A 70,965-nucleotide genomic window follows, 5' to 3' on the forward strand; every position below is an offset into this window, starting at 1 on the left:
CATCTGGACCTGCAGATTTAAAAATGTCTAGCCCTTCCAGAAGATCCCTAACTACATCTGCACTGACTGAAGGCCTGATAGAGGTATCCCCAAGATTGTCCCTACCTCTGGTAGGTGGGATGTCCCGGTCCCTGTTCAGGAAAACAGAGGCAAAGAAACTGTTAAAAATATCAGCTTTCTTGTCTGGCGTGGCCACAAGATTACCATTTGTGTCTTGCAGGGGCCCTACATTGCCTGGTGCCCTCTTCTTGCTCCCAACGTACTTGAAAAAGGACTTTTTGTTGTTCTTTATCCTGGATGCTAGCCCAAGCGCCATCTCTGCCTTGGCCTTCCTAGTAGCCCTCCTGCACTCCCGGGCTGCAGAGGAGTACTCCTCCTTGGTGGCAGCTCCTCCCTTGCACTGGTTGTGCACCCCCCTTTTAGTCCTCAGGCACTGCTGAATGCCCTTGCTGAGCCAAGGGGGTTTCTGAGTGCTCTTACCCCCTTGCTTCTCTCAGGGACTGTTACCCTTTAGGCCTGGAGGATCGCCCCCTTAAGGTACGACCATCCCTCGTGGACTCCCATCTCCTCCACCTTCTGGGCCCTCAGTGCCTCCCCCACTAGTCTCCGAAGCTCATTGAAGTTGGCCCTTCTGAAGTCAAGGGCTTTAGCCTTGGTGTGAGCCCTAGACGCCCTGTGTTGGGTAATGAAATCCAGGAGGTGATGATCACTATTGTCCAGGTGGTCAAGGACCTGCAGTCTCCTCACCAGGTCATCCCCCGTGGCCAGGACCAGGTCCAGCAAGACATTTCCCCTAGTGGGGCTGTGCACCTCCTGGATAAGGGGAAGGTCCTGTAATACAGCCAGGGACCTACGCGAGCGGTCAGACCTGTCTGTCTGCTTCTCCCAGCAAATGTCTGGGTAGTTTAGGTCACCCATGACAATAACATCCCTTGACCTAACCACCTCCATAAGCTGACTGGAGAAGTCCTGGTCCAGCTCGTCCCCCTGGTTGGGTGGTCTGTAGTAGACACCCACCATAAGGTCCCTTTCGCCTCACCCACCTTGAGTTTGACCCATAGTGTCTCTGCCCGACCCTCTAACCCAAAGCTAATCCTTGATGATGTGAGGTGCTCTTTGACATAGAGCGCAACCCCCCACCTTTCCTCTCTGTCCTGTCTCTTCTATACAGGATGTACCCCTGAATGCCCGCCGCCCAGTCGCAGGTAGGTTCCCACCAAGTTTCTGTGAGCCCTACTACGTCTGGGTTCTTACTTGCAATCAGGAGGCTCAGTTCCTCCTGCTTACACCCCATACTACGAGCATTAGTGCAGAGAGCATTTGGCTGGCCCGCTGGACACAGACATAGCATTGTCAACAGGACATCCCGGTGCTCAAAACCTGGTAAAAGCCCTGTCAGTAGTTCATAAATGAACAGAGGAAGCAGAAACTGGAACACAAACATGGAAGCCCTTTCCCCTCTCCACCCACGGAAGAGGAGGCTGTAATGCAGATATATAAAATGCTGAGCCCACGGTTCAGTCCCACGACGCTGTATTAATATCAGCAGCTTAACTCAATTAAGAACTCTGAACTTTTGGAAGAAATATAGATCTTCTAGGCCTACCAGGCACCTTAACAAGTTCATTTTAGAAGCCTCTCCTTGTCCAAGAAACCCATCTTGTTTGAAAATGATTAAATAACATCTATGTTCTCCCCCAGACACACAGCCTAGGAAATGTACTGAAAATCAGTAACCTCATGTTTCCCTATATGTAAAACAAGACCGTTTTAAGAATTAAAGACACATAAGCAGGCAGTGAGACTTCCTTGAACTTTCCTTTTCTGAGATAAATAAAACACGCTGGCTTAGAAACCTCTCCATCCACAGCACTGCCACAAACAACGAGGCTGCGTCCGGATGAGAGCAGACACTTGGATCCCCGGGGACAAGTAGCAGCAGTGCATCTAGTGTGGCAGCTACTTGTCCCTGGGGAAGACCTGTGCCACGCGCGCTTGGCGTGCGACAAGTGACCTGGGTTGGGTAGGGGAGACTGGGGCCTTATCTGGGGTCCTGGGGCTCCGCTTCTCAGCAGCGCGTGCTGCCTACATGTGTGCTGCTATACATTTTTTTTCCACATTTTTTTTTTGACCCCTGGATATGCAGGGGTGAAAAGAAGCGCAGAGCAGCTCACGCACGGGCAGTGCGCCCTTGCAGCAAGGACACCTGAGTGTGCAGCGTGTGGTGCTGCAGATGTGTTTGCAGCGCCACAGACTGCACAGCCGCGCTTCTCGGGATGTGCCCTGAGAGGCCGTTACTAGACTGCTTTTCAGTCTTAGGAATATGTTCAATCACTATTTGTGGTCTTGCTCGTTCTTTGAAGAAATAAGAGGAAAATGGATTTCTCCATTAGTGGAAAATACAAAACTACTGCAGAGAACATTATTTGGCTTTGCTCTAAGACCCAGAGCCTGTCCTATGCCCTCTGGGTTACTTGCCCAAAGACTAAAGGCCACAATCAAATGGCATTTCCATGTTGTAAGTCATTGTCCAGTGCTTAATTTTATCTCTGTTTTATCAGGATATGCTACGTTCTGTTTTAATTTTGTGCAACCTGGTAGAATAGATAGTCTCATCATATAGTTTTAGCAAAAATTATAATTATATCAATTATATAAAATAGTATTATTCAGTTGATGGTATCATTTTAATGAAGGCTACGTGTAAACTGAAACAGAGAAACATTTCTGTAAGGTGAGCTCTTAGGAAAGGAAGGAAACTAACCTCCCTAATTTCTTAAATGAATGACTGAGGAGGATAATTTCCATTTTAATCTATAATGGATTTCAATGTTCAGTCGACTTGTACAAATGTATAAAATTGAGCGTCACTAAAATATGTTAAATATATCATAATACAGCCAGAACAAAAGTATTGTAACTAAAATGTGGTGAGACTTACCACCTGCCTGTCTGAAGGAAGGAAGAACTCTAAGTATCTGGTGTGTCCATACAAGGGGTGGTAACGAGGATCATACTGGAAATTAAGGAGTATACAGCATCATGTACAGCCAGTCCAGGGAATGAGCTGTCATGCAAGAAGAACAGCACCATAGTACAGTCCTGTGCTGCCATCCTATGTGTTCCTGTGCATCCAGTCCTATGTCTGCCATGGGTACCAGTCTGGAGAGTCATGTAACGTGAAAGGAGAGAATCAGCTGTTCATTTTAACATAGACGACACCATGGGTGACTGAACGGGCGTTATTTACACCCAGAGCTCTCCTTTACACGATTCTAGCACGTTTCCCATCAAACGACTTGTTTTAGTGCCTTTACACAGAAGAGGGCAATTGTGACTGTGATTGCGCAGAGCACGAATAGCAGAGAGCTGAAAAGGCATCATCGTCCTTTCAGGGAATTCGTCCCTCCAGTCCTCCTCAAGAGCTCACTCGGCATCATGCTCCCATCCCACATTATTTCAAAGCCCCTGCCTCAGTCCCCCCGCCACGCTCTCACCAGCCCCACCCCGGCCCTGCCTCAGTTTCCCACCAGCCTCCAGCCAGGCTGCGGTTTCCCTCGTGCCTGGAGACCCCCCGCAACCCCTGCCCACCTCCGGGCCACGACCCCGTGACCCGACCTGGTGCAGAGGGCAGTGCCGCCCACCCACGACCCCGCCTGGCCCCCTCTGCCGGCCACTGCCTGAGACTGTGGGCTTATTAGTAACGAAAGGTGGAGCAGAGCAGCTGCCCCCAGGCCCCACGGAAAGGCCCGAGGACCCTGAAGAGGGGGAGGCAATGGACAAGAGTTATGGGGGAAGTGAAGAGCCTGTGGCTTGGGCCCAGCCCATAATAGCTGCACGCCTGCGTGTGTGCATCTGTGTGTCCATGCGTGTGTCTGGGTTTATGGCTGATTGAGTGTATTTGTCTTTGTGTCCATGTGCAGAGAATGAATAGAGTGCACGACCATCTGCCTGTGTGTCTTCACGTGTGTGCATGCATGCATCTGTGTTCATGGCATGAACGACGTGTGCCCCATGTGGCTGCTGGGCACGGCGGTAGCAGGAGAGGCAGGAGTGCAGTGGCTGTCAGTGGTGGGAAGGGGTGGAGGGGTGGCAAGCGCCAACCAAGGATCGGTGACCACCCGTAGCCGCTGCCAGCAGTGTCGGCAGTGCCTTTTTGTAGGGGTGCACCAGCACACTTAGGGGGTGTACGTGCACCCGTGTGAATCCTCTACGCGTCGCCCCTGGTTCATGGCAGGGAAAGTGTGTTTGTGTGTCCATGTGCAGAACGCCCGTCGGGTCCTAGGGATCTGATGGTTGTCAACACGAGTCTGCCACCCCCGGACAAATGGTCTGGTAGAGAGGTTACATGGGACACTGAAAGGGATGCTCCATAATCAAACAGAAGGACCCATGAAAGTGGGACTTGTTGATCACCCAGTTCTTGTTTGCCCGGAGGGCCACCCCATGGGCACCCACGGCGTGGTCTCCCTCTAAGCTGGTTTATGGCCGCAGGCACAGGGGGCTATGAGCAGTTCTTAAGGAGGGGTGGGAACAACCCCCGTCGCGCCCAACAGGAGCTGAGGCTCACTGTGAAGCTCTGAGGGCCTGTTTGCTGCCCACGAGGCAGGTGGCCCTGGAAAATTTGAGGAGATCCAACAGAAACCAAAGAGCCCTCGTGACGGAGTGGCTGAGGAGAGAGCTCCAGGTCGAGCGCAGGATATCAGTCCCATTCCCCAGCGTGGGCGGTAACCTGCTGGCGAAGTGGCAGTCCCCTTAGAGATAGGAAGGCGCACCGAGCTGGTGGGTCACGAGCTCTTCCCACCGGGCATCAACAGGAGGCAGAGGGGTGGTTGGCTGAGGCTGAACTAGAAAGTGCAGAACTTGGCCCTGAAATAAGCAGGGGCGTTACGGAAACTCCCGGGCAGGAAGGAGTACAAATTGAAGAGCGCCTGGCAGCTGCTCAGAGAGGAGAGAGACTTGGTTCGGGCTATTTGCGCCTTCTGCGATGTCTTTCGAGAGGAACGTGGGTGGGTGGCGGGGTGAAGCACCGGCTCCACGCCCTGCCTAGAAGAGTGGTGCGAGAGCGTGGCGCCCTGTCCCCGACCATTTATACGCCCCATGCAGCAGGAGCTCCGAAAGATGCTTGTACGAGGGGTAACAGTCCCATCCTGAGCTCTGTGGCAAAGCCTGGTGGGCCCTTACGTCTCGGTGTAGGTTTCAGAGGGATAAATGCTGGAGCCACTTTCGATGCCTTCCCCACGTCCCAGCTTCTAGAAAGGACAGGACAGGCCCACTACATAACGACGCTTGACCTGTCCCAAGAGTACTGGCCATGACCCACGGCCACAAAAGAGCACGCCAAAACTGCTTCTGGGACCCCCTGGGGCTGATATGAATTTCGCAGAATGCCCTTCAGGCTGCACGGGGCGGCCGCCCCTTCCAAAGACCGATGAACAGAGCTTTGGCCTTACGTGTAAGGTACGCGTCGGCATACACAGACGATGTTGTCAGATGCACCAGAACTTGGGATCAGCATCTGAGAGCGCTGACGGCTGGACTTCAACAACTGAGGGAGCTTGGGCTGGCGGCCAAGTCAAGAAAAGGTGCAGGAGGAAGATGGGAATCCAAGTACCTGGGAGTCCTAGGAGGACATGGGACCACCAAGCCTTTGGCAGACAAAATCCAGGCTATGCGAGAAAGAGCGGATGTGATCCTTCCTGCACCCGGCTCATTATTCTCAAGGGTTCATTCCTCGCTGGGCACAATGGTTGAGTGGAAGCAGGGGCACGTGAGGCTGTGACATGGGTCCTGTGAGGAGTGATGGCTTTGTGAACATCAAGAAGGACTCGTATCATCATGATGTCTTGGTGCAGGGAGCAGTGACCCACGCCACGCCACGCCATGGCAGGATCAGCCTCTGGAGCCTGGGCTACTCCCAGCACACGGATGCACACCCGCCACAAGCAGCCGTGCCCCGTGGCCGGCACCAGCTCCCCAGAGCCCGGCCGGCTGCAGGGTCCCGGCGGAAGGCACCACCGGCAGGAGCGGGCAGGCTCAAGGCCCTGTCATGGGAGGATCGCAGCAGCGCTGCGCGGCGGGCAGGTGGGAGCCAGGGAGGTCCAGCCGAGACCCAGGTACTGGCGGGCACAGGGCTCTGCCCATTCCTCCAATCATCGCACGGGCAAGATTTGCATATGCATATGTGATACAAGCGGGCTGCTCTGCCATTGGAGACTGTGGGGGAGGGCAAGGAAGAAGAATGACCTTGCCCCTTCGCTACTGCAAAGCACCCTGGGAAGGGCCAGGAGGCCCTGCCCACCCGGGAAGCCGTGGCCACGTGGGCAGGTCGGGTGCGCTTGCCTGCAGCAGGGAGCTGCTCTCCGGGCGTCCCAGCATCCTGCATGTGCCCTGGTGGCCCCGAATCCACCCGCGGCACCCCCTTGCCGGCCTGGCCAGGGCCCACCCGCAGATCCCCGACCCCTCCGGAATTGCGAGTCTGGGAGACGTGCTGCCCTGGGCTTGTGCGTCCTGGGACAGGGCTTGAGGTCTCCACACAGCGACAGTCCCGCTCAGTTAGGGATGGGTGGTCACCTGTCCTGCAGGGACGGGCAGGGAGCTGGGCTTGCACCCTTTCTGCAGCTAGTCCAGTCCTGGGAGCCGGTGCTAGGGCTGTGGGGAAGGGAGGACGGCTCTGAGACTGCTGGGAGTGGGGGCAGTTGGCGGTGTTGGGGCCGGGCAGACCTCAGGCTGGGGCAGGGTCCCAGTCCCGGGTCTCCGATCCATGCTCTGATTTGTGCTGTCACCTTTCCCACAGGTGCCCTGCACACCGGACACTGCCAACGGGCACCGTGCAGGAGTGCAGGGACAGCGAGAGCCCAGGCCCGCGTCTAGGTGAGATCCCTCCTGGGGAGACGTGGCTGCTGCGCTGGAGCCCGTGGCAGTAGATCTGCAGGCAGGGGCTGAGGGTGCAGCAGTCCCTCATGTCGTGCAGACCGGGACTGGGGGCAGGAGTCCCCGAGGTGGTCGGCACCACAGCCAGTAAAACAGCAGCTGCAGGAGGAGCTGGTCCAGCACCAAGAGCCTTGGGGGCAGGACGCGATGCAGGCCATGCAGCCCCCTTGTGAGGCCGAGCTGCCCTCCGCGACCCCATAGCTGGCACCGCGGGATGAGCTCCCACCCCAGAGCCCTGGCGCCAGCTCTTCCGTGGCCTGCACTTCCGGGAAGCTGAGGGCCCACGGAGGATTTGCAGCCGCCTGCGGGAGCTCTGCCCATGCTGGCTGGAGCCACAGTGCCGCAGCAAGGAGCAGCTCCCAGAGCTGGTGGTGCTGGAGCAGTTCCTGGCCGTCCTGCCCCAGGAGATGCAGAGCTGGGTGTGCGGGTGCCGCGTGGAGACCTGCGCCCAGGCCGTGGCCCTGGTCGAGGGGTTTCAGCTGGTGCAGGCGGAGGACGAGAAGCTCCAGGTGAGAGCGCTTGTTTGGTGCCATCTGCACCTCCACGTGTCTGGGGGCTGTTCCCTCCCAGATCCAGCTCCCCAGTGACACATTTATCTCATCCCCAGGTCACCGTGCATGTGAAGGTGGAGGAGGTGTCCTCAGACAAGATGCAGCCCACTGGGCCCTGCCGGAGCCTGGTGGTTCCTGGGCAGCAGCCAAAGGCCCATCGTGGGGACAGGCCTCTGGCGGAGGCAGGAGAGAGAGAAACCCCAGGGCCCGAGGACGAGCTGCCTCGTGTCGCCAAAGAGGAGCCCCCGCCCAGCCCGGAGCCAGGTCCTTACCAGCGTTGTTGATGTATATGGTTAACATGGGCTCGACACCCAAAGAGCATCTGTAACCCCCACCCCCTCTTATTACTGTTGGCTACTGGGTATACGTCAGGTCCCCAAAGAAAGATGCTTTATGGCTGTTGGGTCTTGTCATGCTGCCACAGTAACAATCAGTGATCTAATTGCTGCTCTAACGATCAGTGTTTTAATAATAATGTCAATCAATAAGCGGCTGGTGCAGGCCTGCTTGTCGCGGGTCAGCTGAGGCTGGTGCAGGTGATGGGGAAGTGAGATCCCTCAGTGAGTTGCAGCGGTAGGTCTCCCCTTTCCAGAGGCCCCCTCCCTCAGTGGACAAATCCCTGTGAGAACAGGTCAGTGGGTCCGTGTGCCAACGGGTCGGTGGTTTATTGTTCTCCCGGTGCCCCTGGAAGCGTTTCACATGACCGTACTGTGCATTTCCCCTCTTTGCCCCTGAAAATGTGGATGATGCACAGCACCAGCATCGCTCCAGCTTCTTTCCCAGGAGCGATGTCCCTGCCGGCTCTGACACGGTGCTGTGATCACCACCAGCGCTGGGACGGGTCTTGGGGCTCATCTCCAGCCTGGTGCCTGTGGCAGTCTGTTAGCAAGAGCTGTGGGATGATGAGTTTCCCTTCTTGCCCCTCTTCCACACACTGGAGCCTCCAGCTGCCTTCATCCCAGGCCAGTCCAGGAGACTAGCAGCGCTTTCCCCGTGCCACCGCCCCAGGGCTAACCTGTGCACTCTCTTCCCACCCGCAGGTGCCGGGACCCTGAGCAGAGCGGATCGGCAGCCTCCCGAGGAAGGGCCTGTAAGTCTGGAGCTGCAGAGACCCTCCAGACGGAGATGGGGACAGAGCGGCTCCCTGACACCGGGGCCGGGCCAGCTGCAGAAGGGGCAGGGCAGGCCTGCAAAGCAGGGGGAGAGCATGGAGGTGAGCAGGGCACCAGCTCCAGGTGGGGGTGGGGGTGGGAGTGCAGCTGGGGCAGAGCCCAGGAGGAGCCAGGGGTGCTGTCTGTCACAACCCAAGGGTGTGATTTTTGTTTTTGTGTGTGCTTTGGTGCCACTGAATTATTTTCCCCCCAAATTGTAGCTTTATTTGCAGGGTGCGTTTCTTCTTTGCAGCACAGAAATGCACAGTGCAAAGAGTTCCCGCCATTTGTATTCTAATTCGAGCCCCATTATTGGCTTGCGTTAAATTATTCACACGTGGCGGCTAGTGATTGGCTTGCTAGCCATATAAAAAGCTTGAGTGGTTTCTGCCCAAATTGGAGGACTCCACGAACACCAGGAGGAGGAGGCTTCACGCTGTGTGAAGATCTCTAAGCGCTGCGGAGACTATCGGACCCAGCGCATTTCAAGCAGGCAACAGAGGTCTGATCAGCCTCTCCCCGTCGCCGAGCGCAATCCTCGACGTATCCCTTTCCCTGCGCGCAAAAGGATCCACGGAGCCTCGACAACTCTGTGGGAGAGACCCGAGCTTGTCGTAGTCCTCAAACGAGGATTTAAGCGGAGCTGTGCCTGGGAAACTGTCCAGCCTACACCGCTACCATCTTCGGTGTAAGTAAACAATCTTGAATCAACCACTAAGCGTCCGTGCCTAATTCTAGCGTGTCTCCTGTTTTCTCCGACCCAGCGTGCCCGGGCTGCTGGCCACAGCCCGCGGCGCGAAAAAAGGGCCCCGGATCACTCCTGGCCCGCACACTGTCAAGAGTTTGGGGAGCGGAGAGACCTGAAGAGTGAGCAGCCTGTGGTGACAGAGTTGCAGACGCCCCCAGTTGCATTAGCAGGAGCGTGCTCCGGGGTGCAGAGAGCCAGGGGTGCTGGCACGGGAAGGCCTGGTCAGAGTCCCTGGAGCTGGTTCCCTGCCTCTAACTGTGCTGCTTGGGCTGTCTCCAAGGGCCGAGGAAATGAAGCATGTTGAGCTGGGCTGAGGCTGACACACGAGCTCCTAGGTCCACATCTGCGTCCATGGCTAAGCTGCAAATACTTGTAGTGGAGCGAGTGCAGACAGGGCCTTGGGGGCTGGGGGCATCTGGGGCAGGAGACACTGATGCTGTAACGCTTGTGCCTGCAGCTCCGGGAGGTGTTTGAGGACGTGGCAGTGTATTTCACACGGGAGGAGTGGGAGCTGCTGGAAGAGGAAGACAAGGGGCTTTACTGGGACCAGGTGCTGAGGAACTACCCAGCCCTCATTTCCCTGGGTAAAGCTCTGGCTCTTGCCTCTCCCCGCAGCCAGGTGAGCTCTGAATTGCTGTCGTCTTCTCCCTGGTTTTCAACAGTCTTGTACTCATGAGCTTTTGGCAGGTGGTTTGAATCCTCTTCCCCGCCCCGCACTGCTCTGTCAGTGAGCGGACCTCTCTGGCATTTCGTGCTGAAATCTCCTCCTTCCCCAATCCAGCCGCCTTCCCTGGAGTCTTCCCCGTTCCTGGAGCTCCTGGTGTCACAGTCAGCACTTTCTTGGCCAAGGATCTCCTTTTGACTTCTCAGCCTGTTCGTACCATCTCCGATTCACTGTGCCTACAAATTCACTAACAGCTGTTCAAGCCCACTCTCCCATTCTCACAAGTTGTCTTGTCCTCCTCCTATAGTGCACCTGCGTGTCACACACCCATCGCTATTATAGAAAGACTTGGGCTTGGTGCAGGGCGTAGTGAAAACCAGGTTTCATTTCCAGAATATCTGTAATAGAGGGGCTTGTTGTGTCTCGTGTGCAGGATTGAGGAACCGACCTTCTCCTGGCTCAGTTTGCTTTCCTGGGGCTTTCTTTTCCCTCCGTGTCCTCCAGAGATTTCCTTAGGGAAGTATGCAAGTGCTTTTTCTAGCTAAGCACAGACCAAAGAGGTCTTTGGTTTTTTCCTGCAATTATCTTGAAAATGTTAGAGGATTTTTGCCCGCTTCTCCAAACCTGCTGGTTATCACTCATATTGGTGGTCCTCTTGATTCTGGCTGCACTGACGTTTTCCTTACCTCTTCCAAGGAGTGGCTACGACTGAGTCGCTCTTCTCCAGTCGTGGAAACATTGGCATTTACTACCCCGTCTCTGTCTCTCAACAAGAGATGTGATATTCTACTAGTCACCTTTCAGCCCCAGTCTCTTCGTCCTGTTCATTTTCTCGATGAAATAAAGTAATTCCCATCCTGTTAGCCTCCTAATGTTTCAGGATCTTCCACAGGCTAGGTATACTGATTTGATTGTTTTGTTTTTTCCAGTTAATTACTGCTCCCCTAATTTACTCTGCACTGTCCTGTGGAAATCCACCTTGACTTTACAGTGTCAATGGATCCAAATACTCTTTGGGTCATTCTCCTTTCAGTCACTTCTCAAAATACGCCTTTCCGGCACGAGAGACCTGTTGCAGACCGTGTGTTAATCCTCTTCTCTAGTACTAACAGCAATGACTTAAGCATCGGAGTCATATGTCTATACGTGGTAAATGTTTGCCAGATTAGCAATTCTTTGCTCATTCACAATACGATTCAGTTCGTCATGCGAGTAAGGCAGTGCTGCTTCTCTGACTGCTCCCCTTTGTACAGCTCTTGTCTTTTCTGCATAAAATATAGTTCAAATCCAGCTCTGTCACTTCTTGAGGACTTCTTTTCCCTTCAATACCTCATGAAACCTAGCTATTTCTCCATAAGGTTGGCCACCTGGATTTCCAGATGTGACTGGGTTTCACCTAGTAGTACATAAGCAGCTGAAAGTGCAAACTCCTTCCCTGCGCCCCTAAGTGTCTCTGCATCAAGCTCTTCGTTATTACAAGATGACCGTTGGCTGCCTTTGCTACAACAGTTCAGGGATTCTCTTGCAAGCTACTTTTTACCATTAATGTCTCCCCCAGATCTCTCTCTCCCTCAAATCTTTGAGTAGCCCAAAGTCCACAAGCAGGATGCTGTTTTGGACCACGAGGCTCTCACAAGACATGACACTGTCACTGCGGGTATCTCTCTCTTTCCAGTCCCTGCAGTTTATTGGTTTTGAATGCAGTACCTGCCAACCTGTGCACTCATCTCTGCCCTGGGATCATCCTCCCACTGGATGGGACGGTTGCTTAAGTTGCAATGAGAGTTACTATCAAAGCATCCTTTCCCAGGGCAGGATGGGATTTGTAGCCCCCCATGGAAATCTGCATGGTGTGCTGAAGAAGCTCTGTGTAGCCGTGGCTCTTGGATGAGAGGCTGGGGTTGTCCCTGATGTCTCCTGGTCGGGTTGAGCTGGAGCCTAGGACATGTCTACTCCTGGTGTCAAGCTGCATGAAGTGACTCCATGGAGTTAGTGGGATTCAGAAGTGTTTGTGTTGTGCCGAGAAGGGGATACCCCATCATTTGCACCAGAATTGAGCAGTACACCCCTACCCAGCCTAATCTCCCCCTGGACTCACTAGCATGGTGGGAAAGAAAAGCCGTTCAAAAGCATCATTTGTCCTTTTAGCAGATCATTCTGGTCTCAACTTCAGCCTATTACAACGTGAAGCCATTCAGACACTGTCCAAGCATACATGGCCCACCTGTTTCTGCCAGCAGGGTGTTAGGTGATAGGGCTGAGAGCTGGGCCAGAAACCTTGAGAGTCTGGCTCAGAACTGCCCTGAGTAGGAAAGATTAGGCTGGCACAGGGACCTGGCACTGCCTCACCCCCAGCACTTGGGGTCATGGTAGGAAGAACTTGTTCAGGTGAGGATAGGCAAGTGCCAAGTGCAGTCCTCCTCATAGGCCCATCCCAGCAAAAGGAATAGCCGAGTTTGTCTCTTGGCAGCCGGGTGGGGCCTGATCTGGATTTTCTCTTCCCCACGTAGGAGGCACCTGGCTGCTGAGCAGAGCTGAGGAGCTGACTCCCGAGGAAGGGGCTGCAAACCGGAGCCACCGTGGGCTTCCCAAGGGTGTTTGGGTGAGATGAACTCCCTGAGCCCTGTGAAGCACCTGCACACCTGCACCTGCACCCTGTGAACACTAGCAGTGTTATGAAATCAAAAGAACAAGGCTTTCTTTTGCTCCCAGGCTGCCAACAAAAGTGGCAATGTTGTCAGACATTTTTAATGCTGGATTTAGACCAGCTTGCATGGGCTGCTGAGCAGAGATCCCCTGACCTTGGATCCCTGTGAATCTGAACCAGATTTGAACTGACAGCCTGAAGTCCTGCAACTCCAGATTGTTAGAGAGGATTTTCCTCTGGCAGGAACAGCGGAGGCCTCAGCTTAGCTCTCTTGCATTCACTGGGGCTAGTCGTCCAGTGCCCTTTGCACCCTCTCTTCCAAAGACCTGCTGCATTGTACAATTAATATAAAATCCCTTCCAGCTTTCAGAGAGTTTGTTCTTTTTCCAAAATGTTTTAAACTGCCATCATCTGGTCTGCTTTGCTTTAAGAAAGGTCACAGGCATGGTCACCTTGATGTGTGGAGCCACTGTTAACGCCATCAAAGAATGGGGGAAAAGTTGGGTTTGGAGCCTGCATAGCAGCAAAGACAAAGATGCCATTAGGCAGTCCCTGAACCTTATGCTTGGTTGGGTCTAGGATACAGTGTATCTTTATAGAGAGAGCCTGCAAAAGAAATGTGCCAGGCATTAAAACCCACTCTGCTGAGTCACAAAACACTTAAGAGCCTATTCTGATCCTAGGGTGCCATTTTTCCCCCTCTTGTTTGTCACAAACCTTAATTCAGTCTGGCTTATTGCATATTTCTATGAATAATAATGCAATGCAAGTTGCATAGCAATAGGCCCTTTAGTGTTTTAGTGCTCTGACCTCTGATTCAGAGGTAAAGATACCGTTATTTTTCACTTCAGCATGAGAGTATCTAAGCATGTATTTCTAGCCATCTCTAATTTGAGGGCTTAATGTGTGTCAGGAGAGATCTCCAGAACAAAATGGAGGTGAGATTGTAGCATGTGGTAGGGTACCCATGCTAGCCCAAATCATCCAGCCTAGATAACAACCTCACTGAAGACAAGTGTAGGAGAAGGAGGTGAGGAGAAAAAAAAATCTACTTTTGTCTATTCCCTGTGGTATGTGAGGTGGCTTTTGGTGCAGTGATGCTGGGGAAGTGCCCATGAGTGCATGTGTTGCAGCAATATATAAAGGAATTGTGCCTCTACGGTGTAGCAGCTTGGGGGAGGGATGCACAGAGCAGTTGGGGGCCTCGTGGTGCATGCCTGTGCAGCCCAGTTGTCCATCCGTGGCTTGCCTGCTCCTGTAGCCCGCACAGTGTGCAGCCCCCATTGGTGTGGCTTTCAGTGGCTTAGAAGTTGGACAGCCCCATGTTACAGTATTTCATTCCATTCCATGGTTCCTTCTTCAGGTGAGTTATACTACTTGCTAAGTGCATCAGTTACAGTTGCAGCTCTTTTTCCAGTTGAAGGTATAGTGTCAATGTAATGTGTACCAGAAACCCTGGGAAGTCGTTCTTGAACCACTGTTGGTTTATTGTTTGTTTGATCGTTTTGCTATCCTCTTGCAAATCGGTATAGACAGTTGTGCCTTTGCTGTCTCCTCATATCTCTCTTCCATAGATACAAATACTCCTGATGGCTAAAACACTTTCCATGGCTTTGGAGCATTATGAAGTTTAGTAGCTTTTCCTCTGTCTGAAACTTAGTCTGGCTGCATTGACCAAAGGCCTGCAACCTCAAGTTACGCTCAGGACTTCTGGGGCTTCTGCAGCGTAGTGCAATGGAAACAGAAGAACTGTGTCCTGCTCAGGGGCCAAGAGCAGAATGGGCTAGCTCAGGCCAAAGGTGAGACCAAATCTCCATCTCAGGCTTGGCCAACTAGCTCTCCTGTTCATTGTTATTTCAGGTCAAAGCTGGTATCTCAGGTTTTTACTAGCTCAGATGAGTTCTTCACCACTTCTAGAGCACAGAGCTTAGGGATTCAACACTGGCAGATGCTGTCCAGATAGCCAACGGACTCCCTTTGATTTTCCAAGTACCGTATAGCTATTGCTTATATCACTGCACTGCTCTAATATCACGTGTTACTTAATCATCTGTTAGCTGGGCCAATATCCTCTATACCTCAATCTGCAACAATAGGAAGAAGCAACCAGGGGAACAGCAAACAGTACTTTGGAGAGAGTATGAACTTTCAGTTCTGTGCTCCTGTGCTCATTGTAAATTAAAGGCAAATGGTGCTATTCATTGGCAAATTAGATGTCTTCTACGTGAGCTCAGCTTAATAAAGAGATGTCATTATTGTGATTATCAGCCTTACTGCCTGATAAAAAGACATGTTGATCAGGCTTCAGGGGAGGGCCTTCTTTGCAGCAGTATTGCAGTAAGCCTAATTATGGCTTTCAATTTCATATTCACAATACTACTCCTCAGGGGCAGTGTTGCGGGGAGACTGAAATCACTCATTGCGTGTCCTCTTGCTCTGCGCAAGGAAATTGACTTGCATCTTCCGGATGCCAGCAATACTTGCACGCCTGTTCACTTGGATCAAGCTAAAACTGCCAGTGGAAGACAGTGATTTTTAAAAAAAACTTGGGTGGGATCTTAATTTCTTTTGTTTTGAGGAGATGAAACTTTTGGGTGGCAGATTCTTGGGATAAGTGCTTGCTTAAATTATTGATTCCACCCCTTCCCCCCCTGCCCCCCCCACAATACGAATGGTATAATTAAAATGGAAGGGTTAAGTGTTGAACTTGTGGGCATAATCCTGCAAGAAATTACTCATAGTTGTGTTGGCAGTGTGAACTTTCTCCTATGCATTGTCCTCTAAAGGTAATATATTGGCCTCTAACTGCTCCAGTTCTCAGCTGATAAGCAGTTCTCAGCCACATGGGCTGCTCAGCCACATGAGCTGCTTCCAGGTGCTCTGCTCTTTCCATTCAGGCACACCAGTTGTCATGAATTAGTGGTACCTTTTTGGGGTTCTGTGATGAAATCCCAAGAGTCAGGGGAGTAGGTTGAAAGCCAGCGTTTTGCCTATCAGCAGTGGAAGGTCAGACCCCTTTTTTGCTTGTGGGGATTTTTCTTTAGAGTGATATTATCTTTAAATACCATGCTTGCTCTAATCTTAGGATTTTTATATCTCAGTCCTTGGTTTGCAGCCACCAGCAGCTACTTGTCTTCCAACAAGTTTTTGCTGCTGGTGTTCTGGGAGCAGCCAAAGCTGGGGAATTTAGAGAGGCGACCGATTTAACTTTGGCTAAAGGATCCTGGGAGCTGTGCTGATGTTCTGGGAAAGCCCAAATATATTAATTCAAGAGAAGATCTATGGGTGAACAGGGATTGAAACATTCTCCCTTTCATTGTTCTCCCAGGGCAATAAAAGAAGGGAAACATGATAGCATGTCTGTATTCTTAATATATGGCCATTCACGATTCTTTTTATTCTTTTGAAAGCTGTCATGCAGATTTCTCATTGGCCTTGGGGGCCGCTACAGTTTAAAAAAAAAAACAAAACAAAAAACGAAAAACACACACAGTCTTTGAAGAAAAGTGATTGTGCATCTCCATTAGAGAAGAGAAAGGGCGTATAAGTAAAGGAGAGGTGGAACATTAAAGTGTCATCGTATACAGGAGGAAGGAGACTGAAGGAAGGGGTTTGACCCTTTGGCATTGCTGTAATACAATTTTACTCATGTCCATTGCTCATAAAAATCATCCAGGTCACACGTTTTGCTCTTAATGGGGATTGAGCTAGATCAGGGAAATTGCTTCCAAGTGAGCATTTCAGCATATTCAGTATGTAAAAGCCCTGCTACTAAAGGTGGAAGCATGAAAAAAAGTCAGCATTAACACTATTAAGGGACTAAATTTCATTCCGTTAATCTTTTTCTTATATCCTTTTCTTCATTCACCAAAGTGACCAACAGCACGTATGCAGTTTCCAAAGGTATCTTCAGACAAATCGTGGCAGTATCAGGAAGGAGGATCAAGGCTACTCACAAATTAGTAGGGTGGGATCCCTACAGGAATGTTCCCATTTTAAAACACCTTATCAGAATATTAATTCCAGGAGAACTTCCTTACAAACCCGATGCATGTGCAGTAATACTGCGTGAAAATAACTTGCTCCCTTACTGCAGACAGTTGGGAGTGTGGGGGTAGGAGAAGCATAAAGTGAATCTAAAATTGTATAGCTTCTCTGAATATAAAAATATTGTAATGATGCACAGGAATTTGAGTGGCCACTATGGCATTTGCAGTCCACCCGTCGTGTGTGTGTGCATCTTGTGTGTGTGTGTGTCCTACTACCTTACGTTGAAATAATGCTAGCTGGGTTTAAAAAAAGGTCTAGAATACTTCACAACAAGTGAAAGTTAGATGCTGGCATAGGGCAAGTTATATTTCATGCTTTAGCAAGAAAGCTAGTTTCTAGAGAAAGAAATTTGTCCTTTTCCCATTTGTGCCTTGTGTCTGAAGCTTCAGACTGTTGCGATTGCTAGAAGGAAGAAAAGACAGTTGAATAACTTGGTATGTCCCATGTGTGTTGGCTAAGGAGATAATTCGGCTAACCCAGGGACACCTTAAGCAATAAACACTAACCACCAATTCCCATTACTTGTTGCCTCCAATTGGTGATCATAAATCACGTGTTTTGGTCAGTCGCCAAACAAACAAAACACCATTGCTTGGAGCTGTACCACGTTGCTGTGTGTGGGTCATTTGTATTTGTGGCTGTCATTCATGGGTCTTTGTTCTGCAGTTTCTCTTCTCTGGAGCTCCAAAGGCTGCAACAAAAGTGACTAAATATTCTCCCTTATTTATTTTATTGTCTGCCCACAGCACTGACGCAGGAGACAGCCCTGTGGGAACCACTGGCACTACCAACTTGGAGCAGCCTCAGGTTATCCCATCTCAAGGTGACCTTGTGGGTGATCTTCTGAACCTTGACCTGGGCCCCCCAGTGAATGTACCCCAAGTGTCCTCCAGGCAGATGGGTGCTGTGGACCTCCTTGGCGGAGGGTTAGACAGTTTGGGAAGGAATGTACTCTTTCTTCCATTTCAAATGCTGTACAGTAACAAAAAACATTTGTGGTCTCAGAGGTTGGCAAGACCTTGGGTATTCATTCCCTTTGTGCTGAGTGCCCGCTACTGGGACCTGAAGAGATTCATAAATTACTGGGACCCTCAGCAGCCATTGTTACTTCTGTGCCAGTTCACAGCCAGGTTCTTCCTTTAGTAAAGAATGCTACCACACAACTTAGATTCCCATTGTAGATCGATAGGACTATTTCTCTCACTGGGAAGCAGGGGAGGAGGATTGAAGAGCCCTGTCAGTTCCTTAGGTGTCCGAGAGCATTATAAAATACACCAGTTCCTCTTCTAAAGGGCTTTCATGGTGCCCTCTTGTTCCCAACTCAATTGAATTTCATTACAAGCTCCGTCTTTATAGCCTGCGCCATCCTATTTGTGTATTCTCCAGAGCATGTCTTGCTTTAAGTATCGGTGACATCTTAATTGCAGTTAGGCCAAGAGGAAGCACTCTGCTACTCTGCATAGTCCTGCCCTTCACCACAGGCACTCACAAGGTAGTATTCTAATATTAAAAGGGTCAGGCACCAGAGAATGAATAAATTCATTCTGCCTCTTGCCTGGGGAGGGCAAGCTGGGCATAAGCTGTCATGACCGAATCAGAAGGGGGAAAATGTATTATGCAACTGAATCATGGGTGCAGTGGGTCTTAAATCTGTGGCTGCCATTCAGGAAGAGAACAGATCACTGAATACAGTAGCACAACTGAATACAGTAGCACATTTAGCCTTCAGCACTGTGAGTCAGGCCTCTACCATCAGGCAGCAGCTTTGGAGGAGTGGGAGGCTGTTCGTACAGCTGGACGAGCCCCGATGCAACAAATCCTTATTTGTCAGCTTCTCCATTCATTGTAGCAGTCTTGCTAAAACAGACATTAAATACAGAGCCCAACTTCTGGTGTTTCACAAGCTGATGAAGTAAACACAAATCTAACCCTCCCTAGCATTCCTATTCAAAGAGATCAGATGTGCTCAACTTATTTGATCTCTGTGCTGTTTGAGCAGCAGTTCATGCACCTGAAGTTCACATCAGTGGAACAGGCATGCTAGTCCTTGGCTGCAGTTCTCAGCAGCATGTACTGTATAAGCCCAGCAGCGGGAGCTCAGTTCAGTGATCTCTGATGAAGAGAGAGACAGCCACTGCTGTGCACTGTAACTAATTTTATTTCTTTAATTACATTCATACAATTCAGAAAACAATGTCGTTTGACAGCTTGAAAGAGGCATTTGAGCCATAAATCCCTGTAGAGACACCTTCATCTCTGGTTGCAGAGACAAACCTTCTGTATTGAATGTCGAGGCACTTGGTTGTTGGCCAGAGACCTTGTGGATGAGAGTAACTTAAGGACAAAAATGGGTTAGATAAGTCATGTCCAACCTTTTAGCCCCATGTGGTTGGACAGTTGGGGTAGGATCAGTGTACAGGGTGGATCCAGTTTGTGTCCCCAAGCTGCAGCAGTCACTTGGCCCCCCACAACCCTCATACTTGGTTCCAAGACAAGGGGCTTTTTTTCATGCTAAATGGAGAATAAAAACTCAGAATTGAGGAGATAAAGTATCTAAAGAAGTTTGGAGGGACATCTGTAATGCTTACATCACCAATTCTCTCAGGGGCTGATTCTCACAAATGTAGAGAATTTCCTCCATTTTTCACAGAAACACATTCCTTAACTTCTCAATGATCTTCAGGGTCACAGTTGTTTTCCCTTTTCCTGGCAGGTGATACATAAACAGCTTCCTGGTTTTGCAGGGGTCCATGGTCACTAACTCATATTGTTTAAGAGTCAGAAGGTTGAAAAACTCACAGGAAAGGTGGTCACTTAACAAGGACCTAAAACTCAGCAAGCCAATCACAAGTGCATCCAGTAATTTTTTGATGACTTCGTGGGGTATGATATAACTATTGCGATACATTATTTGCAACATAACATATCCACTATCACTAGGGTCAAGCGCATCAGGGCAGTTGGCACGATTCTCTCGGAGGCGCTGCTGGGGGGGATCTCTCTTAGCAGGGTTTTTCAAACACTTGAGGTTGAACCTCTGCTTTGGTTACTTCTTTTGTTGACATCAGTCTGTGGCCGTACAGATGGATGTAATGGAACAGATCAAACAAGAATCTATCCAGCAGCCTTTGGGGCTAGTCTTCTCCTCGTCTTCTTCACGTGTCCCACCTGAGAGAGTTGACAATAGGGATTCAGCAGAGTCTGAGAATTATTCAAATCTGACCAGGCCATGACAGGAGTTGGAGTTCTGCACTGCCCTGCTCGTGCAGCATCCTCACCCCTCTGTACTTCTGTGCTAGGATACCACTGTGTCGTGGAAACACACGCAGCATACTTTTGTGTCAGGTCAGCAGAAGCTTTTATTCAAAAGAAACTACAGCTGTAGGGGGGATTCCAAAGTGACATGGATTTCCCAAGCACTTGGAAGGGGTTCTCCCCCAAGAGCAAAATCAGGAGACTTATATACTTTTTAACAGTCGCTTACAACTCATGTGATCATATCGTGAAATTAGCATGAAAAGCGGCTATGACATTACTTCATTACTTCTTTGCTGTAATCAGGATGGGAACTTATGGGGAAGGCGAGATTAGTTCACAAACCTCCTTCTTGCACCTGGAAATCAGAGTTGTACATACTTTTTGCTATCTTCAAGGCTGCGGTGAGGGAAGCAGTTGCAGAGGAGTTATAAAGAACAAACACTTTCCCTTATCTGTTCTACTGTACAGAGCCAGCAATTCTCCACAAAGCAGTTATGTCGTCTTATAACTCAAATGATCAAAGTTTAAGGCATTTATTTTTTTCTAATTCCAGTCCCCAGAGCAGAAAGGGTACTAAAATCTGGACAGGTGTTGTGCCATATCCAGCACTTTCGATTGATATGCATCGTATAGGATGGACCACGTTCGGCTGCTATCCTGCTGGACCGAGATATATTACAAGAAGTAAAACTGGAGTGAATGTCAAATTCCGATCTGTTTGCAATGAGAGCAACATGAGGTTCCTTAGAAAAGTTGTAGACCATGAATCCTGTACAATTGAGAGAGGGTACTTTACCCAACAGGATTCCACTGGTGCTACTAGGGCTATAATCTAGAGTAGTTAGGCAATGAGGGTAGTGTCCTCCAGGTGTGGCTTTATTATAAGCTCCGGTGTTGTTGGATCTGTAACAGAAAGGCGCCTCTACTCTTGGGGAGATTATCCAGTAAGCAGGGGCAGCCCTCCTTTCCTTAGGAGCGGACCGATGGGCAGCTAATGAGTAGTGTCTAATGAAGCCACTGTTTATTTTTCCCCATTGCTGGAGGGATATTGGCACTCAGATCATTGGGATTCCTTGGTGTAGGTGCACTGGGCTGCGAGAGCATATCCAGCAGTCACTTCTATTTCCAGCTTGAGCCACCGTAAGGTAGATCTGCAAGTACAAATTTTTCTCCCACCCCCCTTGGGTGATACTAAGATACCCAAGTGTGATGTATCAGGATATCAGTGCCATTTTTAGAGACAGGAGGGACAAAGAATAGCAACAACAAACATAACCAGCACCAGTAAGAAAAAGAACACTACCAGCCAAACCCAGGATGGCAGCCAAAGTCTTTCTTCGTCCTCTGGGCTCAGGTTACCTAAAGGACTGAGAACGTCGGCTCTTGGTCTTGATCGAGGAGTTGATCTTCCGAGTGGGAGCATTTACTTTCTTCAAGGCCGGAGATGATATTTTTGTTCTTCAACTGATGAATCCAGCTGGGCTGAGGTGTTGGGTTCAGGGGAGAGGTTATTAGCACTTGCACCCTGATGCTCCTCACTTGCCTGAATGAGGTCCTGAGGGTCTTTATCCTTGGCCTCAGGGAAAGGTCCCAACCTGGGTTGGAATTCAGCTGCTTCGGGGTCCATTGGAGGTGATACCTTCTTGCAGTGCGAGGCGTGAGTCCACGTTTGGTGACCTTGGCAATGAACAGCAGAATTAGTGGTCAGAAGTACCTGGAAAGGTCCCTTCCACCTGGGTTGAAGTGCATTTTTCCGTTGATAGACCTTTACGTAGACCCAATCTCCAAGTTTGAGGTTGTGACAGGGAACATCTGGTGGTTGAGGTAAGGCTTCTTGGACCTGGGCTGCAGCCTGATGTTGAACCGGTTGTTGCTGATGTGGGAGTCCCAGGAGAGCAGGGTTCGAACAAAGGTCAAGGATATCCTCTGCTGGCTCCCACGGTGGGGGCGCCCTGGGCAATGCTTGATACAGCGGAGCGGTGGCCGGCGTGTAATTTGGGGGAGCAGCCAATTTCTCCCGAACAGCTTTTAACTGCTGTTTTAATTTTTCTTGAGAGTCTTTTAGACTTCTAGTTTGAGATTCTGTCTGCCTTTTGGACATTTCATCATACCAATAGAAGTACATGTCACACTGGTTTTGTGGTGTTTTGGATCCACGGGACTCTAAAGCCCCTCTTAAGTGCATTATTTTATGCTGATCAAATGTTCCTTCCTGTGGAAAATGCTTCACGGGATCATCCCTAGTACACCAGTTCCACTTATCCACGTACTTGCAAGCCTCGGGAGAATAGTGTGAGTACATGAAGTACGCCAGAGTCCCCTTAGGGGGGATGGGAACTTGTTTAGACTGACTTGTTCCCATTTTCAGTCACACAGGGAGACGTAGGAGAGGCTTATTTAGGATGTCCGGGCCGCTCAGTGCCTTGCCCCGCAGTTTTTCTCCGCCCAGACAAAAGGCTTCTGACCCGACACCGGCTCATAAAATGGAAATAGGGAGGGAAACACAAGAGGGATCCTTTCACTCCTGCTCTCGGCAGAAGCTACTGGGACAAGGGGTTTGGAAAAGACAAAATCACTCAGACGCCCTGTCCACTGGGTCACGAGGTTCCAGCTGGGCCCGTGCTTTCGACGCTACCTTTGTAGGCAGAATCGGGGCGGCTAGACCCAGCCTTAGTCCCAGACCTGGTCAGTGGCTCATTTTTCTAAATACACACACACGCACATTCATTCACTAGCCAGATAGAAAAAGACCAAATCACTGGGAAGCCCTGTCCACTGGGTCACGAGGTTCCAGTTGGGCCGCCTGGCTTTCAAAACTGCCCTGTCAGGCAGAATTGGGGCGGCTGAACCCAACCGTAGTCTCAGACCTGGTCAGTGGCTCAGATTTCTAAATACACACACGCGCGCATTCATTCAGTCAGCCAGACCTCCTCCCCCACACCGCCTTAGCTAATTAACTACAAGCCCGATGTGCTGTTGGATGAAGGTGCTTCAAACTGTTTCTCCCTGAATAAAACGTACGTTACCAGACACAAAATTGGATCCTTTACCAGACAGAAAAGTTTAGCCGGCAGTAAGGTTCAGACTGACCTGGGTCTTGTCATTACCCCTGGTGACATGTCGGCATGACGATCTTGTCTTTTCTTCTCTCTTAGGTGTCTGGTGAGACTTGAGACCCCAAGCATTCTGCTTCTGCCTTTTATGTTAAAATTCACAGCTCAACAGGTAATGGAAGTTAAATGGCTCATCCTGGCCAGCCAAGTAAGGCAACGATGCTGCAGAAGCCAGATGGCTTTGAACTGCTTCCCTGGGCATGCTGGCCTTGGGGAAAACCACCAGATCCCTCCTGGCTGGGAGGAGAGCATCTAGCAATTTGGCAGTGTCCCAGCAGAAGCTCCCGGGGGTGCATCCATCTGCAAGCCCATTTTTCACCTCTTGCAGCCAAGCCCTTGGACACTGGGCGAGGCTCCACTGTTCGCCGTGCCACTGGATGCTTGAATGTCGCCGGGCCACCTGAGTGGCAGTGCTGAGGTGAGTCAGGCAGGGGCCTGTGACAAGGTTACATGAGAGTGAGGGGGCAATCTCAACATACGGACTACCAAGCCCGTCTGTTGGAGTGCGCGGGCCCAAGGCAAGGACACAAGAGAAGAGGCTGCAGAAAACTACAAGGAGTGAGAAGCCACTTACATGCTCAGACAGGCAGAGGCACCGACGCTATCATCCCATGGACCCATCCCAGCAGATTGGGCAGGGGAGGACTAAGAGAGGGGACAACAGGGATGGAAGGGGAGGGGAGGAGTGCAGGGCTTCACCTCCTCAGGGTGAAGCAGCACGGGAGCAGCCAGGCGAGCTGGAACCTGCAGAAGGGCAGAGTCAGGGCACGCTCAGTGTGGGGTCCCTCTGCTCACCCCCGGGAACAACCACGGGGTAAAGAAGTGTCTCCCCAGCAGGGAGCAGGACGTGGCTTTCACACATTGTGGCTTTCTGTCCCAGCAGGCCTGGCCTGGGCCAGAAGCTCTGATTCCTGGGATGAACCCCTGGCAACAGGGTCCTCAAGCCCAGAGGTGGGCAATGAGGGGCTAATCCAGGAGATAGCTGGTCCATGCAGGGCACTAGGGCCCTGGCAGAGAGGTGGCACGGGTCATCCTGAGCGGCCTGGAGGCGGGGGGCACCCGATCATCATGTGGGCTGGTGGAGGGGCAGCCCCTCAGGCCTGGGTCTGGGTGGGGTGCAGGGGGGAAACTCACCTCCTTGCTGCCCCCGACCTTCTCCTCCTCCCCTCTGCCACAGTGTCAGCCCTGCAAATGGGAGGCAGAGATACTGGTCACCTCCCATTCACCCCAAGCCCCCAGGCTCCGGCCACTGCCACCACCCCATGCCCAGGCCTCCCCTCTCTCCATCACTGCCTTTGTACCAGGGACCAGCCCTGGGTGTCCTGCTAGACCCACCTCCCTTCCTCCCACTGTGCTGCCTGCGCCTAGGTCTGGTTCCTGGCTGCCATCTGGACATAAACAACAGGGACGGCTCCCAGCACAGAGAGCCCAGGCCTGCAGTGCCCCTGTCCCAGCCCTGCCCCACCTAGACACTCAGGGCACTGGAGGGACTTGCGGGCAAGACACTTACTGAAGACACACTAGTCATACTCCTTCACTCACCTCTTCCCTTCCTGGGCTCCTGGCCTCCACCCCGTCCTTCTCCCAACCTGCGAGACCCTTCCCAGGACCAGGAACGGGCTCCTGGCTCTAGCCCTCCTTCAGCTCCCCTCACTGATCCCACCTTCACAACCTAACGCTAGCGAAAGCATCATGTTTGCCGGATGTAGGGCCACTTATGGCTCTGGACTGGTTCACAGAGCTGGCTGATTTGGCTTGGAGCATGAAACATTTCTTTAGAAAATACCCCCAAAAACTAGGAACATCATCATACCTTTCCCCCTGTCTTGTCGTCTTTGGACCCTGCAAGGCTTTGGTCCACAGGGGCAGGGGGTCACAGCCCACGTCTACCAGGCAGAGGGCCCTTGTCTGTGTGGAGGCGTCCTGATTTTGCGGGCCCTCTGCCTGGGTGCTGGCTTCCACAGTGGGGGGAGCACTTGTCTGTGTCCCGGCCTCAACCCCCTGGGAGGGGCGTTTCCGCCTGATTGCACAAGAAGCAACTGGTCAGAGATGGATCATGGACTGAATTCAAACCCAACAGGCCCTTTGACGATGAACTCCCTGACCTGCACAAACGCGTGGAGGCACCTGCCAGGAGTCCTGCGTGCCACATGGCCAGGGCCTTCCTCCACAGGGGTCGGGTGGGAGTCCGTCCGGGGAGCAGGACCTTGTCCCCTCCCCATGCAACCACGTGAGTCCCTCCACCGCTCACACAAGTCCCAAACTCACAGGGTGCAGGGTCCCTCCTCTCCTGCACTTGTCCAATGGAGGGGACAGATGGGGACCCTTAAATGGGGGGCAGTTTACTTTTGGCCCATCCTTCTGTGCCCAGGCTGGCATCTGGTGCTGAGAGGACATGAGGGCTGAGCGTCAGGCTGAGTGGCACTGAGCACCACTTTTAGGATGGGGATCCCAGAGCCCGTATGAGCGCCACCTTGCAAGGGAGCAGAGGGCAGCAGGGCCATTGCCAGGAGGAAGGCTCCCAGGGCTGGGGCATGGGCAGGGGCTGCAGGGCCAGGACCTGGCCCAGCGTGAGGAGCCCATGGGGGCCAGTCCTGTTCCCCTTCCCCAGGGAACTTGCTGGTGAAGAGCAGGGGGTGACAGTTTGGTGGGGGTGGCACAGGGCGGGGGCTGTCCAGATTGCACCTTGGACAGCGTGGGCTTAGCCTGCCAGCCAAACCCTGCCAGGAGGGGAAGCCACACAGCCCTGTGGACTCTCGTGCTGCCCAGCCCTTCTTGCTCCCATGGCGGGGCACGTGCCCAGGTCTCACCCAGGTTGCTGGAGCGCAGGCGCACGGGGGGCAGCTTCTCCCGCCGGAGCATCTGCAAAGAAACACAGCCCTGAGCTGAAGGAGGGAAAGTGAAGCCGGACTGCCGAGAGCAGGGATGAGGCATGGGGCCGAGGGCTGGGCCCTTGCCCAACCTCAGCCCCCGCTCACAGCTTGTCACATCTCCCAAAAGTCCCCGGGACGGACCCGTGCCGTGTCCCCAGGGCCGCCCCCATGGCTGAGTGAGGAAGGGCACTCATGTCTGCAAGTGGTGCTCGCCTCCGATGCCCGGATAGGAGGATGGACTAAACCTAACTACCTAACTAATGCCTAAGGAACTACTAATCTAACTAAGAAACAAACAAACAACTATCTAACGAACTAATGAAATAACTAACTATTGAACTATCTAACTAACTAACAAACAACCTATCAACTACAAACTACCTACCTAACGAACTAAGAAACTACCTAGCTAACAAACTAACAATCTAACTGGCTAACGAACTAAGAAACTACCTAAAGAACTAACAAACTACCCAACAAACTGCTAAAGTAAGGAACTAACTAACCAACAGAGATGAGGCACGAGGACGAGGAAGGGCAAGTGGCGCGGGCGAAGGGCGGGAGAGCAGTGGGAGGAGCCAGTACCTGAGAGTGAGGCTGGGCATTGTGATGTCACTGGGCACAACAGGTCTTTTTCCATGGCAACCAGGGGTCTCCCTCCCACCCGGGCAAGGTGCTGAGTGCGGGGGCTGTGGGCTCCTTTGGCCTGGCCTGGCCTGGGGGTGCTCCCGCCCCAGATGACCTGAGCCCCTGAACTCTTTGGGCGCATTGTCTGTCCTTGTCCGTGTGGCCCAAGCAGTGACCGCCCTGGCTGGAGGGTCACAGCAGTGAGCGCCCTGGTGCAGGGGGTCCCGGTTAAACAGTAGCCCCCTCTGATCACTGCCCGGTGGGGTGGGGCTGGGAACACAGAGCCCAGCTCGGCCTCAGCCCCATCTGCAAATCCAGAGTGACAATGGCCTCCGAACCCTCCAGCCCTGCTTCTGTTGGAGAGAAATAGCTCCCATTCCTCTTGCCCCTGCTCAGATACAGCTCAGCTCCCCAGCATGGTGCGGTCACTAGGAGTGGACTTTCCTGATGGTCCTCTTGCCCCACACTCACCCCCGCCACCAGCAAGGGGACGGGGCGAACTCGTGCAGCTCAGGGGGCCACTCCCTGGGCTCTGTTACTCCACGTGGGGAAGGGGGAGCAGGGACGGGCATGCTCATAGTTGTGGCACAACCGAATCGCCAACAGGACACTTGTGGGCTCCTCACATGAGCCCAAGTGCCAGGGATGGGCCCAAGGATAGTGCTTGCTCTATGGCATGGGTCCCAGGGATGAGGCACTCACTCAGACCCCCATGCGTTTGGGGTCTCTCCACAAGTCACCATTCGGCTGAGACTGGGGTGGGCAAACAGCTTGATCTTTATTAGGAACAGGATTCAGCAACTCACAAGCTCACAGCTTGCAGGGAGAACTACAACTACCCACCAGCACAAACCGCACCTGCAGGGCATCACGGGGAGAGACTGGGTCATCCCACTGCTGGCCCCTTCAAGGGACCTCCCATGTACCACATCCCCGTCCTTTACTCGGGCAGCTCCCTCTTAGCGACTTGGATGTTCATCAGGCGCTACTTCAACTGGTGTGGAAGAAATCAAACTTCGCGTTGTGGTTGTATTAGAATTGGCAGAGCCATCTAGGTTTATTTAAAACTATACAAGTGATCACAGGGAGAGTTCTCAAAGGAACTCTGACCTCTACAAATTTGCAAGCGTATTTATACTTTAGACAGCGAGAAAAGATGCAGGGTTCAGGCAAAGCAACCTGGGGAGAAACAGAAAGATGTTGATCATTCGTTTGTCACACGTAAGCAGTTTACTTATTTAGAAAAAAACACTATGTTTTGGGAACAGTTCTCAGCTTCTGGTTCAGCGGAAAGGAGGAGGTTAACATCTGCACACAGACAAAACAAGGCATGAAGGTTTCTCCTTATCTTAGAACATGTTAAAACACAGAGCATCAGCATCAGCACCTTTTTTCTTCTCTTTCTCTCTCCTCTTAGTCAAGGAAGAGGCCTGGTTAAACTTATTTCCACTTTCCCCTCTTTTGGGCCTTTTTGGCCCAACATATTAGATATTTATAGCCATGAGCCTTTTAACTTCTAATTTTTCTTTCTTTTAACTATTTTAACATACATATCACAAACGTCGTCCAATTAAGGGAGAAAGCGATCATGGGCACCCCTGTCATTGTACTAGGAGGCAAGTGGGGACATACCATTGTTACATTTGCCTGATCATCTGCACAAATACACCAGAACCACTACAGCGTTAACCCTGCATTATTCAGTGTCAGTCAGGGCAGTTCAGCCAGTGTGCACCACTGCAGGCTGTGCCCACTCCTGAACAGCTGCTGCCTTTGTCCTTTTCAAAACAGCTAAGAAGTACCTTTGTGCCTACCCATAATCTCAGTCTTTTTTGTAACCCCCTTCCCCCACCCCCATGAAAACAAACAGCTTCAATGGCTGGCTAGGACATGGGGGTGGGGGTTTGGAGTGGGGGCATAAGGGAAAGGTGGTTTGTCCTACACCCTATACGACTTGCGGCTGAGCATTTTCCCTCTGGGATCTAGGCAGCACCGTTCTGAGACATCCAGCTCTCCCCACGTACTGCTTATGGAGACTAGGGACCCAGGTCTCCTTCCACCTGCTGGGCACTGCCATGGATTAGGCCACCTAGCATCCACCTAGTCCATGCTGCAGAAAGCCCAGGAAAAAACACTAAAGTAAGAGGTAAGTGAACACTCTTTCTGTTTTTCCTGATTAGCCTTAAGGCAAAGACAACCGTGTGTTACATACGTAGATACCTAGCAGGGGAAAGAAAAATCTGGCCCTAGGTGCCTAGATCGCTGTTCTGGATTCCACTCCATGGGCCGGGCGCCCGCAGGGAGGCACTCTGCAACTCAACAGAGCAGCATCTAAGGACTACTTCTGAAAAAGGATTAAATGTTTTTGCCAATATAATGGGGGAAACCTGTGGTGGAAATGAAACATGAACCACAGTCTCTCAACCCCCTGGTTAGCACCCTTAAAACTGGGCCACCTTTGTTCTTCCTCCATTCATAATCTGACTAGTCCTTTCATTAAGATTCAGTATTTTACACCTCAGGGTTGCTGTCCCCGGGATTACTTACCACACCTAGGGCTAGACTGTGCAGCCTTCAGCCCAGGACTTGGTTTGCTCAAAACTGTACCACAAAAAATACAAACATTTGCAACAAAAATCCAACATTTTTACATTGCCTTTTTGAAAACTGATGGCTTAATTCAATTCAGTATCGTGCCCTACAAGGTACGCATCCAAAAACTTACTTGAATATATGGATTATCAGTTATCAGGTCTCCCTTCTCATCATAAGTAAAAACTGGTAAGTCCTTGGCTATGAACTCTCTAAAAACAAAGATAAGCATTTGATGGATTAGAAATGCAAATGCACATTATTAAAGACAGGACACTTACTCTAATTCTCCATACGTGTACAGAAGGGAAAACAGAAAGGAAAATTAAGCAAACTGGCAGCATCCATGATGAAACAGTGGCATTTCCTGACCAAGTCTGGAGAACCCGCTGCACTCTGGAAACAAGGTGCAGCTCACCAGGATGGCTGTGGGGATTATCACCAGATCCTTGTGCCAGGAAGGAAGGCTCTGTGGAGGGAGGGCAAGGGGCCCAGGAGGCAGAATGGCAGAGATTTCCAGCAGGCCCACCGCTTTCACAACACCGTCTCATCTGCAGAAGGAGAATGCAGTTGCTGCTGGCCCTGCGACTGGCACTGTCCCTCATGAGCCCCCACTGAGTCTCCCAGCAACCCTCAGCCCTGAGGACCCTCACCATCACCGCCTCAGCATCCATGGCTGCAGGACAGGTCTCCTCAGGTCCATTTGGACAGGGGTGCACTCTGTACTATTCCTGCAGAAAACTTACATGACCCCACAACTGAAGCCAGGTGGCAGCTGGAGTTGGGGGACAGGGTCTACTTCAGCCACCCCACAGAGACAGGATGGGGCAACCCTGTTCTCCCCAGGGCTGCAGATGGAAATCCTGCAAATGGCTGAGGCGGTGCTGGCTGCCTGGCCCATCTCTGGGCCCAAACGCAGGGGCTATCTTGAACCTGGCTAAGGTCGGCACCCCCACTCACAGCGCTGATCAGCAAGAACCCACTACCTCAGCACCCTGAGTCCTCACGAGTGCCTGGTCCTCAGCGCGCATGTTTATATGTCCATGTGCACATCTTAGATACTGTGCATTTATTGTAGTACTTGCTTAATAAAGTACTGACTAAATGCTCAGTACCTGGAGTTACTGTGCAGTAGTGCCAGCGCACGGTTATTTAGTGATGCTTACTGCGCATTAGCCTCATAGCACAGTAGGTGCAGTAGGTGATTAGCACGGTTTGTGCTGTGATGCGCTACTGCGCAGTGTTATTAGGCTAATGTGCAGTAAGCGTCTTGGGTAGATGCGCCCCATGAGGACTTCAACGTGAGCCTTGGGGCACAGGACTGGACCAGCAAGAACTTGAGCATAGACACCACAGACATCAGCTCGCCATCTGCTTGGGAACTGATTACCCAGAATAATTTTGTACCATATGCAAACTTTCATATTTCACTGCACACTCCAGTCTCAATTTTTTTGTTTCACTGAGATTCAAAAACTAGACTGAAAATGTTCTTTTCTATGGTCTGGGAAAGCGTCAAAAGTAGCAGTGGCAAGGGGGTAGCTGGAAGTTGCCCGGCCCCAGTGCAGGCACAGGCTCGGCACAAACAAAGCCCTGGGATTCTGTGGGCCAGATCCAGATCCAGTTGCTCCACAGGCCAGATCCAGCCTACTGACCCCTGGTAGGATCCTATTACAAGAATACTGTGTTCTTGTTAAATGAGCACAGCATGCTCAGTGGAAATGTATAATCACTTGTTGCCAGTCTGGGCCATTTTCAAGAGGCCTGTACCAAGCTACAGAACTGAAGCTTAAGCAGGAGTGAACTTTTGCAGACATGACAACTAGCCTGGTCAATGAAAGAAAGCAATTAATACGTCCAGAGAAAACTAGAGCAAAGAGTCACAAAGATGACATAATAGTAAGGAAGGCTTACAACAGATCATTGAAAAGCGATATATCACACCTTTAGTTTGATAATGTTAGTAGGAATGACTGTTAGAACCAAGAGCACTCAATATACCAGTGGCTTTGCTATAATAGAGGCATTTATTTTAAATGTCTTAGATAAACTTTAGAAACAAAGCAGCCTGGTCAGTGAAGCCCATGAACAAAGGCAAAAAGAAAACAGGGGGGTTGCAAACAGTGATAGCAAAGGAGGAGATAAGAAATCCTCTGCTGCGGAGTTGTAACTTCACAAGGACATCAATCCCAGCTAACTGACATCTTCTCCATCCACCAGAAGACTGGTGTCATTCCAGGTGCTAAAGTTTCAGTGAAACAAAGAAATCTGAATGAATGTTTTAATGTTTATTAAAACATTAAAATAAGCTCCCTGTAAATATAGGATGTGAGCTGGAAGGAAAATTGGAGAATTCCACAAATGAAGATGACACGCTGCAAATCGGCAAGCTGCTACCCCACTTCCGCTCCCCAAATATCCCCAGCTGATAAAGGTGAGAATCTATATTGCACTATTTTACATAGCTAGATAGGCACTGAAAAAAGTGTATATTCTTTGAACTTTGGGGTGTGAACAATAAAAGGGCAGGCTGTAGATCTGTCTTTCGCCTCTTTTCTGACCTGAGCGGCGACCACTGAGGGAACTGAAGCTGTACCTTAATTCTGTTAGATTGCAGAAAAGGTCCTGGTCACAGACAGGCTGAAGTCTGTGTCTTTCTAAACACTGAATGGTCACCACTTTGGGGTAACAAACTGTAAGTCACTTGGGACAGATTTCTTGTTTTCGTTTCTCTAACTTGCCATGCGCACTTATGCTTTCTACAAAAAGAAAGGAAAGGTTCAAAGAAAGCACTTGCATTTTTTGTTGTAGATGAACAATACGATGACTTCCTGCTATTTTGATTAAATAGGACTCCTCCGCCTGTAGCAGACAAGACAGAAAAACATACAATTTAATATTTTTTTAAAACTTTTGGGCAAAGCAATTCCTACCTTTCATCAAACAAAAATAAAATTGGCAATATTCAATCAGTCTGTGTTCAGAGCATATCTTTCTTCTCTTATCTGGAACCCTGGCTACAAAAGACACCACAGTTGACAAGGAGCCCCAAAACAGACAAATCTAGAAGCTTGATTAAGAATGTGTTAACATTAAAATTTTACAGTGCTGCGATTCGAGTTATAAAAGAAACAGGACCCCACACATGGTAACCACATAGGTATAAAGTTGTGGGATGTTAAAGTGATTGTTCAGTTAATCATGAAGCCTATGGGCTTTGTCATACACTATACTTGGGGCATGTTAACTGCACTTTAAACACTAGTGTCTGAGATGTCAAGCAGTAAAACACGTGCTAAGGGCCATCACAGAATAACGAAGGAGGTTCTCCAGATGGTGCAATCTAACATGCGTTGAGCGAATGTCTGACTGCCCCGGGGATAATACAGTCAGGAGACTCTGATGTGGTGAGGAGGCCAGCACCAACAACTAGCTGTTTGTGCTGCAGGGCCTGGGACTGACAACACTACAGCGTACAGCAGTCTTCAATGGCTCGGGCACTTAGGACATGTTTCATTTAGATCGTAGCAAGCATTACTGCCTGACTGCTCAGAAAACTTTCTACCTCATTTTATTTTGATCGTAATAAGCAAAACTATGAGTTAGGAAGTTTTCTGAGCAGTCACAAGGAAAATACTTACTACGCACTACATCAAACGTGTCCCAAGTATAAGCATGGAATGATACTCATCAAGAATAGAAACGTGCTTGGAAGGGATATGACCCCACATAACCATCACTCCATAGTTGTAGGATTGTAAGGCAATCTTAGGCACTGACTTTAGCATCGAAAATGAGGTCAATTCTCCTTAAGTACAGCTATGCATCCCACAGAAGTTTTGTTTTATGAAAGATTTAAAGAACTCAAAATTTGGCTTTTTTCAGAATCAAAATAAAAACCACAGATTTTGATTTTCTTGCAGAGGGAAAGTTGAAAACTAAAGATGCATCTTTTTTAATGCTTAAAATAATTAGTTTTAACCTTGAAATTCTACGTAGCAGGAATATAAAACAAGCTTTAAGAAAGTCTGAACATAAAAGGATCTGGCCTTTGTAGTAGCGGGGAAATGCCCTTCCAGATTATACAGATCTAAAAATGATTTGTGCAGAAGTCACCGTCCTGATCAAGAGCCCTTGGACTTCACTACAGAGCTGAATCACTGTTTGCTCAAGATTGGGACGAATCCTCCCCGTCCAGCAATCCCAGGCACCCGAGACAAGGTTTATACACCGCTGGTCTCTCAGGTCAAATCGGCTCCGAATCCTGTCGAGGGAGCAGGACTCGACCGTACGAGTCTGTGCGGCGCGACCGCCTGCAAGTACTCTCCTGCCCAGACTCCTCAGCCCGGGCCTGCAGACACTCCCAAATCCATGGCAGGCATCCTACGTGCGTGCCCCAAGCCCGGACCCCTGGGCTACCTCAGGGTGACAATGTACATTTTCTTGGCGAGCGGTAGTGCATGAGTGCCTGGCCACCCCTTGCTTCTACCGTCCCTGCACCGTCGCCTCGGGAAGAGAGACCCGAAGTCTCAGAAACCGTGAGAGAGTCACAAGCTGGGAAAGCAGAATATTTTAAAAGTGGACACTGACTGGGCAGTGTCCTTCCCTCTTGTGCAGTCACTCTGCAGTTTGCTGCAGACGACTAATCCAGGAGGTACAAGAGGCCTGATATCCGGATCTCAATTCAGTAGTCTTTGTAAGCCGATTTCCATGCCTGGCTCCTCCCTTCGTTTTCATTCGCTGTCCCGTCCCCAAAATTATTCCCCAGTTCTCGCCCCGCCCCAGCAACAGCAGCAGCAGCAGCGCGCGCAGCGGCCCTCTGCCTCCAGCCCCGCCCCCGCCCAACGGTCAACGCCCCGCGCCCAACGGTCAACGGTCAACGCCCCGTGCCCAACAGTCGCCAAGCCCCACCCCCGCCCCCACCCAATGGTCAACACCCGGCGCCCAACGGTCACCAAGCCCCACCCCCACCCAATCCCCATGGCCCAGCAACCCCGCCCCTTCCCCCTGCCCATGCTCCAGGCCCTGCCCCCTCACGGGGCAGACGGGCCCATTTCACAGCAGAAAGATCGAGGCGGGGGAGCACAACATTAGCAGGCGGGCAGCGGGCGGGAAGCACTGACCTGGGGTACCTGCTGCAGCTGCCCCGGCTGCCCACCGGGCAGGAGCGCCAGCAGCGCAGGCAGGGGAGAGAGGGACGGGCTCGTGCTGCCTGGTCCTGGCTCCTTGGGTGCATGGGCTCGGCGCTGCTCCTTCCAGTGCATGGGGTGGGCACGGCTGCTTAGTGTGCATGGGGTTGGCACCACTCCTTGGGGTGCATGGGGTGGGCGTGCTGCTTACGGTGCATGGGGTCAGTGCTGCTCTTTAGGGTGCATGGGGTCAGTATGCCTCCTTAGGGTGCAGGGGGTTGGTGTGCCTCCTTAGGGTGCATGGGGTCAGCGCTGCTCTTTAGGGTGCATGGGGTCAGCATGCCTCCTTAGGGCACATGGTGTCGGCATGCCTCCTTAGGGTGCATGGGGCCAGTGCCCCTCTTTAGGGCGCGTGGGGTCAGCGCTGCTGCTTAGCAGGCCACGCACAAGTCTGCCGGGCGGTTGTGTGTCTTGGAGCCCAACGCAGCCAGGCCCCACGGGTGTCAGGAGCTAGATTGGGGCGTGGTTGGCTCTGCAGTGGTGCTGAGAGGTGCTGAGGGCTGCAGGGCTCTGCCCACCCTTGGCTGTCAGTGGGAGCCATCCGGCTGTCAGCTGTGCAACGATGTGATAGACCAGCAGTAAATTATACCGGTATAAGATGCACCGATATAACTGTTCCATCTGTCCATTCCCATATTGGTCTAACAGTTCCAGTACCTTCACCCACTTAAACTGGGGTAGGAGTGGACAAACATTACAGTTAAATCACAGCAGTGCAAGCCCTCGCCTCCCCTTTTTCACATGGTTTTGACGACCTGCCTTTCCTCAGCCTTGGGTGCTGACGTCCCTTTTTAAGCAGGGAGCCAGTAATTAATTATCTCCGAGGGGAGCTGCTCGCTCCTCTAGAGTCTGGTGAGCTGAGTTAATAGGGTCGGAGACCTCCAGTGAGGACCAGCACTGGACCTGGTGGATGCTCCCTGCCCGGGTGGCAATGATTTTGTTTCTGAGCCTGCTGGAAAGGGCGTTGTTGTGGCCATAGGGAGGCCTCCATGGTAGATCATGGGCTGGGGTCTCTGCCCCAGCAGGGGCTAGGCTCGCTCACACAGCTGGTCCCTGCCAGTCCTGTGCCTCTACGTATCCCCCAGGCCCCCACTGGATGCTATACAAGTCCCTAGTCAGAAGCAGTTTCTGTCCCAAGGAGTTTCCAGCCCAGGCAGACTCCCACCAGAGGAAGGCTGGATCATGGCCCCCATGTTATAGGTGGGGGACCTGAGCCCAGCCCTAGCCAGAGCCTGAATTCCCTCCCTGGAGAGATGCCAGAAACAAGAGACCCCTTGCTCCTGCCCATCCCCTCACCCCACCAGGCTTCTTCTGGTACGAGTGCAAGGAGGTGTGGATCGAAGGGCTGCGTGCTTCCTAGCAGCCTCTAGAGCAGCATGGAGCTGGTGTAGATGGACGGGCTGCTGTATCCCTGGCAGGTCAGGCTCTCCCCCCACATGCCAGCCACCAGGTCACAGCGCTTGAATGTCTGCAAGGGTGAAGGCCAGCAGCTGAGAGGCGAGATGGGACCATACTGAGGATCCCTGGGACCTCCCAAGACAGGGGAGAGCTTTTGGAGACAGCAGCCTGGGAAGGGGAGGAAGAAGTTGTGTCTCTGGTACCACAGGAGCCAAACAATAAATGCTCATCGCTTTTCCTGCCCTCTAAGGTTGGTGCCTGCAGCTGCCAGTCCCTCCAGCAGGCTGGTCCTGGCAAGGGCCCAGCACCCCCCAAACTTGGGGACCCAGGGGAAGCAGGGGGACTGGGTGGAGGCCTTAAGGAGATGTGGCTACATGAATATGAGCAGGAGGTGTGCAGCAGAAGTGCTGGCTGCAGGAGTTGAAGATTAGGGTTTCAAGCAGAGGAAGGAGCTGGCAGAGAAGAGCTCGGCTGTGAATGGGGAAGGGGTCTCCACAGCCAAGGAAAGCCTCGGGCTGCCTGGGGACAATATCCATCTGGAAACTCAGGCAGTCTTTCATGGTGGAAACACTGACCCCAGCCAGTGAGCTGAGGTGCCCAGGATAGGTTCAGCCACGGTGCCCAGCTGGCAGCCTTCAAGCCGCCTCCCCCTGCAGTCTGCATAGCTGATCATGTTTCCCCCCTTAGCTGTGTAAGTGTCTTGGTATACGTTACACTTAGAGCATGTTAACTGCACATACAAGGCAAGCTTCCAAGTATTCAAGCAGTAAAATGTGCTATGGACTTTTCCGGCAAGGGGTGTCAGCGGATGGTATTACCTAACGCATGTTGAACAGACGTCTGACAGCTCCACAGAGGTAATAGAGTCACAGAATCATAGAAAACGAGGGTTGGATGGGACCTCGGGATTACATCTAGTCCAACCCCCTGTTCAAAGCAGGACCAGCCCCAACTACATCATCCCACCCAGGGCTTTGTCTAGTCAGGTCTTCAAAACCTCCAAGGATGGAGACTCCACCACCTCTCTGGGTAACTCGTTCCAGTGCTTCACCACCCTCCTCGTGAGAAAGTTTTTCCTAATACCCAACCTCAACTTCCCTTGCTGCAGGTTGAGCCCAATGCTCCCTGTCCTGTCACCTTTCCCCACTGAGAACAGTGCAGCTCCATCCTCTTTGCAACCCCACTGCAGGGACTCGAAGGCTGCTATTAAATCCCCTCAGTCTTCTCTTAGGCAGACTCAGTCAGCCCATTTCCCTCAACCTCTCCTCACCAGTCATGTCCCCACAACCATTTTCATTGTCCTCTGCTGGACTCTCTCCAAATTGTCCACATCCTTTCTGTAGTTACTGTGCAGTTAGTTTTACTTCATTGAACACATACTGAAGTAAATGCACAGTAATTAGGGCACATAAATGCACAAGGTGACACACCCTGCATCATTAAACTATGGAAACGGTGTACGAGATACAGCTATTCAGAATATCACAAGTACCAATAGAAAGGGGTGCCGGAGTAGGTTGGATCCAGTGTGGAGACACATTATCTGCCCTGTGGGGCTGCTCACAGGGCCAGAAGTGTGGTGGTGGGTCAAGCAGCATTAATTGCTGTGGTTCCTGGAGCCACGTTGGCCGCTGCTTGTCCTGAAGTCACATTGTTGGCCCACAAGCAGCCCTGCAGCCCAGACGACACAGTGCTGTGCTCTGGATCCAGCCCATGAGGCTGGAAATCTGGCAGTGGGACAAGTGGCAGCAGCGTGAATTGTCACAATTCCCAAAGCTGTGGATATTAATGCTGTCACTGCTCACCCCACCACCCAGGACCTAGACCCACAGGCCAGATGACATGGCTCCGCAGGCTGGACCCATGCTGCTGTATTTTTGACATGCTGGATTAGAGAGACTACTTGTATAGTGTGGTGGGGCAGTTCTTATATTCCTTCAAAGAAACAAAGCCAGCTCTGCAGGCACAGACAGTCTGAACTCTCCTCGTTTCAGATGCAAAAACCCCACAACATCCCAATATTGGAAATAGCAAGTTTGGTTACATAAATGAAAATGAGTGCTAAAACTTTCATAAAAGCTGAGGAATGTGCATTTAATACTGATGCTAATACACATCAGAAACACTATCTACATAGTCTTACAAAAATGAAAGACTATCTTACAGGAGTAATTGTGCACGGTCAAAGTGTACGTGGGATTTAAGGAACCGTCTAGCCCATGGAGTAAAAACAGTGAAAAACATGGTCCAGTCAATGAGTAACTGTTATGTGGTCCACTTCTGTCCATGTCTCAGTTCCAGTCAGAGCAATATGAAGATTCAGTGTCTTGTACGTCTGCAAATAGAACAAACATTAAAAACAAGGTGCCATCTACTTGTGGGGTTTTATAGTAAATGATTGCCATATACTCGTGTTGATGATGTTTCAGAGGCCTTCTGCTTGACCCAAGATCTTTCTGCAGTTTGTTCATGTATATTATTAGTTAGAAGAACAATATGGACTACAGAATATGTATTTTCATTTGTTCACTTTATTTGTTATACCATTTCTCTTCACATAAGATCTTCCTCTGCCCTGGTAGTTCATGATTACATTCCCTCATGCATTAACACATTGACATCACATGCATGCAGTACTCGGGAGGGGAGGAAGTTTGGGGGGCAAGAGTAGGGAGCTGAGGTGTGCATACAAAATGGGGAAGGGGCTTGCCATTAGCAACCAAAAAATAAACATACTGGAAGTAATTAAGTAGCTCCCAAATCAGGCACTTGAAAGGGGCATAAGAACAAAAAATGTGCCGTACTGGGTCAGACCAATGGTCCATCTAGCCCAGACCCTGCTCCAGCAGTGGTAGAAATGTTCACTATAGAGGTAACGAATTGAACTGGATATAGCTAGTGCAGTGGTTCCCAACCTGGATCGATTGGAGGAACCCCTAAGAAAACATCAGCTCTTCATTTTTACTCTTTTTTAACTACTGAAAAACAACACAGCAGTTTTCTGTTGCAAAGAACTCAAAAAGACCACAACTCTGGATTTCTGTTGGAAATCTCTGGGTGCATCTTGCGAATCAGATTTGCCCACCTAACGGTGCTGATAGGTGTGGTACCCCCGGCTCCCTCAAAAGGATCTAGCATCCTGGTGGGGGAGATTTTGAGGGGCTCAATGTGAGTACCCTTTGCTATAGATAGGTTCATAAGTGGGATACCTAGGAGAGCAGGGTGAGTTGATATTACAGTCTTTTAACAGTTTTGTTGCCGATGTGGCACACTGCACCTGAAGGTCACTGAAGAGGCATGGAGGGAGCAGGAGGAGGAAAGCAAGAGTCCCAGGGAGAACAAGGGAATGGCAACGGCACAAGAAAAACTGAAGGGAAGCAGTCTGCTGTGCTGGCTGGGACATGGCACTCCTCCCTCTCCCCTGTTGGCTTAGAAAATGGCATTTAAAGGTTTGCTTTTTGGGAATTGGCTCATAGGTATCTGTGTATGCATGAAAACGGTTCAGAAAGGGCAGCAGGGGTTACCTGGTCTCTAGGAGTGTGGGTCACACAGTCACAGCTGTGGGAGCAGACAGGCTGTCTAACGCACAAAGGCCAACAAGGAGGCAGGGTCTCAACACCGCTTGGAAACCCATGCCAGGGTTGGCTGTAGGGGTCCATCAGGTTAGAGACCAAACAAAACTTTCTGGGGAGTGCCAAGGAAGAGCTTTCCTTGGAAGAGGCTGATTCCTTACATAAGCTCATAAGTAGTAACTTCAAGTCGGGATGGGATCCTGAAGTTTGCTTGCAGGTCTCAAGTAATGAGACAATGGAGTCAGACAACCATCTGCCCCAACCTACTGTAGCAGTTGAAATTCAAGCCGTTGGGAAAAGGTTAAACAACTGAGAGTGGTTAGGCTGTAGAAAAGGAGATGCAGGGGAGGTATTATTGAAATTTATGGGACGAGTCATTGGACTAAACTTTTAAAATGACCAGTTGGTTGAAGCACAAAGTGGGTACCAGAGCAGAAGGGAGGCACTGAGAGCAGTGCCTCGGTTTACAAGAAGTGGTGGCTCCCAACAGCAGGACCTTGAATGTGTGTCACACAGGACGGGACACTGGCAGGAACCTGTTACAATCCCCCAGATCAAAGGAGAGAACAGAACGAGTTGTTCCTGAAGTGCCGATCTGCAAAGTGAAGAAAGGGAATAAATATGCATTACCCACAGGATATACAGAGACAAGTAGGAAAACTAGTTCTGAAAATTTGAGATCATTTTCTAAAACAAAAGATATCTCATCCATTACAGAGTAACATGGTTTTAGACCACATTGTGATGATGGCTGGAAAGAGGTTGTTGGAAACATGCTGGCTACACACCATGACCTCACTACCATGATTTTGGAAGAATGGAAAACATGTCCAAACAACTCCCAATGCTAAAAAAAGGAAATTTATGTTTGGAAAATGTGGGAAAATGTTGGGAGTTTTTCAAAAAGGGTTACTATAAAGTCTTGAAACCTCATTTCCTCATTACTTTCCTTAGAAGTCCAGCTTGGTTAAGAGGAGAAATGGATAATACCAGTGGCAGGGCAAAGGAACAATAAGATTTTAATGCTCAAAGAAAAAGGAAAGAGAGGAATGATGACGTCCCATTATATGACTGTTAACAATCATGCAGGGAGCCGGAGGCAGAGGAAGCCCTTGGGCTTTAAAAATGTATTGACTTGCCCCAGCTCCTGTCCATGCTGACAGAAGTCAGGGGCAGTAGGACCAGGAGGAGCCTCAGCTGGACTAAGTAGCGCAGCCCGTCCCACCCCCAGCAATTGCACTCCTTGCCTGCAGCCCACCCCCACCCCCGCTAGGGGGTGTGTTTGTCTGGTGTGGGTGTGTCATGGGGGTGTGTGTGGGGTGTGTAGCCAGGGGCAGAATGGGTGGATGGGTGTGGCTGTGGAGCCAGGAGCACAGTGTGTGGGTGGGTGGGGGTGTGCAGCCCAGGGCACAGTGGGTGGGCGTGCGTGCGTGTGTGTGTGTGTGTGTGTGCGTGTGCAGCCAGGAGCAGAGTGGGAGGGTGGGTGTGCAGCTAGGGACATAGTGGGTAAATGGGTGTGGGTTTGCAACCAAAGGAAGGGTGGGTGGGTGTGGTTGTGGAGCCATGGGCAGAGTGGGTAGGTATCATAGTATCATAGTAGCTAGGGTCAGGAGGGACCTGAACAGATCATCTCGCCTGACCCCCTGCCACAGGCAGGAATGAATGCTGGGTTCACAAGGCCCCAGACAGGTGATCGTCCAACCTCCTCTTGAATTTGCCCAAGGTAGGGGCGAGGACCACTTTCCTGGGAAGCTGGTTCCAGATTTTGGCCACCCTAACTGTTAAATATTGCCTTCTGATCTCCAACCTAAACCTATTCTCCATCAGCTTCTTATCATTGTTCCTCGTCACCCCAGGTGGTGCTGGGGAGAAAAGGGCTCTACCTGTTTGCTGTTGATTCCCCTTGATGAGCTTGTAGGCAGTCACCAGGTCCCCCCTCAGCCTCCTCTTGCTGAGGCTGAACAGGTTCAGGTCCCTCAATCTCCTCGTAGGGCCTGCCCTGCTGCCCTCTCACCAAGCGGGTGGCCTCCTCTGAACCCTCTCCAGGCTGGCCACATCCCTTTTGAAGTGCGGTGCCCAGTACTGGATGCAGTACTCCAACTGCGGCCTGACCACAGTCACATAGAGGGGGAGGATCACCTCTCCGGACCAGCTTGAGATGCACCTTTGGATGCATGACAAGGTCTGGCTGGCCTTGCTGGCTGCGGTCTGGCATTGGCAGCTCATGTTCATCTTGGAGTCAATAATGACTCCAAGATCCCTTTCCACCTCTGTGCTTTCAAGAGGGGAACTCCCCGGCCTGTATGTGTGCTGTGGATGCCTTCTCCCAAGGTGCAGCACCCTGCATTTGTCTACATTGAACCCCATCCTATTCTCATCTGCCCACTTTTGTAGCCTGTCTAAATCTAGTTGCAGCCTCTCTCTCCCTTCAAGTGTGTCCACCTCGCCCCACATCTTAGTGTTATCAGGTACGTATGGATGTGCAGCCAGGGGCAGCATGCATGGGTGTGGGTGTGCAGGCAGGGGAAGAGTTGGTGAGTGGGTTTGGTAGTGGACCCAGGGGTAGAGTGCGTGGTTGGGTGTGCATGTGCACCCAGGGGCTGAGTGGGTGGGTGTGGGTATGCAGCCGGGGGCTGTGGGCGTGCAGCCAGGGGCAGAGTGGGTGGGTGGGTGGGTGTGCGTGCGTGCATCCAGGGGCAGAGTGTGTGTGTGTGTGTGTGTGCGTGCGTAGCCGGGGCAGAGTGGGTGGGTGTGGGTGTGAGTGTGCATCCAGGGGCAGACTGGGTGGGTGGGTGTGGGTGTGCAGCTGGGGGCAGAGTGGGTGGGTGTGGGAGTGCAGAGAGGGGAAGAGTGGGTGGGTGAGTGTGTGTGCTCATTGGAGGAGTCCCACACACACTCCCCACCATACACAAGCACCCACACTCCCCTCATACTGCCACACATGCTGATCCCCACATCCACACCCCCTCACACAGCCCACCACAGACCACATACCCACCCACACCCCACATATCCACACACATACACCCACGTGCTCCCTCACCCCACGTGCCCACACACCCACAGCCCCCCACAAACCTATACGCACCCCCCAATATACAAAACTAAAACTGCATTTCAAGCCATTGTGCAATCCCCTCTGTGTGCACGACACAAACACGTGTAAACCAGGACAAAAACAGTTGGAAATCGAATTCACGAATGCTGTAGAGGTTTCCTTTTTCGAATGGAATTTGGTATTTTGCTGGCTCCAAGATGGCACAACCCCTTGCTGGAAGGGTACTTCCAGGGGCAAGGGGACTGACATCTGGTAACGAAGGTCAGGGGTTCGGGGGCGGGACTTCCGGTCACAAGACAGTGACCAGGGGGTGGGGCACCTGCCAGGGGGTGGAGCTACCCATGCAGCTTTCAACAGCTTGCCAAAACTTGATAAGTCATCCTCCACCCAAAATAATTACCCCTGGTTTACATGACCGGCCCCAAAGAGTGTGGGCTGGGGGCATGTCAGCTCCCCCTGAAATGCTCTATAATTCACGACGGGAGATTGGCTAGTAAAGCATAAAACAGCTCTTACTGGAGAAAACCCTTTTGAAATGAGTAGGGCTGGATACCCTGAACCCTGTGGTATTAGAGCTGACTACAAAGATCTGCATCCTGTTGCTGCTGTTAATGGGGAATATTTTAAATGCGACTAAAATAAGATGGAAAGAAAGCTTGTATTAGTCCATTTTTTAAGAAGGGCAATCAGAACAAGGAGGAAAATTATAGGTCATTTAATATACCAGCAATCTCAGCCAAAATAATGGAAAAAGGGGACTAAAGGATTTTTAGTTTTTGCTTGGTTTTTGTTTTTTAATTATAGGGGAGACTGGTAAAACAAGAATTAAGGTTTTGCAGGTTAAAACTGGGCTTTAAAACAACCCCCAAAACCAAGGTGGATTAACCAGTAAACCAAAGAGAAGTGGTAGGGTCTCTATCCCTTTCTCTTTTCATATCTAGACTGGATGCCCGTCTCAACGTTACCCTTCAGTCAATTATTCCCCAATAATTGTGACCAGTCGTAGACAGCATACCAGATTAGACAGACCACTGGATTAGCACAGAACGGCAAGTCTTCTGGTGTTAATATTTCTCAAACTAGTAGTTCAGTTGAAAAGAACAGAAGAACGGTTTTTCACTTACAACATATATTTAGGAATTAACTTAGTGTTCAGTATGCTGGTCAAAAGGAGCACTGAGTTTGGCACCTTGGTTTCATTTTCCTCAAGCCTTTTGTACTGCAAGAAGGAGAAGAAACCCACAAAACACCTCTGGAAACACAGCACTGACCAAAGATCCAATTTTCTTCTTAGTACTTCTTCGTGTAATAGTGTGATTATGCATCTATTCTGTATCTCTATGATGCAGGAAAACTCTTCAGAACCTGCCTCTGTGGTTTCCCACTCAAAATCCAGTTTTTCATATCACAAAACATGTGCAGAGCCCAGGCTGATGCTGGGCCTTATCACACATGGGTCACAGCCACATAGGGAAGGAGGACTTGTGTCTATGTAATGGCTCCTAGGGGACACCACGCCTGTCCAGGGAGAGAAAACATACACTACACTTCCAGAAATACTGAAAAAAGATGTGCTTAAAAGGAGACGGCAATTACTTTTCTTCCAAAGATATCACCTGCCTTCCCCTGCCTGCTACTCAAAAAGCCTAATGCCCGCAACTCTCCCTGGTTGATCTGGGCACGCAGAGACTATGCTGACCGATTGAGTGCCCCTGCCTTCATGCTCTCATAGGCTGTCTGCATTTGGAGGTGACGTCTGCACAGTTATGCTGAGAAATGGCAGAAGGGGGAGCGTCATCTGCTACTTCCTCCTCTAACACACCTCTTTTCAGGGGCCATTAGTCACCCCCACGTGGCGCCTTATGGTTGGTGAGGGGCGCCTTATGGGTTGGTGTGGCTTCCTTGCTCCTGCCTTGGCCAGTGCGAGCAGTGTCTAGTTGTGGACAATTCATTGCAGTCTCAGTCACAAGCTCAAACGTGTCTGTGCTCAGAGGGCAATCCCAGCATGTCTCAGCCCTGGAGCTCAGGGGACAGGACTCCTTAGGGCTGGGAACAGCAGAGGGTGTGTGACCACTGAGCCGCCCTGCCCGAGACTTCAGATTGCTTATGGGCAGGAAATGCCAATGCCCCGTATCCAGCGTGCAGCATTTTGCAAATGCCTTCTACGTTTGCAACTTTCCTCTAAATATCTTCTGATTGAAATGTGAAAAGGGAAAACTCCTGGTAGTAAAAATGATTTCAAATAAAAAAACCCTAAAACAAATGAGTTTTTGTTTTAAAACCAAAGATTCCAACGTGAGCAACACACAATTTTTCAGTGAAGAGTTAAACTTCAAAAAACATACCGCCCAAGTGAATATACTAGACTAGATCTTTTACTTTGGTTCAACGTGAAAATATTTACTTGGAAATATCACAGCTTTAGTATTTAAACACAAAGCACTTTTTTTTTTTTTTAAATGACACCGCCTTTCCCAGGACAGAAGGGGCAGCTAAGAGCTATAAATATTAAGTGTTTAGGGACGCTTGTACATGTGACACAGTTTAATCCTCATGAAATTAGACCGGTTTATTAAATTTAAAATGACTTGTTTTAAATCAATTCATCAGCGTTTACAGGTGATAGCCTTTCAATTGAACTAAGCTCAGTGTACTATTCACATTAAATTACAGCAGAGGGAAGCACATAACTATGCACCCTGCTGATGTTTTTGGTACTCGATTAGAGCCGGGGGCACCGTCGAACCAGCAATCTCTGAGCCAGCGGGGGCAAGCACTGTCCGCCTGCTGCAAGGGACCCTCCAGCCATGCTCTACGCCCACCCATGCCGGCAGCCCTTGCCCCAGCTCTAGCCCCAGTTTCTCCTCACACCCCTACTGCACCCTCAGCCCATGCAGCCCCCCTCCATCCCACCACGTGCCTTGCCCTGTGCCTGCACCGCACAGCTTCCCCCACCTGCCTGTATAGGTGCCCTGCACCTTGCAACCCCCCAGCCCCACCCAGCCTGTCTGCATGTGTGCATGCATGTGCCTGTGCGCATGCGTGTCTGTTCATGAAGGGAGGGAGAGTGTGTTTGTGTCCATGTGCATGTGTGTGTCTGTGTTTATGGCAGGTGGGAGAGTGTGTTTGTGTCTGTGACCATGTGCAGAGTGACACAGACCCACACACACAGACCCAGACCCACATAGCCAGACCCACACACGCACAGACACACACTTGCCCCTCACAGGACCTTCCCCCTCCCCCACTCTTGATCACACGGAGGCAGCCCCCCGCCCTCCCTCCCCCTGCGCCCCCATCCCTTGCCACGAGCTGCCCGAAGCTCAGTCTCGCTCCCCGCCTGGCCCGTTACACTGACCTGCAGGGAGCTGCAGCCCGGCTGTCCCGTGCAGCCAGGCAGATGTGCCGTGTCTCTGCGGGCGGGCGGCAGCACCGGGACGGGGGGCTAGGATGAACTTTTTAGGGCTACAGCTCTCAAGGCCCTCCTAGTACCACTGCCCACAAAGGTGGGGGTACAGGTGTCCATACAGGCGAACAAAGATTGACTCACGTTGGGCTGGGTGGACCGCATCATCTGGTGTGCAACGCAACGCATCCGCAGAAACACATTACACCCAGTTACTGAAAAAGTGCAGGTATCCTCTTCCCCATCAACCTCCAATTTTGGAGAGACATCTGGGGGACAAAGGGGTGAATGACACAAAAGTTGCAACACTGTCTGGGGGACAAAGGGGCTCATTACAAGTCTTTGAGTGCATTTCTGTTTTCATGTGATGAATCCATGGACGCATCGGTTTAATTCCTGGAGATCCAAACTAAAATACATCGGAATGCGTTTTGCTTTAAATCGCCAAAAAGACTTTTAAATCGCCAGAAAAATCCACATGTGCAAACTGTAATGCCATTAAATTGGCAAAAAAAAGGCAAATTTCATCATGGGAATGAGCATCCTAGGAAAGAGAGCTAGGCTGGGGCGTTCTTCAAGGAGGAGGGTCTGTTTTTATGCTGGTTCTCAACTTCCTTTTTGACCTTGTTTTGCTCTCCTGGTCTCTTTTCTACATTATTTTATTACCTGATGATTAGCTGCTCTAAGCCTTTGTAGGAAAAGTGGCCTCGTTAATGCCAAGTGGCCGGGGCGCCCTACTGTGTAGAGCCCAGTGCCAGAATGGCGCGGGTACAAGGGCCGAAGGGCCCAGTGCCAGAGGGGCACAACAGAGAGGGACGTGAAAGGGACCCAGCTTCAGGCTTGGAAAGGGCTCAGTGAGTCAACTGTTCGTATTATATCTGCGAAGCATGGGGCATGGTAAAGGGGAGGATTTGGAGCCACGCAATTATCCCATAAGGCTTGAGGAACCGTCTGGGAGCGGGGCCCAGTGAGCCAGTATGGTCTAGCAGGGTTTAGTGGGACGGGGAACTGTGCAAAGTCTTGTGGGCATCCTCCCTATTTATCACTTTACCAACAAGGCGTGGCGGGAAAAATAAGGCACCCTTGGGTTGGAGCTGGCCCTGTCATGGGAATGTCATGGCCAACCCTAGGACACTCACTTGCCAAACTGGTCTGAAATTTTCCTTCTAAAACTTCTTTAATCCCAGCTGCTTCTGTGCTGTGGCCCTCACGGGCTTGGGGCTTGCATGTGGGATGCCTGCCATGGATCTGGGAGTATCTGAGGCCCCAGGCTGAAGAGTCTGGGAGGGAGGAGACTTGGCAGGGCGGGGGTAGCAGCTCGCACACTTGAATGACTGAGCCGTGCTCTGCTGATAGAATTTGGAAATGGTTTGGCTGATTTGGCCTGAGACAAGAACGTTTAAAAAATAAATTAATAATAATAAAAATGCCCCCACCTCAGCTAAGCTTTGGGTCAGGATCAGTGTTGCTGAGTTTTTTCCCCCCTGCCCAAGGGGAGCCTTTCCCTCCCCCATAAGCATGCAGAGCTGCTGGTGAGATCAGCTAACATCAGTGTGGGTGTGTCTACATGTGCAATTAATGTGCACAAAAAAATCCAGGGCTTATTGATCCAGCGTGTTTTTGCTCCTGGCCATGCTGTGTAAAATGTGCACCCTGGAGCAATAAACTCCAGGGGATGTTGTCCCAGGGCTTATTCCTGCACAGCACATTGAGCCTGGTCACAACAGCCCTGGCTGGCAGCAGCCCATGGCTGCTCCCACCCTGTTGCAACGCGCTGCAGAAGGGCTGGGCCGGGCATGAGCGTGCTTCGTTGCAGGGCTGGACTGGACTGGACTGGACCAACTGCTCTCTCTCTTTGTATTAAAAATGAAATGATTATACTGCACAACACCTAACCCACTTAACCAGAAAGCATCCTTGCCATTTTCCTTCCTTTCCTCCTACAGTTTGTCACAGTGGATTAAATAAAAAGTTGAAGAACCAAAACTGTAAGTTCCCAAGAACAGGAATAATGTGAAAGCATCTCAACTGGCCATCCATTTGATACAACTCAAAAATCAGGAAAACCCAAGTGCCACACCACACGGAAATGCCAGTTCAGCCTGACTGCAGAAAAGATTTGAAACAATCTGGTATCACACGACATGTTGCAAGATACTCTTTACTTACCCTAATAATACATGGTGAGGCGTCTGTGTTGCATACAGTTCCTTGTGTCACCAGTCCTAGTATGCCTCGATAGTGTCTGCCTCTGTCGAGAAAATGCATTACAAAATATTGAATGCTACTACAATCTGCAGTTGGCATAGATTTCACAGCATCAATCAGTAAAGAACAATACTTGTTTTACCTACAGAAAGAACTTTTTCTTGTTCTTCTTCCCTGAAAATTTGTCCTCTTATACCCAAGGTCTTCAAACCTAGAGTCACTATTGATTACAATTCCCCCCTCAGGAGCAATTATACTTTTTCAGGGGTGCAGTAACAGTATTGAAAGGTGAAAGGCTGCAGGAGTCAACAAAGGACGTTTTAAATGGTACAAATGAGGTTCAGTCAGAAAGTACTGCTTCCTAATTTTTCCCTTCAAAGCAAACCAGTAGCAGCCAGTGCGAAAAAATTCTGTCCAAGAACAGGAGCCTGCACTTCAAGCTGAAAACTGCATGCGAGCCCGTTTTAATGTGTCCCAAGGGAGACATGCCCGAGACACTGCTTCTGCGTGGCAGTGCTCACCCACACAGCAGTTTGCGCACCTCAGAGACAACGGCATCATTTGAATGGACTGCGCTGCCCCGTCCTCAGTCCAGCCCAGACTTGGTACCCTTGATTGCCATCTTTTTATTGCCTTGAAGAACGAATTATGAGGGGGACACTTTCGGGGTGATGGCAAAATGATGGAAGCTGTGCAAACAGCGACTGTACAACAAGGACAAGGACTTTTGCAAGGTCAGGATACAAAGCCACCGATGGAGAAGGAGAGACTATGTTGGAAAACGACTGCATGTTTAGCAGTACCATGCAAGTTTATATTTCAAAAATATTTGCTGAAAAAGAAAAATAGGAGACATTACTTTCTGACTGGTCATCATATTTTAAAATGACTTGAAACCATTTTAAAAATGAGGAGTTCTTCAGATTAGGCATTTACAATATGTAAAGGTAAGCTGTGCAGGCCAGAGTGAAACTGTTCCATTTTCTCATGCAAGCTGCCCACCATTAAGGAGAACTGGCTTGTAGCTGTACAAATAATGGAGGAAGCCATATTAATTAAAAATGATAGCGTAGAAAAATTTATGAGTCTATGTATCAAGATGCAACATTGACATTCACTGGGATGAAATTCAGCCTGATGAACACAGGCAATGAGAGTCCATGCACAAGCAAGGCAATGCCTTTTAATGCTTGCTACACGAGTGGCTCAAGTCACAAAATACAGATTCATAGGTAAAAAAAAGTGTGTCAATGTTCAAGAAATGTATTCAAATCTCTAGGTTTTATCTAGTAATCAGTTATAACTACAAGGGAAGACCTAAGAAAATCTGAAATGTTTAGTGACATATCTGAAATGTTTTACCTCCCAGAGCTTGCACAGAGTTGAGGCCTTCCCCAGGCTCTGAGCACTGGGGATATGGCTTGCTCATGAAACACGTGCAGAGTCCTTGGTATGGGAGACTGCAGTTGGTTTTAGGAAACTGAGAGGAAGTCTCAGCGGACATCGTGACCGATGGCACGGAAGAAGTCATAAAGGGCAAATAGGAGGACTGAGAGTTTGAGGTAGCCTGTGGCATACTTAGAAGGGCTGAAACTTTAAGGTATGATAATTGCACACTGGCGAGACTGAGACCGAGATCCCCAAGTGTTAACCTGCAAAGCTTTCTGTGGCTGTAAGGACCGCCAGGAAGCCTCTTCTCACAATCTGGGATAAGCAGTATCTATATAATTTAGTGTCCTCTATCTGCACTCCCAGAGGAAGCAGAATGTGTGCAGTCAGGAGCAGAGCTGGGGGAGTCGCTGGGTCTTGCAGCCAACTTCTGCAACACTTGCCTTCCTCCTTGCCTACACTGGAAGTGTGGGGGAAGGAAAGGAAAAACCACATGCAAACTGGATGTGATGGGGGAACTGCATGCTACCCAAAGAGAGGCTCTATATTCCAACGCCCGTGAAACAAGGACGTTAAGCAGGAGACATTTTGTCTCAGAAATTTCTTGGCCTGGCACTAGCCCTGAGCCTGCATGGGATGCAAAGCCAAAGGACAGTCTCATTTCAAAGCTCAACACAGCCCTAGGATATGGTAGGGGCTCCAACTTCCAAAATGTTATTCTAAATTTCTTATTTGAAAAAAAGTGGCTTGGCAATGTCCTCAAGCAAAGCTCTTCAGCAGAGAAGGCGATGCAGCCTGCCTTTCCTTTTCATAAGCCATATCCCTTCTGCCATTTAACTGCAGGTCTAGTTCAGGCTGCAGCTGCAAGCAGGTTCAAGTAGCCATTGAAATGAATCTGTAAATACAGCGCACAAGGCTACCAAATCACGTTTGCAGCCGCATTGGTAATTCTTCCGTTTCTGAATTGCTTTAACATTTATCTCCTGAACACGAATGTGCTTTTAACAGTGTGTGGACAGAAAGAATAAGAGGATACTCAGAATGGAAAGACAATATATGTTCTGGTATCAATTGTAAGTACTACTTTAGCACAATGCAGGCATGTCTACGTAAGTTGCTTACTGCGCATTAGCCTAAAAACACTGTGCAGTAGCACAGCTGTTCAAAACCATGCTATCAGCCTGCTTTGCGGTGTTATTAGGCTAATGTGCAGTAAGTATTGCAAAATAACCGTGTGCCAGCACTACTGCACAGTAACTGTAGTGACTGCACAGTTAGTTAGTACTTCATTGAACACAGGCTGAAATGCGCAGTAATTAGGGCGCATTAATGAACATGGAGACACACCCTGCATCATTAAACTATGGGAATTGTGTACAAGATACAGCTATTCAGAATATCCCGGGTGCCAACAAAAACATTAAAAAAAACCTGGAAAGTCTCTTAAACCATCAAACTTTAGGGCAGGGGTGTCCAACCTTTTTGAATGTGGGGCCGGATCACAAACGTTTTATCACCCAGGGGGCCGGCGAGCCGTATTCAAAGACGTCACAGGAAGTGGTATCATATCAGGAAGTGATGTCACCTGGCCTTTGACACCAACGAAGTTGCAGGGGGTGACATGGTGCTGGTTGACAGGCATGCATGCCTGGGTTGACACGGTGCTGCAGGACCCGCCTGGGCAGAACCGGGTTGGCACCGGCCAGGAAAAGCAGCATGCAGCTGAAGCCGGCGTCCCATGTGCTGCCGGGGACAGGAGGAGGCCGGCCAGGTCTGCGCCAGCCAGCAGAAGCAACGGCAGAGCCGCGTGCCGCTCGGGACTGACCGGTGCAGGCTCGTCCCGTCCCGAGCAGCACATGGCTCCGCTGCCGCTTCTGCTGGCCGGTGCAGACCCGGCCGGGCTCCTCCTCTCGTCCCCAGCAGCAAATGGGAAGCGGCCCCCTTCGGGCCGTATGTTGTACAAGCCTGCTTTAGGGTATAACCCAAGGTTATCTAAGGGGATTAAAAAGTAACCATTTCCTTAGGAAGAAGCCACTCATAACTGCACAGGTCCTGCCCTTTCCCCTGAAACGTCCAGTGATCTTCAGTGTTGGATTAAAGCAGGGGTATCGCATTCACCTTGCCCCAGGGGTGCCGGAGTAGGTTGGATCCAGTGTGGAGACGCGTCATCTGGCCTGTAGGGCTGCTCGCAGGGCAGAAGTGTGGTGGTGGATCAAGCAGCACTAATTGCTGTGGGTCCTAGAGCCACGTTGGCCACTGCTTGTCCTGAAGTCACGTTTGGTCGACAAGCAGCCCTGCAGGCCAGGCGACACAGCGCTGCGCTCTGGATCCAGCCCACGAGGCTGGGAATCTGGCAGTGGGACGAGCGGCAGCAGTGTGAATGGCCACAACTCCTGAAGCTGTGGATATTAATGCTGCCACTGCTCACCCCAGGACCCAGACCCACAGGCCAGACGACATGGCCCCAAAGGCTGGACCCATGCTGCTGTATTTTTGACACCCCTGGATTAGAGAGACGACTTGTATAGTGTGCTGGGGCACTTCTTATATTCCTTCAAAGGGACAAAGCCAGCTCTGCAGGCACAGAAAGTCTGAACTCTCCTCGTTTCAGATGCAAAACCATAACATCCCAATATTGGAAATAGCAAATTTGGTTACATAAATGAAAATGCCTTTTAAAGCTTTCATAAAAGTGGAGGAATGTGCGCTGCCACTGCGGCTGTGCTCTGCGGCAGCAGTGCTGCCGCCACGGGCCAGATAAAATGGCTTGGCAGGCCGCATGTTGGACAAGCCTGATCTACAGTCATATGAAAATGAAAGAGTACCTTACAGGAGTAATTGTGCACGGTCAAAGTGTATGCAGGGTTTAAGGAACTATCTAGTCCATGGAGTAAAAAAGTGAAAAGCATGGTCCAGCCAATGAGTAAATGTCCATTTCTGTCCACGTCTCAGTTCCAAGCAGAACAATACGAAGATTAACTGTCTTGTACATCTGCAAATAGAACAAGCATTAAAAACAAGGTGCCATCTACTTGTGGGGTTTTACAGTAAATGATTGCCATATACTCATGTTGATGATGTTTCAGAGACCACCTGCTTAGCCCAAGATCTTTCTGCAGTTTGTTCATGTATATTATTAGTTAGAAGAACAATATGGACTGCAGAGTATGTATTTTCATTCGTTCACTTTATTTGTTATACCATTTCTGTTCACCTAAGATCTTCCTCTGCCCTGGTAGTTCATGATTACATTCCCTCATGCATTAACACATTGACATCACATGCATGCAGTACTTGGGAGGGGAGGAAGTTTGCAGGGCAAGAGTAGGGAGCTGAGGTGTGCATACAAAATGGGGAAGGGGCTTGCCATCAGCAACCAAAAAATAAACATGATGGAAGCAATTAAGAAGCTCCAAAATCAGGGATCTGAAAGGGGCATAAGAAGAAAAGACCCACGGTCCATCTAGCCCAGACCCTGCTCCAGCACTGGCAGAAATGGTCACTACAGAGGTAGCGAATGCAGTGGTTGTCAACCTGGATCAATCAGAGGAACCCCTCAGAAAACATCAGCTCTTCATTTTCACTCTTTTTTAACTACTGAAAAAAAAACCCAGCAGTTTTCTGTTGCAAAGAACTCAAAGACCACAACTCTGGATTTCTGTTTGAAATCTCTGGGTGCATCTTGTGAATCAGATTTGCCCACCTAACGGTGCTGATAGGTGTGGTACCCCTGGCTCCCTCGAAAGGATCTAGCGTCCTGAGGGAGAGATTTTGAGGGGCGGGCTCAGTGTGAGCACCCTTTGCTACAGAGAGGCTCAGAAGTGGGAAACCTATGTGACCTTTTCACTTAGGAGAGCAGGGCGAGTCCCCAGGGTTGATATTACAGGCTTTTCAGTTTTGTGGCCGATGTGGCACACTGCACCTGAAGGTCACTGAAGACGCAAGGAGGGAGCTGGAGGAGGAAAGCAAGAGTCCCAGGGAGAACAAGGGAATGGCAACGGCACAAGAAAAACTGAAGGGAAGCAGTCTGCTGTGCTGGCTGGGACATGGCACTCCTCCCCTCCCAAGTGTCCCCACACACAGCAGCCTCGGGGTTGTCCTCACTCCCCTCCTGCCCCGCACAGGCTGCACAGGCCAGAAACACCCAACCACAGCCCCCCTCCTCACTCCTGCCTGGCCTCTGCCAGGCCCTGCAGCCCCCGCCTGCACCCAGCGCAGCCCAGGGCCCTGCCCTTAGGTGCCTCCACTGCCCCCACTCCCCTCCCCCACGGCACCCACAGGGGACAGCCCCCCCACCGCCCCCCAGAGTGCCCTGCTCTGGGCCCCGCACCCCACAGCCCCCACCCACGGCCAGGCAGGGCTGGCCTGTGCAGCCTGGCCCAACAGCCCCAGACACCAGTGGGGCCTCCCGCCCGGCACCTCTCCACTCCCGCCCGCAGCCCCTGCCCCACCAGACCTTGCCACTGCCCCTCACCCTCAACCCCTGCTCCCCCAGCTGTGCCCCTGCCCGTCTCCATCAGGAGCCCCTGCTCCCCCCTGCCCTGCCAGAGCCCCCCCACCCCGAGCGCCTCACTCCCCACCCGCAGTCCATGTCCCGCCAGGCCACGCGCTGCCCCGCATGCCACACCCGCAGCCCCTGCCCCCCAGCCCTACTGGTGCCCCGCACTGCCCACCCGCAGCTGCCCTGGCTCCTTTCACCAGGTGACATCAGAGACCCTCAGGTGGGAGTCACTCCTGCTGCCGCCCCGCCCCGCCCCGCGTTAACCCTTTGGTGGCAGTAAGCACTGCAGGACCCGCAGAGGGGGCGGGGCTGCTCCAAGGCCAGGAGACACCCCTCCAGTCCCTGCCTCAGTTTCCCCTGAACCCCTCAGCCCTGCACCCGCTCCCGGGGAGACCCCCCACAGCTCCCAGCAGTGCTCCCGCCCCAGCTCCAGCTTCAGTTTCCCCAACCAACCCCGGGCCTGCAGGCCCCGTCCCGCACAGCCCCGCGGTGCCCCGCGCTCCCGAGTCACAGCTCTCCCACCCCAACTCGCAGCCCCGCCCATGCCGGAGCCCCGCCCCTTCACCGGAGCCCCTGCCCGCCCAGGCAGGCCGATGCGCCTCACTCTTGCCCCGCAGCCCCTGATCCGCGCACTGCCCCGCCACACCCGGAGCCCCGCCTCCGCCCATGGCGTCACACACGTGATGTCATTGGACGGCACTCATCGTCACTCCTGCTGCCGCCCCGCCCCCGCGTTAACCCTTTGGTGGCAGCAGCTGCCGCAGGACCCGGGGGGCGGGGCTGTTCCGCGGGGAAACTGAGGCAGGGCCCCGGCTGCCCCGGACCCTGCAGCGTCCTGCTCGGCCTCCCCTGCCTCCGTTTACTCCGCCCCCGCCCCACACACGGCTCCCGTCCTGCCGGACCCTGCCTCAGTTTCCCCCCGGCCACCCCCGCCCGGCCTCGCTCCTCGGGGCTCCAGGAGGAGGGGCAGGGCGTGCGGGGCCAGGGGCAAAAGCTGCTTTGATCCACAGCAGTGCCGACACCGCGCCCCGCCCGCCCGCCCGCCCGGCACTGCCGCAGGGAGCGCTGGCCCCACCGGCTCCCCTCCCCTCCCCTCCCCTCCCCCCCTGGCCACAGCCGCCGCCGCCCGCGACCACGAGCACGTCCCCCGGGCCGGCCTGGGAGGTGTCTCGGCCCCAGCAGCACGGCAGCAGGCTTGCCTGCACCCCTGAACGTGGGGCCCATTGCCCTTCCCCACTGGGAAACATGCCCTTCCCACAGCCAGCACCGGCCCCGGGGACCTGCAGCCATGTGGGCGCTTTGCACAGGCAAAGGGGAGGGGTGCCAGGGGAAAAGGGTGCTCAGGACACCAGGGACCTGTGGCGCGTGCAGCACGGGGGATCCGCGCGGCAGCACAGCAAGCAAGGGTCCCAGCTGTGCTCACGCGTCCTGACCCCTCAGTGCCCGTCTCCCTGCAATACACCCCTGGCCACAAACCTCCCCCAGGTCCCTCCTGCCCTGCCAAGAGCTCTCTTCCCCTGACCTGCTTTCCTGCCCCTCCATCTCCTGCCCCTGATGCCCTTCCACAGGGGTGGGGCACTTCACACCCCGAGCTGCACCAGAGCTGCGCACCCTCCTCCTGGCTCGACCTCTGGGCAGGACACCACAGGGCACTGCCACCTCCTAGCGTCATCGGTTGTCAGGGGCTGGAAGGGACCTGGCAAGGTCTTCGGGTCCAGCCCCTGCACTGGGCTCAGGGGGGCCCGGCCAGGTGACCGCCCAGTCTCCGATTGAGATTCCCAGGGGAGGCGACTGCGCCAGCTCTGCAGGGAGTTTGTCAGTTGTTCCCTCTCAGGATCAGGCTGGAGAGACTGGAGACAGAGGGTTTGTGAGGCACGTGCCCCACAGGTGCTTGGGCACGCTCGTCTGCTAGACCCGGGTGAGCAGGGTGGGGGCACTGGCCAGTGGTGGCAGGTTTTGTGTTTGGAGCTGTAGGAAGTCGGCTTCAGTTGTGGTGAGGAGACTCGTGCACTCATCATGGACGGTGCAACTGTGACACGCCACAACCTGCCGACGTCCGACCCCCCGGGGACCTCTGCACGTTTACCTGCGCTGCTACATCCCCCTTCCCCGCCTCGAGACGGCGTCTAGCGCGGACCATGGGCCTGCGAAGCAGCAAGTGGGCGAGCCAGAAAAGTCCTCGCATTGGGGGGTGTTTTCATAACAGCACGAAGGGTGATAGGATGAGTCTAAAATGTTAATGCCATGCATATACATCGACACCGATCAGTCACCACAACCACTCCTACAACCGGTTTTAAACTAGCACCTATTACAAAACAAAGCCCCAAATAAGCACCCTCCAAATCAAACAAACCCGAAAAACCGCAACACACGACTCTCAAAAATGTCAAGTGACTTCTAAAAAAAACAAGCCCAATTTTCTGCTTATTAGAAGAGGACGTGGCAACCTTGGTAGAAACCTTGAGCTGTTCGTGCATGCCGTACCTGGTGTGACATCACCCAAGCCTCGTCCAATGAGGAGTGCCGCAGTCCAGCCTCTCGCTCACTCATCTGCCAATGAGGCCAGAGGGTTTTACATATTTTCCCAGATGCAGGGCCCGGGCTGCCGTGTGCTGAGCACGTGGCCAGAACAACCGGGCCGTCTTGCCCACACACACACACACAATGCACAACACAACAGTTAAAATGATTACTTGACACAAGCAAAGGCCTAGCTATCATTCTGCCTTGTGGTCAGCTGCATTGCTAGGCCACAGGTCATGCCTTGTATTCAGCTGTAAAGCTAATACTTCTTAATAATCCAAATTATTGTTAACCTAACAGTATGCTGTCAGAAAACTATTCTATTTCAGGGTAATAACAAACATGCTCACCTCAGGGGCACGGGCAAGGCTCTAAAAGAATAAAATAAAGTACAAATAAAAAGGCAAGCTCCAGGCGGCCAAGAAAGTAACTGCATTTCTTAGCTCTGCATGCGCCTGTGCCAAAGAAAACTCATCTCAGTGGTACTAGTCAGTCCTGCTCCTCCCAGCAGCTTCCAAGAACCCCCCAAAATGCCCTGAGATTTAAACCTGAGCTGCTTCTAACCACCCCCCCCCACCAAAAAAACCCACCGCGGGGCAGAACGGATCGTGCCCATGGACAGGACCTGACCTGCTATTTCAGTTGACACCAGCACAGTAAAATAAGGCAGAAAGAAAAGCAAAGCCCTGAATGCACCAGACCAGAGAGAGAAGCCAAGCACGTCTCGGTGGGATGCCACAGCCCGAGGCTGCAGCAGGACCATAGGTGCTGCCCGCACTGACCCCGGCCCAACCCCGCGGATGCGCAGGACACGCGGGGACCTGCCTGGTGCGGGCAACGCAGCTCCGCCACAGCCGCCTGCCCGCGCCCACCTCGTCCAGCCCGGCCCGGCCCGGCCCAGCCCGGGGGCACTCGGACTGTGACCCGGGCGGGACATGGGTGGAGGGGGAGAGATATAGATACATGTGTCTGCCTGCATGCAGGAGTGCGTGCGTGTGTCTCCATTCATGTGCACGTGCATGTCTGCATGCATGCATATGTCTGTGTGCATGTTTGTGTACATGCAAAACTTCGTGCACTTATGAATGTGTGCTTGCACGTGTCTGCATGCATGCATGTGTGTGCATGCATGTATCAGCACGCATGTCTGTGCGTCCATGATGTCTCTAGTGGGTTAGGGAATAGAGAAAATCCCACACAATTTACTGATTCGTTTTGATGCACTGGCTGGGGGAGTAGTTAACTGATTGCACGATTTCACAATGGTTACACACTTAATTTATACAACACAATTTTATTTTAAAACTCTTTGCTACGTATGTAACACTGCTTAGCTTTAAGAAACACCACAAACATTAAAAACACAATAATTACATATATCAGAAACAATGCTCCGAATGCACTTCCTTCCCAAACAATACTATAAGAATTAGTGTTACAAAAACAACTACAATTACAACTAAAAGTTAAATTTGAATCAATACTATTATTTTTCATATTATACTTACAATCCTAGAATTCCAAGAAGCCAAATACCAAAATATGGTTTCATTCCTCAGTAGTACGATTTAATGGGTTGGCCTCAGTAGTACGGTTCAATGAAATGGGCTCAGCAATACAATTCAATAGGCTGGCTTCAGCAGTGATAGGACTAAGTCCCCTTCCTTCATTCCCTTTCAGGTGCTCTGCGGCTTCAGCGTGAACTAAGAGATTCATGTTCGCGGAGAGGGTAGTTCAGGTGATCAGTCTGACCCGGGCTATACTTGCGATTTTTCCTTCGTTGTTCTACAAGTATAGTCACCTCCAAATTGGGACAGTAAGTTACCGTTTTTATTGAGCGAGCTGCCGTCAGTGGGCTCCTCCTACTCAATATATCACTGCTCCCAAATTTGGGCTCGGATCTTACTCAACAGATACTTTTGCCTTTGTTGAGCATTTTAAATTACCTTTGGGAAACTTCCATATCACTGCAAATGCCCTTTTCTTACCAACCTGGTCAAAACGCCTCAGGGTTTGATCTCTTGGAATTCAGGATATTTGCTCTCTTTGTAAAAGACTTCTAAAAGATGAAATTTAAATTAAGACTTTAAGCAAAGTCAGGACCTTTTGCACAGAGTCCCCAAAACAAAGAACTAGATAAGGAGATAAATCTTATCTTCTTCCTGAAACTGGCTAATGGGCAACCTTTACAAACATTCAAACTATTTCATTCAATATGACACATGAGTGCGTGTACGGGTGCGTGTATGTGTCCGCCTGCACATGTGCATGTCTGCATGCATGTGTGCGTGTCTTTGTGTGCATGCACATGTCTGTGTGCATGCTTGAGTGTGCATGTGTCTGTGCATGTATGTGCATGCATGCATGTATCTACATGTGTGCGTGCACATGCATGAATATGTTTATGTGGGCATGCATGAGTCTGGGCTTGCATGTGCCTGCATCCATGTGTGTGCACGTGCATGTATCCGCATGTGTGCATGTATGTGCATGCATGTGTCTGTGTGTGTGTGTCAGTGTATGTGTTTGTGCATGCACATGTGTGTTTTCATGTATCTGCATACATGCATGTGTGTGTGTCTGCGTGGATGAGTGTGCATGTCTGTGTATGTGCATGTGTGTTTGTGTGTGTGCGTGCATGCACATGTGTGCGTGCATGTGTGTGCATGCCTGTGTGCGTTCATACATGCATGTGCACTAACTTGAAATATCCTTCTTTAGAAGATGCTGACATGAATCCTGTGGTATTAGTACCGTTGGACTAATTCTCGGTGTCCGTCTTTCTACTGCCTGCTGGAGCGCGGTGATGTCCAGGCTCTGGCAGACTCAGTTCATATAGTTTGCTCCAACGTGCTGCATTTCCAGCGTGTCAGAGCAGGCTCCCTGCACAAGTATAGGAGCTCGTAGTGACTCACTGAAATAATAGAAATGTTTTGGCATTTTGCTTTTAGGAATGCATGCTTTCGTCAGTATTGTGCTCACCTTCTGTATGCATTTCTTCAGCTTTCATTTTAAGGGATTTTCTCTTAAGAATGATACATTTCATCTATCAGTTATCAAAATTAGACTATATGCCCTTAAGAGGAAAACAGTATTCATTCATGAGATGCTGCAGGAGATTTTCAATCAAAGACAGAAAAATACTGTGTCCTAGGCAGGCATTTCTAATTCGTCATCCTCTCAGTGTTGCCTAGGTGCAAAGCTCTGCTTTATATTTCCTGGGGCAATCTCACATCTTCCAGCAGTTTGGATGAGAGGTTTTTTCATGGACTCCTCCACTCCAGGTTGCTGTGGCACAGGCTGCTTCCCTCCCATCCACGTTACACCGTTCTGGTAATGCAGACCATTGCTCGCATGAGAAAACATGACCAGGACAGCGGTTACTAGAACTTCATTTCCCTGCAGTGCAAGAAGTGTTTTCTCCTGCCTACAATGTAAAAGCAAAACACAGAAATCTTCACCACTGTTTAGTCTTCCTGAAACTTAGGTCAACATATCTCAGCTCAGAGGACACAGAATAAAGTAGATGAAATGAAGTTAAGTTAATAATTCTCTCTTTTTTTTTTAACTTCTCGCTCTGCCATTGACATGGATCTTCTGCCACCCTGGCTGCAACGCTTGTGGTTCCCCTGTCACTTGTTGTGCACATAATTCAGCACCAGTCCTTCACTCCTAGAGAGACTATCCAGTCATTTCAGACCTGTCCCCTGGATAAGGTCTTTCCATCGTTCCCCCTCATTCTTCTCCCCCAAGCCCTGGTTCTCCGGTATGCTACGTGTCTGTGTATCTGCTGGGGGTGGCCGAAGGTCAGTGGTATGTCCAGTCTGTATTTTGGGAAGCACTTTGCAATCTTTCAGAATGAATGAGGATGCATGGATATAAAAGCAATGCACAATCATTAGGAGTGTGTCTCCACATGCAGGGGCATGCAGTTGCCACAGCAAAAATAGAGGTGACACAAATTTCCTTTATGCTGCGGTGCAAGCCCTTGCACATGGGGTTGGTGCAGGGCAAGTTGTCTGGGGTGGGGGTGGGAGGCTGGGGCCAGCAAAGGTGCTGGCCCCAGCAACTTGACTTGGGACCTGCCAGGGCAGCAGTGGCAGCAATCCCGTGGCTCGGAGCCTGCCCGGCAGCCAGAGCATAGCTCTGCCCAGCCAGGCTCTGTTTCTGGCAGCACACGTAGGTGCCATGTGCACTGTGCCACCTTTTTTTTCTTTTGTTTTTTGACACCAGGAGCTCCCACTTTCAAATTTGGGCACCACACTATAAACCTGCAGCATGGCAAGTGAGTGCACGTGTGCGACGTGTGGTCTATGGGGCCTGAAATGGGTTTGACATACCACAAACTGCATGTGCACGCTCATTGGGACACGCTTGATGTGCACAAAGAAATGGCACAATGCATGTTGATTTATTTTTTTCTTTTTGTCTCTCTGATTTATTTTTGTTTTCTTTTGAAAGGTCTAGATGTGCTTAGCACCCAGAGAGTGGTGGTAGCCGCATTGTTTTTGGGCTGGATGGAGGTGGGCAGTGGGGTCCCATGGGGTTTGGTCCTTGGACAGGTGTCATTTAATATCTTCATCAGCGATTTGGACGAGGGTGTGGAGAGCAAATGATACCAAGTTATGGGAAAAAGTTAATACACTGGAGGGCAGGGAGCAGATACAGGCTGACCTGGACAGGTTGGATCAATGGGTGGAACAAAATAGGATCCAGTTCAACAAAGATAAATGCAAGGTCTGCACCGAGGAAGGAGGAACCCCCAGCACACCGACAGGTTGGGGGATGACCTCCTCAGTAGCTCGGAGGCTGAGAGGGATCTTGGAGTCCCAGTTGACTCCAAGATGAACGTGAGCCAGCAGTGTACCGAGGCCATCAACAAAGCCAATCGCACCTTGTTGTGTATTAGCAGATGCATGACCAACAGATCGAGGGAGGTGATGCTCCCCCTCTATGCAGCACCGGTCAGGCTGCAGCTGGAGTACCGTGTCCAGTTCTGGGTGCCGCACTTCAGGAGGGCCACGGAGAATCTGGAGAGGGTCCAGAGGAGGGCCACTCCCATAATTAGTGGTCTCTGTGAAAGACCCTATGAGGGGATGTTGAGAGATCTGGATTTCTTCGGTCGTTACAAGAGATGGCTGAGGGGCAACCTCGTAGCCACCTATAACTTTATCGGGGAGGATGGCAGGGAATTGGTGATGCGCTGTTTACCAGAGCACCCCAGGGAGTAACTCAGAAAAGTGGGTGCAAATTAGTGGACAGTAGATTCACGTTAGACATTAGGAAGAAATTTTTTCCAGTAAGGGTGGCCAGAATCTGGAACGGGCTGCCAAGAGAGGTGGTGCTATCACCTAACGTGGAGGTCTTCAAGAGAAGGCTAGACAGGCACCTGCTGGGGTCGTCTGACCTCGGCCCTCTTTCCTGCCGGGGGCAGGGGGTCGGACACGATGATCCTTCGTGGCCCCTTCCGACTCTACAGTGTATGAACCTATGACTCTTAGCACCTAGCCATCTTGGCTCCTTACGCCACTGGAAGTAATAATTTCCAATTAACCAGGTTTTGACCTCCTTAACAGGGCAGATCAAGAGAAGGGACACGGGCGCAGATGCATCCCTCTGCCTTCTTTCCTCCAGCGCCGCCGCACCCGAGAGCTGATGCCCCAAGCAGGCATCCAGGACGGGCAGGAGCAGCTATTTGAGAGCGCAGACTGGAGGACCTTGCAGGCTCAATGGAGGCAGCAGCTGCAGCTGCAGGTAAGTCTGTGGAGGAAGGGGACAGGGCCGTGGGTGGGGGGCAGATGGAGGCCCCAGCAGGGCTCTGGGGATGGGGGGCAGCAGCCACCCCAAAATTCACCATAGCCCCCCAACCCCCCATCCAGCAGCACTGCCACCCTCCCCGAGCACAGCGCGACTCAACGCCCCGCCAGGAGAAGCCCAGCATGGCCCCCGGCCGCAGCCCGTAGCAGCAGGAGCGGCACCCCCCGACTTGCACCCCCAGCTGTGCAGCGCCTAGAGTCCTATTTGAAATCTCTGAATGTATCTTGTGAATCACGTACAGACGTTGCACACATGACAGTGCTAATCACACCTTTACATGCATGCGTCGAGGGGGCCCAAGATACACACGTACCGGGAATGGTGGATGTCCAGACGTTATAAACCAGGAGGCCTGTTGGGGACTGTGAGCAGGCATTATCCGGAGGGCTATAGATTTGCATTGACTTGTGTGAACTATCTACATATCTCCAGGGAAACAAGTGTTTTTGTTCATAAAAGTCTGTTAGCGCTGGTGGGAGGTCACTGGGATGACAACGCTTGGAGAAAGGGACTGAGGTAAGCTCTTACCTCGGTCCTGGGTAAGCTTTTCGAGATAACTCTCCTGGCGCACGTCCGCGAGGGGCCAGCAGGGAAGATTATGCTTGGGGGCAACCAGCACAGGTTCATGAGAGGCAGGTCCTGTCAGACCAACCTGGTGGCCTTCTGTGACCAGGTCACAAAATCATTAGACACAAGTGTAGCAGTGAACGTAGTCTTTCTGGCCTTCAGGAAGGCCTACCCTAGCTCCTACCCTGGCTCCTACCCTGGGGTCTTTAAGAGGAGGCTGGATGAACACCTTGCCGGGGTTGTTTGACCCCAGTAGTCATGGCAGGGGGTCGGACTGGATGATCTGCACAGGTCCATTCACCCGATCAACTATGAAACTATGAATATTCCTGGTTATAACTGGACTATTTAAAAACACAAAATGGGAAACATCCAGTTGTCCTTGTCAATATACCTATTTGCATCTTTTATCTGTCCAGAACTTTCCATCCCCGCTGTCTTTCCACACAAGTACCTGAATCACTCCCAGGGACCATTTCCCACTAATAACATAATAATATGCCTCTCAAATAACAATGATGTCTTGTTGCCTGGGCTTGGATCAGGCTCCAGCCAGTGCAAGGGCAAGTCTAAAAGTGACAAGAAATATTGCATCCAGATGTAAAACTTGAAGAGGGACAAAGGGAGACCAAATACATTGCTACCTCTGGGATATGCCTGGACTCGTGGGATTAACACTCTTCCTTCACAAAACGTGTCTGATTCCCCATGGTTTCAAGACTTGGTTTCTATCTCCTCTACCGACATGTACTTCTGATAAGAGAGCTCCCCGCTCCAGCACTGGGTGGACGTGGGGTTTGGCACTGGTTCAGAGGAGGGGCAGTGCGGACTCGTGCTGTTTCCTCTGTCCCAGACATGTTTCTCCCTGCTCGCGCGTCCCAGCGCTGGTCTGGTTGGGAGACGAAAGATCTACTTGTCTCTGGGCTGCAGTTAGCTACTGACACGGTGGGGGGAGGATGTCAAGGTAATACTGTGTAGAAGGATCACCAGTTCTAACGAGTTCATCATTGGAGCCATCTTTAGACCGGCAATCAAATAATGACATTTCAGTAATTTGTGCTATACGATCATCTGTGTTCGCAAAAGGCAAAATTGAACTGGCGATTCAGAGTGGGGAGACTGCTTGTTTCATGACTGATGTCAAGATTTTCACCGTTTTTTCACAGGCCATGCAGAAAAATGTAGACACTCTTCTGGAGGATTTCGAGAACATCCATGCATTTTTCTCGACATACAGGACCTTTGCCTCTCCTGGTGAGGTCCTAGAAATGCTCCTCAGCAGGTAAGAGCCAAGAGCTGTGGAGGAAGCTGTGATGGTGTTTAGAGGTGGGACGTTGCAAGAGATGAATAGTTTTGAAGATGGCATACTTAAGAAGTTAATGCTATGCATATATTTCTAACGAGCTTGAAAAAGTCAGTGTTTCAGTTGAAACAGGGTTGAAAATGCCTCCTCAGAGCTGAGTACTTTCTCAAACAAGGAGACCAATAAGTAAGTTGGACTGCTTGGTTCCTTAGTGGAAAGAGAGGACAGCTGGAGGCAAGCAGTCCTGCAAACAGCTGAACACACTGCTGGGGAAAGCCCGAGTTAACAAATCCAGGCTGTCGCTGTCCCTCTGCATAACTCTTTGCTGCATGAATCGGCCTGTGCTGGATCAGGACCTTTCTATCTCGTCCCCCTGCTCTCTGCAAGTCTGTTCGTAGTGCCTGAGGAAGGCCGACAAAAGTCTGTAGCTCTCTGAACAAGTTATTCTCCCAGTGCCGCCCTGCCCTGCCTTGTGCCTGCCCCTAGCAGTGGTCTCCAGAACTGGTATAAAGCATACCATTAGCCACCCGGTCTCAGCATTAAATTCTCCCACAAGCATATTTCAGTGGAAAATGTGGTCAGCCTTTAATATGCATAGATTTGCAATGGCCACGTTTTTCCCTACAACAGTTGGTAAAAAAGACTTCTATTTTTAGTAGCAGCAAATAATTAACATCTTTATGTTGCAACTAATTCTTCTAATGTAATGTAACAGGAAGGGGTGGGCCATATTGTACTATTTAGTTGCTGGCAATGCCCTGGTGTAGAAGGAAGCAGAAGAGGGAGGGGGACAGGGCTAAGACTTGACCTCCTTCTTGTCCTCTTGGTGGTGATATGCCATTGAATGGTGATATCCATCTGAGAGTGAACAGTGAGAGCAGTGTCAGTACTCTCACGACTTCAGAAAATGTGACAGCCCCTCTCCACGTATGGAGAGCATGAGGGGCGGAGGGGAAATCTTATCTCAGCAGCCCTTCCCCAAAAGGCAGTCTCAATCTGGTCCTCAGCATGATGAGGGTGGGCTGGCAGCCGGAGAAGAAGTCATGTTAAACCAAAGTCCTGTAGAAGGAGACTCTGTGGGGTACAAGGGTGCTAAATACAGGGGCTGCCTGCCTCCTCGCTCCACACTGTAGCACCTTCGTGCCCGGGCAGTCCCTCCACCGCCCAGTGCTGCCCCCTGAGCTGGGACTGATGCTCCCTTTCAGCCCGGGACTCTTCTGCTCTGGCACAAAGTGCTGTGGTCCTGGGTGCACGTGCAGATGCTGTGCCTGGCAGCAGTTGACTCTGGCGCCAAGTGCACCAGAGTTTATGGCTCACCTTAATGTCACGTGTAGATGCACCCGATGTGCAACACCCTCTCTTTGGCGCTGGACTAAGCCAGCAGCCCTGGGGTGGGAGCAGGTCTAGTTATCACCGATCTATATGCAGTCTTCTCCTTTCTTCCAAGCCCTCCCACCTTTCCAACGATGAGTTCTGCTAATCTAGATCTTCCATTTAACCAGATCCCCGCTTTGCTGTCCAGCCTCACTATCGGAAAAACCCATTTTATTTGATTCTCAGTGAAAGCGTGATGTAGCCATGACAGTCCAGGAATTATGGGAAAGGCAGGGATTTCTGAAGAAAACTCTCACATCTTTTACTCTGCTCAGTGTCACAATGTGGTCCTTCTCCCCCTAAACTGATCAGGCTTGGTTTCCTCTCTGACTTGGGGAGTGGTTTTCCTGCTGCTCTTTTGTGCTTTTGCAGACTAATCAGAATAGTGATAGGAACGTAAATGAATACGACAAGGACATTTTACTAAGTCGTAGTTACGTTCTTGTGTGTCGTGATCTCTGATCACACCTGCTGGTCCTGTTACCCTGATGGGCTGTGCAGTCTAGTGGTGCTGAAGAGTCTAGTGGTGCTGCCCTTCCAGGTATGTTGAGCTTGTTTTTTAAATAACTCTCTAAAATATCCATTTTGACGTTTAGGCATGGAAAGCTGGAGACCTCGAGCTGCAGAGGAGATGAAAATCCAGCTTTCTCAGCAGACTCCAGGGCAGTCCTCAGGAAGTAAGTGTGCTGTACAGCAAAACCTTAGTCAGGATTCAGAGGATGTGGTAAACCTGATCACCTTTAATATATATGTATATATTTACACACACACACACACATACAGCCATCCTTATTGGTATCAGCAAAGAATTCACTGTATCATGAGTACATTAATCGACAGAGACTGGGATGCTGCCCCAAAACTGAACAGAAACTGTCTTTTATTTTGGGGTCAGTAATTTCTGGGGGACAAAGAAAGCATGCTTGTTGCCCTTGCTTCTTTTCACCACATGTTATGCAAATATGCATGTTATTGTCTGTTATGGATTTCATTTTCTATTCTGGAAATGCCGACATACTCTAGGGGGGTGTAGCCCTGATTGTGCTTGCATGTGATGCATGTGTGTATGTCTGTGTGCATGTGTTTGTTCATGCATGTGTGTGCTTGCATGTGCCTGTTTGCACATGTGCACGTGTACCTGCATGTGCGTGTTTGTGTGCGTGCATGTCTTTGGCCTGCACGAGTGTGTGCTTGCATGTGTCTGTGCATGCACGAGTGTGCATGTGTCTGCATGCATGTGTCTGCATGAATGTATCTATGTGCTTGCATGTGATGCATGCATGCGTGTATGTCTGCGTGCATGTGTTTGTGTGCATGAAGGTGCCTGTCCCCAAAATCCCACGTTAGAATTTTTTAAACATCGTTTAATTGGTCATTTGATTAATCATTCCTCCTTGTGGATTTTTACATTGTGTTTACATTTGGATGCTCAAAATGGTGAAACTAACCTTTCTGAAATGAAAAAAGAAGTTGTCTTCTTCTGCCTCTAGTTCCATACGGACCATTACTTTGTTTTTAAGAGGCAGGAGTCTAATGAACCATCCCTCAGCATATCTATACATTGACATCTGCATGCTCTGAGGTTTAGTATGCATTGGCAGTATAAAGGACTTGAAGGATTATATTTGACCCCCCCTTGTTGATCCCGCTGACTCCCTTTAGCTCTCGGCAGTGAGTGTATGGCTGTGAGTTTCTCTATAAGAGAGGTAGCACAGCTTCCGGCAAGTAAATTAGCACAGCTTCCTGCATTTTTGCCTGTAAGGGCCAAAAGGGGAGCACATAAAATGTGGAAACAGGGTGAGATCACCAAAGATGAATATACCTCCTCTGCTCGTGCTTGTAGGGAGGCAGTTAGGTGAGCCAAAGCTACCATGGAGCTGAGGATGGCAACCCAAGTAAAAGACAACAAGAAATTGTTTTTTAGATATATTGGGAGTAAAAAGAAGGCCCAGGGAGGAATAGGACCACTGCTAAATGGGCAGAAACATTTGGTGACCGACATGGGAGACAAGGCTGAACTCCTCAACGAGCTCTTTGCCTCAGTGTTCCTAAGGGAGGGGCACGACAAGTCTCTCCCTGGGGTTGTAGAGAGGCAGCAGCAAGGCGCCAGACTGCCATGCGTAGATCCTGAGGTGGTGCAGAGTCACTTGGAAGAACTGGATGCCTTTAAATCGGCAGGCCTGGATGGGCTCCATCTGAGGGTGCTGAAGGCACTGGCCGACATCATTGCAGAGCCACTGGCGGGAATATTTGAACGCTCGTGACGCATGGGCCAAGTCCCAGAGGACTGGAAAAGGGCTAACGTGGTCCCCATTTTCAAAAAGGGGAGGAAGGAGGACCCGGGCAACTATAGGCCGGTCAGTCTCACCTCCATCCTTGGTAAAGTCTTTGAAAAAATTATCAAGGCTCACATTTGTGAGAGCCTGGCAGGGCAAATTATGCTGAGGGGAAACCAGCACGGGTTTGTGGCGGGCAGATCGTGCCTGACCAACCTAGTCTCTTTCTATGACCAGGTTACGAAACGCCTGGACACAGGAGGAGGGGTGGATGTCGTATACTTAGACTTCAGGAAGGCCTTCGATACGGTATCCCACCCCATACTGGTGAACAAGTTAAGAGGCTGTGATGTGGATGACTGCACAGTCCGGTGGGTGGCGAATTGGCTAGAGGGTCGCACCCAAAGAGTCGTGGTAGATGGGTCGGTCTCGACCTGGAAGGGTGTGGGCAGTGGGGTCCCGCAGAGCTCGGTCCTGGGACCGATACTCTTTAATGTCTTCATCAGCGACTTGGACGAGGGAGTCAAATGTACTCTGTCCAAGTTTGCAGATGACACAAAGCTATGGGGAGAAGTGGACACACCGGAGGGCAGGGAACAGCTGCAGGCAGACCTAGATAGGTTGGACAAGTGGGCAGAAAACAACAGGATGCAGTTCAACAAGGAGAAATGCAAAGTGCTGCACCTAGGGAGGAAAAATGTCCAGCACACCTACAGCCTAGGGAATGACCTGCTGGGTGGCACAGAGGTGGAAAGGGATCTTGGAGTCCTAGTGGACTCCAAGATGAACATGAGCCGGCAGTGTGACGAAGCCATCAGAAAAGCCAATGGCACTTTATCGTGCATCAGCAGATGCATGACGAACAGATCCAAGGAATGATACTTCCCCTCTATCGGGCGCTGGTCAGACCGCAGTTGGAGTACTGCGTGCTATTCTGGGTGCCACAATTCAAGAGGGATGCGGATAACCTGGAGAGAGTCAAGAGAAGAGCCACTCGTATGGTTAAGGGCTTGCAGACCAAGCCCTATGAGGAGAGACTAGAGAAACTGGACCTTTTCAGCCTCCGCAAGAGAAGGTTGAGAGGCGACCTTGTGGCTGCCTATAAGTTCATCACGGGGGCACAGAAGGGAATTGGTGAGGTTTTATGCACCAAGGCACCTCCAGGGGTTACAAGAACTAATGGCCACAAGCTAGCAGAGAGCAGATTGAAACTGGACATTAGGAAGAACTTCTTCACAGTTCGAGTGGCCAGGGTCTGAAACGGGCTCTCAAGGGAGGTGGTGCTCTCCCCTACCCTGGGGGTCTTCAAGAGGAAGTTAGATGAGCATCTAGCTGGGGTCATCTAGACCCAGCACTCTTTCCTGCCTATGCAGGGGGTCGGACTTGATGATCTATTGAGGTCCCTTCCGACCCTAACATCTATGAATCTAGGAATCTAGGAATTAGATGGTGTTATTTTACATGACTGGCCCTGGGATGCTCAAGTAGGCATCAGGTTTTTAGGCATTCCACAGGAAAGTGAGAAGAATTGCTATGAAAGCAGATAGTTAGCTCTTGAATGACTCCAGCGACAGGACCCTAACCCGCTGCTCAGAAAACTGCAGTAGGAAATGAAGAAAATAGAGAACCTTTTTTACAATGTGTTCCTATTCAGATTTTTCAGAGATAACACTTGGTATTTGGGAAACAAGTCCAGCAGAAAGCGGGCATGGAGAACGAGCAGCCTACCTATGAGACTTCAGAGAAACGAATACCCAATGATTTCCAATTCGTTTGAGTTTTCTCCATAATTCTTTGGGAAATTATGGAGGATATAGATACAGCTACGGATACAGATACAGATATAGATATACTCAAGGTTGAGTAGGGTAGGGACTCCCAGCAGAAATACAGCTTTACAAAGTAAGACCTAGTTTTGGAATGAGTAAAATCGTCACCTTCCCTTTCTTCTGTCCCCACCACCCCGTGGCCCTTTCTCATCTATGAAGTGTCTGGAGTGGACATGTTGAACTCTTAAGTCATCTCAAAGTTCAGCTGACCTCTAAAGTGTGGCCTGGTTGCTGCACCCACCCACAATTTCCAAATCCATGTACTCTTACCTGCAAAAAGGCTCATCCTTGATGAACTTTGGTGCTTACATGAAGGTCTCTAATGACCAGAACCACAGGTCCAGGCCCAAAAGACTTGCTTATACCAGATATTACAGGGTGTTATCTTCTATTAGACCAAGTAAATAGTTGTAAAAAAAACTTCTTTATTTGTAAGCTACTGGGCTCCCTCACCCTTCCTCAGGCAAAGGAGAAGGCACAGATTGTCCCACTTCTCCCAGGTAGAAATGTCCCTGTCCTGCATCCTGGCACTTCATCATCTCTGGAGATGTCCTTGTTCCCACTCAGCTAGTAGATGAACTAGGGAGAAGTATGGGAAGAATCGGTGCCGTTCTGCAGGGAGAGGTGGAGACGCACTGCAGGATTTCCCTAATCAAATTTCCACAGAGTAAGTGCTTTTCTGTGTTAAATTATACAAGGTTAGATCTTTCATTTCCTGGCATTAAACAGTCCCATGTCCTTCCCATCCTTGTAATGGGAATAGAGAACAGACGTTTCTCAGGGATCATTAAAAGTTCTGTTTTTAGGAAGGCACGACTGCTGCAAGAGCTGAAACACGACTAACAGCTATAATTTTATGCTTACTAAGACTCCTCCTCACCCTTCTAACAGCTTGGTCTTCATCTATCACACGTTATCCCACCTCGGTCCCCTTCTCCACATGAAGTGTTTTACATGCAAAGGTGGGTGCACCGCGTAGCCTGAGTTTTAAAATGTGACTTGCCAAACCAGAGGCCTCCCATTGTCCAGCACGTTGAGCAGACCATGGTGGGAAACTTCTGCCTTGACACAGAGCAGGGAGCTCAGTCGTGCTCCAGAGGTTATTGTGTGTGCTGTGTGTGTGAGTGTGTAAGGCAGACACTTACATCACGGCCAAGAAATGATCAGGCAGTTTTCTCTGGTCACTCAAGTGTATTTAGCACAGCCCACACAGCGATCTTCCTGTCTCACTGAGAGCCTCGTCTTGCCGGCCTGACTCAGGCCAATTCCCACTGCGGGTGAGCTCTGGCATCAAGCCTTTAAAGGGGCACGAATCACTGTCCTACATCCACGCACAACAGCAGAC

The 70,965-nt window shown here is 50.8% G+C and overlaps 1 protein-coding gene and 1 long non-coding RNA gene across 13 annotated transcripts; both read right to left on the reverse strand.

Moving 5' to 3' along the window:
* Positions 1 to 27,382: 27,382 nt before the first annotated feature.
* On the reverse strand, positions 27,383 to 31,997 carry LOC132246650 (uncharacterized). The gene is made up of 3 exons (XR_009458051.1): positions 29,626 to 31,997; positions 29,341 to 29,419; positions 27,383 to 27,794 (listed from the first exon to the last, which is right to left on the reverse strand). It is a non-coding gene; the product is annotated as an uncharacterized LOC132246650 (long non-coding RNA).
* Positions 31,998 to 32,006: 9 nt separating this feature from the next.
* On the reverse strand, positions 32,007 to 54,592 carry LOC132246649 (uncharacterized). 12 transcript variants are annotated; one of them, XM_059720061.1, is made up of 5 exons: positions 54,533 to 54,592; positions 52,253 to 52,419; positions 48,000 to 48,081; positions 45,975 to 46,099; positions 39,968 to 43,643 (listed from the first exon to the last, which is right to left on the reverse strand). In XM_059720061.1, the coding sequence occupies exon 5, from the start codon at positions 42,307 to 42,309 to the stop codon at positions 41,377 to 41,379; it is 933 nt and encodes a 310-aa protein (XP_059576044.1). In that variant the 5' UTR covers positions 42,310 to 43,643; positions 45,975 to 46,099; positions 48,000 to 48,081; positions 52,253 to 52,419; positions 54,533 to 54,592; the 3' UTR covers positions 39,968 to 41,376. The 12 variants fall into 12 exon arrangements, 6 of the variants coding, with proteins under 6 accessions (XP_059576044.1, XP_059576043.1, XP_059576047.1 ...); XM_059720060.1 differs by having other exon boundaries at positions 54,494 to 54,587; XM_059720064.1 differs by lacking the exon at positions 54,533 to 54,592 and adding an exon at positions 54,382 to 54,440.
* Positions 54,593 to 70,965: the final 16,373 nt, after the last annotated feature.

This window comes from Alligator mississippiensis, chromosome 16, assembly GCF_030867095.1.
Source record: "Alligator mississippiensis isolate rAllMis1 chromosome 16, rAllMis1, whole genome shotgun sequence".
Classification (NCBI taxonomy): Eukaryota; Metazoa; Chordata; order Crocodylia; family Alligatoridae; genus Alligator; species Alligator mississippiensis.

Excerpts from the sequence above, each read along its gene's own strand:
- LOC132246649 (XM_059720061.1), bottom strand. The coding sequence starts at position 42,309 with ATGTGTGGCAGTATGAGGGGAGTGTGGGTGCTTGTGTATGGTGGGGAG.